General features: G+C 41.4%; 1 pseudogene; it reads left to right on the forward strand.

The window, feature by feature from the left end:
- Nucleotides 1–16133: 16133 nt before the first annotated feature.
- LOC147434075 (uncharacterized) lies at nt 16134–43968 on the forward strand (annotated as a pseudogene).
- The last annotated feature ends 28121 nt before the right edge of the window (nt 43969–72089 follow it).

Here is a 72089-nt window from a genome sequence, read left to right on the forward strand (position 1 = left end):
GTGTAATAGCATAATGATGAGGCCGCTGTTTATTTATGAAAAGTATGTACAAGGGAGGTAGAATGATGAGGTTCTAATACCTCGATGACCAAAGGGAAAAAACCCAGTGGGAAAAAAGTGCCTTTGGAATACGTGCATTATTGGAGTACTTACTAGCATAGGAAATATTAATAAAGTACTCAAGGGATTAGTTGTTGATAGATATGGAATTAAAAAGGTAACAAATATGAAAGAGTATCAAGATAGAACATTGGTTTGCCTGTTGTAGTCCATACAAGGTGCATAGGTGGAAGCAAAAAGAGTGTCTAATGCATATGTCCAATGATGAGACATCCTATTTATGCATACACAAAAGTGCATGGAAAACAATATGCTGTGCAAGAAAGATTTTGAGGGGTTATTCAGAAAGATAGTGTAGCTATAAAAGCATATGACATGGTTTTACAAGCTGGCACCCCTTTAAGAATGGTTTTCGTTGACAAGGATATGTGCTCTCATCTTACTGTGAATTGTGCGTGAGCATTGGACTCTACGAGACTCCACCAATTGTAAGTTAGTAGACTTTGACTCTTATGCTCATTTCATCCAGTATGAGAAACACAACTTTAGATGTGCTCAACTCTTCCAGCTTAAGCGCATAAGCCTAATAACTTTGACTCTTAGCATAGAGTTTAATATGACTTGAAGCTTTGAGACTAATGCTTTGCTCATTTTATGGCTTAGCAGCCCCTGAATTTGACTATGCCAAAGAGTGTTTTTTGCACCCTCGCGACTTGACTTTTTACGTTCTTGAGCTTGCTACAAACATTTCTTCAGGTAAAAGTAAGCTTGAATCCTCAAAAAGAGGATTACTGAAGGACCAAGTTGGCATTGAAGGTTTCTTTCTCCATACCTGTTTTATCATCTTTGAATCTTCATTGTCATTGCTTGGGTTGTCCTTCTTTGACTATGAAGACTCCATTATTTGTTTGATTCTCCAACTGGGCCTGTTGATAGGAGTCTTTGATGTTGTTGTAAGCCTCTGTTGGCTGTCGGCATCTGGCTTTTGATTAGGAGCATTGGAAGACTTAGGAATCCAAATCTCTTGATGACCTTTGTATCTCCATTGTTGTCTTTGCTTTGCTCTAGGTCTTGTTGAGTTCTCGTGATCTTCATGCACGTTTGATGTAGTTGCAGTTGGCTTATGGTTGACTGGGAGCCAAATCTTTGTATAACCTATGTAGTATCCTTGTCCAAGAGGAACATTCTAAGAGATCTATTTTTGTTCTGTATCCTCTTGAGAGTTGTGGTATACTTTAGCATTTTTCAATGTTGTTCTATTGTGTACCTGCTTCTTAGGTATCCTAGGATATTGTCGAGGTTGATACCTATGGGCCTTCTTTCTTGGAAGGGTCTTGACTTCACTTCATATGCTCCGACCTGCAGTGTTGACACCCATATTCGTCTATTACCTCCATAATACTCCTGTTCTTTTAAGCTCCATTGTGATGCTATCCATCCCATGTGTTTGTCTTTCTATGTTGATTACTTGTCTTTAATCCAAACCGGATCAGTGAATTTGACTAAACTGCTTGGAACAAACACTTGCTTGACTTTCCTTTGCTTTCTTGAGTACTTTGGCTGATATATCTTCGCTTTTATATGGGTGTCTCCTTAGAGGTTTCAGTTGGGTCGGCAATTGACTTGAAGTTTTGAAAGCCTGACTTGCTAGAAGTATCTGATCCATGAGGGTTCTTTGATATAGAGGCATATGATGTCACACCTTCTTTGCTAATCAGTGGAAGTTCCACTTTAGCTTTACCTTTGTCTGCAAGATTTGTGTTCGATCCTTGTGAGTTTTTAACTCTAAATCTGACATTTTTGGTTCTATTGAACATTTATGTCGTGCTTTTACCATGGTCTCATCTTGATATAACGTGTCTCGATGGAGGGTGACTTAAGACTTTGTGTTCCAATCTGACTTTCTATTGCTCCTTGGTTGTCTGCAACCTCATTCTTCTTTACTTATGGCTTTGGTGGCATTCTCTGCTCAATAGCTATCGTGGTTGCTCTTTGTGCTATTTGATTTGCACTTGATATTACCTGATTTGCGTTAAGCTCTTCTGAATTTTTGTTCGATGGAGATGAATCATCTTCAATAAGCTTCTCCATTTGAATTGTGCTTGAGGACTTTGTGCTGTCGTCCATGGGTGATCAGTATTGGTCTCCATTCTTTGTTGTCCATGATGAGTCCATCATGTTTTCATTCTGTATCTCTGACATCTTCTAAGCCATTGGCATTCCCATTATGATGTTTTCTGGAAAATCTTTTTCTGCAATCACATGAAATTGAGCTTTGATGATTTGTGAACTTACTTCAATGGTGGTGGAGATGATTCCCCAGCATTCTGCTCGTTTGTCTCCTAATATGCTCACAAATCCAGGAGCATGTTCCAGTTGTGGTTGGCCACATCTTTTCCAAGTGAAAAAAGACATGAGGTTCTTGTCTAACTAAAAATCTAGCTTTACTTCTCTTGACAACTTTTCTTCGTTCTCACCAACCATGTTGCACTTGATCGTCTCAGGATTTGTGTCTGAATTGACTGCTTTTGTTGTGGTAGCATCCTTTGGTTGAGCTTTATCTACATTCTCTTTGCTTTGACCAACTGCTTTCGTTGATGTCGACTTGTATGATTGTGATATTGCACTTTTTTTCAATTGTTGACGATTGTCCACCTGCATCTGATTAACCTTTGACCTTAATAGATCCATTGTACTTTCTGGTAGAATCTATCTTTTTGGAGGAGATTTCGGTAGTGAGCTTTGTATATCCTTCTGGACTTTAGCTTTCATTGATTTTGACTTTGCTATCACCTATTCTAGCAACTTGAGTCTTTGCATCATCTTTAGATAGTCTTTGACTTCAGTCGGGCCATCTGTAGGGGTTTGTACAAGATCATGATCTTGTTGATATTCGTTACTATGTGCATCCTGGTATGCATATGTGAGCTTGATCACATGTAACTGTTTGAACACTATGGGCTTCGTCGGATTTTGACTTTGACTTGTGGAGATTAGTTGAAACTTTTGTCCCTGATGATCTTCAGAGAAGCATTTGTCTCAGATTCTGATGGAATCTGGGTCAATTGGAAACTTCCAACAACCATATGATCTTTCAATGGTTTTTGCTTTGAAGGGGTCTATTGGCTAGAAGCTCTAGGGCTTCTAACTGGTGTAGCATTTCCTGGTGCATGAGCTGAGCTTGATAAATTTGCAGCTCCCCCCTTCCTAGGGTGATCACTATAGCCTGCTTCATTGTAAGAGTTCAAAACTGTTTGGCTCTGGTTTAATCTCATCTTTTGGGACTGTGAAGGTATACTTTGGGTACCACTATTGACATTTGGCATCTGTAAACCTTCTACATAGTTTCCTATGTATCTCCGTGAAACATGACAAATTATTCCCCAAGTTAAGCTGTAGATAGCATTATCTTTGCCCTGATATTGTCTATCCCATGGGTCTCCTATGATATGAGCTTCTCTGGTTTCAGGACCCAATGCATCATAGATGCTAGACTCTTGTCTATATCTACGACTGTTTTGGTCAAAGTATATATTCATTTGGTCACAATATCGAAGCTTGATTTTCGATGGTGGAGAGTTTGGCTCTGAACAAATTTTTGGGTTCACTCGGGTAATATCCTTCAACTTTAGAGAGGATGGGTTATAATAGATTTTTTCCTTTGAAATGAACCATCCTTTCTGATCTATCACTGGACGCACTTCTATGAGCTGGTATGTGGGCCGTTCAAACACAGGTTGATCTTTTTTGTACAGATTTCCTTTTTGGTCTACATAGTGTGCATATGAATTATGTGTACCATACAAAGCTAACATCATTTTGTCTGATGTGTCAGACTCGTGAATGATTGCACACTTGTGGCAGTAGATGGAGAATCATTTGCAAACCTAACAGTCTTTTCACCCTTTAGTGATATCTCAACACCTTTAATAAATTCATGCAAGAATTTGTTGTTCAAAGAATCAATTTGAAGCTTTTCAAGTGCATGTGCATCTATATACCGATTTTGTACTTGCAATGTTTTTACCGATGCTTCTAATGGTAATGCAGAATCATCCGATTGCATTAAAAGTGACGAGTTAATTGCACTTACATCAAGATTTGCATTTCCAATTTTCTTTGTACCTTGCTTCGCGGTTGATATGTCCCTGTTGTCAGGATTTTTTGGACAATCTCTAGAAAAATGTCCACCTTTTCGTCCACAGTTTGAGCAATACGCCATGATTGGTGGTGTTCTGGCATGTCAAGCTCTAATTGAGGAGTTTCTGCTTCTATGCTGGCCAAGTTGTCGGCATCTTCTTTTAAAACACTAAGCATCAAGTTGTAGAATTCTCCATATTGACCTTTGTACCATCTTTGGCTCGGTTCTCCAATTAGACTGGCTTCTATTTGCTGATCTATTAGATCTTCCATTACTGGCTCTCAACTATAGATCTGACCAATGTAATCCATGTACAATGACCCTGATTGCATATGCACCAAATGGATGCTTTGTGGACTTCTGCAGATTTTTGGATAACCATTTGGGTCAATTCTTTGCACTTCTATCTGCACTTCATCTTTAAGCTTGCAATACCTGGCTTCACTGAATTTGTGAACAACTGGGAGTTATCTAAATTTGGCTTCACTTTGATCAGTAGGATCTTGGCTTCTGTGCTGCTTTTACTGCTCATTAGATATCTATGGCCTTCTGAATCTGTGTACAAACCTTTGTCTCCATTGTAGCCATATAGTTGTAAAATTTTCTCTGTTGCAGTTGTGCATGTGTTGTCACTACTACTAGCTTGCTTTGTTGTACTTGAATTCTCAGATCGAGATGAGTCCATGTTGAAGGGTTCTGTAAAAATTTTCCCCCTAGCAGATGCTACTGTTGATTAGCAGAATTTCTCCTGCTCGGTTTGATTAAACTGCTTTAGTCAAAGCGCTTTTGCAATTGACTGCTCTTTAGACTCGCAAGAGTTTATTAACCCTAGATCGACAGTGTCAAAATTAATTGCAACCTTTTGAAACGATGAAAAACTGGGCCTTTAACAGATTAATCTGCAATCCCCAGTGATCTGTCGATTTTAGCTTGATTTTGACAAATTTAGAAATTTGTATGTGCCTCACGGCTTCAGGTTACGTTTTTCAATTTTTTTTTGGCTATTCGGATTTGCTTCGGCACAGTTTGCCCGGTGTGATTTTTAGATTGCGGTGTTGCTCCGTGTGCAGTACACTTTTCGGCTTTGTTTTTTGCTTTTTTGAAGCTTTCTGGTACTTTCTTGCCTTTTGATCTTTTTCTGGCACTTTCGGCGGCTTTCTTTTTACTTTTCTATTTTTTTTATAAGATTTTTAATTTTCTAAACTTTTTAGTAATTTTTATGATTTTTTTGAAAAAGTTTTTATTTTTTATAATTTTTATGTGAATCTGTGATTTTTTTGTAAATTTTTTAAAAAACATTTCGTGAATTTTAGAAATTTTTGTGATTTATTGTGTTTTTGATGGTCAATTTTGAACTTTTTTGTGAGTTTTCTATTTTGTTTGAATTTTTTGTGAGTTGTTATGAATTTTCTACTATTTTTATGATTTATCTGTGAGATTTTTGGGTTTTTAAAGATTTTTTAGTTTTTCTAGAATTTTCTAAGAAGTTGTTAATGTTTTATGAGTTTTCTTTATTTTATGGTGATTTTTCTGAGCAATTTTGAATTTTTATGAAATTCTAGGTTTTTCTTGCTTTTTCTGAAATTTTTATGATTTTCTATGTGATTTTTTATTTGTTCTGAATTTTTTCTATATATATATATATATATATGATATTTTTTATGAATTTTTAAAGAGGTTTTTTCTTTAATAATATTTTTTTAAAAATAATTTTCTATGATTTTTAAAACTCTTTTTTGATTGATTTATATATATATATATATAATTATCATAAAAGGCTAACCTTACCTGCTCGTTTGACGTTGACGTTCCCTGACGTGGAGCTCCTGCAGCGCAAATGAAGGCGTGGCCTTCATAGCGGTACAGAGAGAGAAAAAAGACAGACGAGGAGCGTTAATTGCGGGCTTGAGAAAAGACAGATGAGGAGAGGCCTGGCCGCCCTGGCGTGCGTTGATTGCGAGAGTGGCTCGTGGCCTGGCAGCAAGAGAGAGAGAGAGAGAGAGAGAGAGAGAGAGAGAGAGAGAGAGAGTAGGGGAAGATGCACGAGAGCGAGAGAGGGAGAGAGAGAATAAAAGCAAGAGAGAGATTGTTTGGCAGTCAGTGTTCGGGAAAAATCATTTTCACAAACATTCAAAAAAGCGAAATTTTCTCCTTCCTTGCCCTCCCTGCAACAACCGGCTCAAGGCTAAGCTGAGGCACACTTTTCCTGTGTGTGTGGGTGACTCAAGAAAGAGGGGGAGGTGCACGCGCATGGGTGGGGCAGCGGGGGAAAGAGAGTGTAAGTGAGAGGAGAGAGAGAATGTGAGTGAGAGTAAATGAGAGAGAGAAAATGAATTCTCACGGAGAAAATAAGGGAAAACCAGAAATTCTCCCGGTTTTTAGATTGAAATTCGAAGCTTTTGTAGGTAACTACACTAAAACTTGTGGAAATCGTCCGATTTATTCAAGGCAAGCTCAAAATCTAACCGGGATTTTATAAATTCAGCTGGTTTAAATACACTTGACCCCTGTTTTTATTCTAACACTGGGTTCACTCACTGCAGAAGAGAGAGAGAAACTGTGACGACAGTGTGGGCGAGATGGTTCACACGAAGCGGAAAGAAGAAGAAGAGAAGTAATTTATGCACCGTAAGGCACGACTGAAGCCCGAAACGGCCTTTCTTTTCTTTATTATTTATTATTTATTATTTATTCTCAAATTTCCAAAAAAATCCAAAAATGCCAAAAAAGACCGAAAAGTAGTCGAAAACTCCAAAAATCGCCAGAAAAAAATCCAAAAATTCCCGAAAAATTTTAAGAATCTTAGAAAATCATCATCATTCACAATCGATCATTTTCGACATGCAAAAGCACATAAAAAATAGCAGATTTTATTGAAATCGTCAATTTCGACAAAATTGTCCACCCGGCCCTTGGAATACCGTAAATATGCACACACAAAATGGCTCGTAAAGATCGCAAAATCATTTTTAATGGAATTAATCAAAAATTAATGCAAAAATTAGCAAAAAATTGCCAAAAATTACAAAATTTATGCAAAAAATACCCCAAAAAAATTCTACAAATTCTCCACACATTGGGGAATGGTGCAGCCAAATAAAATTGCCAAAATCACATCAATTCAATTGCCAACAATTTTATCAATAAAATCAAGACTAGGCAATTAAACCGGCAAAATTACCGACAAAAATAGGTAAAAATTTGATGCAATTAGATTGTGTAAATCCCTGTTTTGAGCACAAAAACGCAGAAATTAATCATCACACACATCATTTATGAAATCAAAACATTGAATTAACCATGCAAATTACACACTTTTTAGGCGCACACACACTAAAAAATTGGCAGTTTTTGCCAATCTTTAGGTGCGCACACAAAAGGGTTACATTTGTCGGATTTGCAATGTGACTTCACAAATCATTAGTTAGGTATGAGCACAACACACATCAATCATCACGATTGAAAAATCATAACGCAAATATTGATTTCTAGGTGCTCCAACATGGGCAAAATCGTGCACACATACCTAAAATTAGCATACACACAGTCAATTAGAATGCACACACACTTGATTTTAGTGCACACACACCTAAAATTGACCATCCAAGCATGCAATTAACTCAATTAGGCATCCAATTAGCAACACACATTCATCAATTAGCAATTGAAACTTATCAAATTCATGCGCCACCAATTCTCAATTAGGCATCCAATTAGCAAGACACATTCATCAATTAGCAATTGAAACTTATCAAATTCATGCGCCACCAATTCTTAAAAATTTCAGCATTACGACGGTGTGAAAATGAATAATCACAAAATTTTTAATCCCTAACATCACATTGCATTGCATCAACATAGCATAGCATTACATTGCATCATGGTGGGATTTCTACACAATTTTACACATCTCTAGATTCTAAGGAGGTTGAGAATACCACCTTAATTACCTTTCCATTGAAGATGAATTGAATGGTTGAATGCTCCAATCCTTCATACCAAATTAGTAAATTAGCAAAAATTAGTCAAATTAGCAAGGGGTTAGTGTGAAATTAAAGTGTGTAAACACACAATTGGTAAGATATGGTAGCACATTAGGGAATTATGAACACAATGCTTCATGCACACACATTCAAAATCCACAAAAAAAATAAACACGCAAGTGAAATTAGTGAGGGAACACAGTCATTTATGCCACAATTACACTAGCATAGGACATCGTCCCCGACAACGGCGCCAAATGTTGGGGGTCCCAACATTCCACTAATTAGTTACTATCTAGCTAATCTAAGCATCATAGGAAATCATAAGAAGTATGAGAGGCATGAATAGAATGAATCATTGATTAGTGTTAATCAAATCTCATGAGCAAGGAGAAGCTCAAGGACTCCATAGCCACACACCTCAAGAACTCTCACCAAAGAGTGCTCTCAACAAATGACTTGAAAACCCTAATTTTTTTACACACTACCTTATATACCTAGGGTAAAAATATGCAAGTCCGACTGCCCAAGGCCTTTAGGGCTCACCACTTACTGAACCTACAACCTAGGCATAGTAAGTGTCCTATTCTTTACAACTTGGAACTCCCATTGAGCTCGTAAAACATAATAAATATTACAACGGATTGAAATAAATCCGGAATTTACAATACGTGACCATTTTGGAAAAACGTGAAAAATTTGTAAATTCAATCTTTACTAATTATTCGTATTTATCCTCGATGTACATTCGTACGTCTTCAGTCTTTAGCAGCTTCTATTAATTGACGTTGCCTTAGTTAACATCACCTAACTTTAAAACATGGTTAGAATGGCGAGGTGGTGGATCTAGGAGATAGCAAACAATTAGATCTACAATTCAAGCCTTTGTTATAATGGCCAAGACGTGGATCTTTGATGCACTTAGTTCCCAATTCTTAGTCTAAATGGCCAAGTGGTGGATCTAGTATCTACTCATCCCACAAACATTGTGTAAAAGTATAAGTGTTATGATGGCCAAGTGTTGAATGCACCTAACTTTAAGACATGGTTAGAATAGCCAAGTGGTGGATCTAAAGTACACCAACAATTGGATCCACAATTCAAGCCTTTGTTTGAATGGCGAAGTCGTGATCTAGGAGACTCCAACAATGGGATCCACAGTTAAAGACTTTGTTATAATGGCCAAGTGGTGGGTTTTTGATACACCTACTTTCCAATTCTTAGTCTAAATGGCCAAGTGGTGGATCTAAGATCTACTCATCCAACGAATATTGTGTAAAATTACAAGTATTATTATGGCCAGGTGTACCTAATTTTAAGACATGGTTTGAATGGCCAAGTGGTGGATCTATGAGACACCAAAAATTGGATCCACATTTCAAGCCTTTGTTATAATGGCCAAGTGGTGGATCTTTGATGCACCTACTTCCCAATTCGTAGTCTAAATGTCCAACTCATGGATTTAGGATCTACTCATCACAGAAACATGTAAAATTACAAGTGTTATGATGTCCTATTGTTGAATGCATCTAACTTTAAGACATGGTTAGAATAGCGAAGTGGTGGATCTAAGAGACACCAACAATTAGATCCACAATTCAAGCCTTTCTTATAATGGCCAAATGGTGGATCTTTGATGCACATACTTCCCAATTATTAGTCTAAATGGAAAAGTGGTGGATCTAGGATCTACTCATACCAGAAACATTGTGTAAACTAACAATTATTATGATTGCTATTTCTTGAATGCACCTAACTTTAGGACATGGTTAGAATGGCCAAGTGGCCATCTAGGAGACACCAAGAATCGGATCCACAACTCAAGCCTTTGTTATAATGGCCAAGTGGTGGATCTTTGATGCACCTACATCCCAATTCTTAGTCTAAATGGCCAAGTGGTGGATCTAGGGTCTACTTATCCTACAGACATTGTGTAAAATTACAAGTGTTATGATGGCCAAGTTTTGAATGCACCTAACTTTAGGACATGGTTAGAATGGCCAAATGGTGGATCTAGGAGACACGATAAATTGGATCCACATTTTAAGCTTCGTTATAATGGCCAAGTGGTGGATTTAGGATCTATGTAGATGGCTGGATAATCACCATGCGGGAACGTGTTCTTAGAAGATGGGCAGCGAATTACTTAGTAATTACTAGAGCAATTACTATAGTAAAACCGAAGTGTATAAATAGGGCCCATTACATTATTATCGGGTTGGCAATTGTTATCACTTGTATTAGCGCTTTGAGCTACAATTGTACTTGAGCATCAGTGGGCAGTATTGTCGGCTATACTTTCTCTCTGTAATCATATTCACTGTAATCTCAATCATGGTATATATTTCAATGATACTTACTTCTCGACCAGTCTTTTGAATCTGAATTTGAATCTAAATCTTATTCCAGTCTATAAGTTTGATTCTTATTTCAATATCCACATGTCAGTTTAGTCTCTGATTTCTGTCTAGTCTACTGTCTGAAATCTTCCCACACTAGTAGCTGAAATCCTTCAACACTGGAATTAGCTGTCTCAAGAGATCATCTCCAATTCCATTTTGGCGATCACGGTGGCTAGAGCTGAAGCTCATTGACTGAAAGACTCTTCTCCCAATTGAAGTTTTCCGCAATGGCACCAAAGTCCAATCGTGGCTGGAAATCTACCAATCGTGTGGACCCCATTCCTGAGGAGTCAGGAAGAGAGTCTGACCCCACACTAGTAGCTGAAATCCTTCAACACTAGTAGCTCAAATCCTTCAACACTGGAATTAGCTGTCTCAAGAGATCAGCTCCAATTCCATTTTGGCGATCACGGTGGCTAGAGCTGAAGCTCGTTGACTGAAAGACTCTTCTCACAGTTGAAGTTTTCCTCAATGGCACCAAAGTCCAATCGTGTGGACCCCATTCCTGAGGAGTCAGGAAGAGAGTCTGACCCCAAGCAAGAGAAAATGACTGACACTGAGGCTCAGGAGGAGCATAGTCAGGCTGAGGAGGCGCAGGACTCATAGCACTCCACTCATTCTAGATGCAGACGGGCAGAACGGGAAGCACGAAAGGCAAAGAGTTCCAAGAGTTCTCAGTCTCGCCAGAGAGATGATCATATCAAGGACAGAAAGGGAAGTCACCGTACTTCTAGTAGACAAAACAGAGAAGATATTGATACTGAGACAGAGACAGAGATTGATTGGGATGCCGACACTGACAATTGCAAGAAGGCTCCCAAGCGGCATTCTGAAGCCAAGAAGCGAAGTGGTGGGATTAGCAGTAATCAAAATGATTACACCGCTTCCCTAAATATTTCTTTTGCCATCTTCAAAGAAGGGAAAAAGGATGATCCACATGTTCACATACAAGCTTTCGAGCAGTATACTGAACTAAAAAACATTGATGAAGATGATTGGGGGGAATATTTTCCACAAACTTTGAAGGAAGCAGCGAGGAAATGGTATTACCATTACTTTGCATGCCAGCTGAGATCATATAACAAATTACTTAAGGCCTTCACGTTGGAGTATTCCGACAATCGAGGCGATGAGGATATTCTCTATGAATTGGATCATATCAAACAAAGAAATTTGTCAGTCCGTAGCTATGTTGAAAAGATAAAAGAACTGACCAGGCAGCTGCAAGAACCGCCGTCTGAGAAGAGATTGAGGGCATGGTTTCTGAATGGGTTCAGAAGCAAAAAGCTTAGAGAACAAGAAGTACCAGCCCCTACAAAGAAATTCAATGATCTAGTCCAGCGAGCATTAAAACTGGAACAGCCGGCTAAGAAAGAAAAGAGCCACAAGAAGCGAAGGACCAGTAGCAGTAGTTTGGCTACTGAAGCTTCTGATTCAAGTACAACATCCAACAACTCCGAGAGTAGCTCCAATGAACGGACAAAGGAGAAATCAAAGAAGGGATCATGGAACAAGAAAATTGAAGAAATGGCTAGGCAGATTGTAGAAATGAGCCACACAAGACAACCGGTCCGGAAGATGGAGACTTGGTGTTCCAGATGCAAATCCAAGGACCACATCTCCACTGAATGTGCACAATGTACCTACTGCAAGGCCTTTGGTCACCTATGGAATAATTGTGGCATCAGAATTCACCATTTCAAGAAAGAAAAGGATCTATCAGTGGTTGCCTACACTAAACCAGTGAAGGCAGAACCAATCAAAGTAGCTCAATAAGAGAGACCAGGTACCAGTGGTACTGGTCAAGGACGTGGCGGATACCAACCAGGAATGGGCAGAGGAAGAGGAAGAGGCAACTTCCAGACCAGGAGCATGAATTGCTATACCTGTCGGAAGTATGGTCATTTTGCAGCCCAATGTCCAGATGCACCGGTAACGACTACTACTGAGGCTAAGGCACCAGAGCCAGTCCCAGTCAGGGTAGTTACCAAGAGCAAGGGAGTGATCATTGAAGAAATCCCAGATATTTCAGAAGTACTAGTCAATTCTAACAACAGCTAGTGGGCCCAACAAAGGGAATTTTGGAAGACCAAAGGTTAGCCGCTATAACCAGTTACAGATTTCTCCTGAAGATAGGGCTAAGACCACTTTCATCACTGAGTGGGGAGCATTCATGTATTTGGTGATGCCTTTTGGCCTGTGCAATGCACCAGCTACTTTCAGCGGTGTATGATGGAGATGTTTAATGAATTTCGTCATCGGTTCCTTGCCATTTTCATGGATGACTTCACTATCTATTCAGATGAGGAACAACACCTTCTATTCCTAGAGATGGTTTTAGCGGCTATAACCAGTTACAGATTTCTCCTGAAGATAGGGCTAAGACCACTTTCATCACTGAGTGGGGAGCATTCATGTATCTGGTGATGCCTTTTGGCCTATGCAATGCACCAGCTACTTTTCAGCGGTGTATGATGGAGATGTTTAATGAATTTCTTCATCGGTTCCTTGCCATTTTCATGGATGACTTCACTATCTATTCAGATGAGGAACAACACCTTCTATTCCTAGAGATGGTTTTTAAACGCTGTCAGGAGAAAAGGATTTGTTTGAATCCATTCAAATCTGTATTTCTGGTTTGGAAGGGACAACTACTGGGACATGTGGTTTCCCGCAATGGAATAGAAATGGCCAATGACAAAATACAGTGTGTCGAGCAAGCTAAAGCACCCAGAACTGCTTCTGAGTTGAGTTCTTTCTTGGGGTATGTGAATTTCTATAGAAGATTTGTACACAAGTTTTCTTCTCAAGCAGTACCACTATATGAGCTTACAAAGAAGACTAGCAAGTTCAATTGGACTGCTGAGTGTGAGGGGAGTTTCCAGAATTTGAAAAAAGCCATTACCAGTAAACTAGTCCTCACGCAGCCGAATTGGGATATTATTTTCCATGTACATGTAGATGCTTCAGGATTGGCAATGGGGGAAATATTAGCTCAGCCAGATGGCAGAACAGACTATCCGGTCTATTTTGCTAGTCGGAGATTCAGTCAGGCTGAACAAGGCTATACGACTACTAAAAGAGAGGCCCTCGGAATGGTTTTTAGCGCTACAAAGTTCAGGCATTACCTATTGGGGAAGTTATTCCATTTTTATGTGGATCATCAAGCTCTTCTGTTTCTGATTAACAAAGTTATTATTCAAGGCAGGCTGATAAGATGGATGATGTTCCTTATGGAATTTGAATTCAGAATTTTCCATAAGCCTGGCTGAAACCACTGTGGAGCTGAATTTCTCTCCAGAAGTATAGAAGGATATTTAGAATCACCTCTGAGAGATGAGCCAGTGGATGCTTATTTATTTCAGTTAGAAGCAGAAGAATCAGTGGATCCTGAATGGTATGATATTTATCAATTCCTTTCCCAAGGTGCCTTTCCAGAGGATTGGAAATAGAATCAGAAGAAAGCTCTGATCATAAAAAGCCTGAAATTTACCATCATCGGAGGAGTACTTTATCGATTAGGTGTGGATGGTATACTTCGAAGATGTGTCCCTATGAAGGAAGAATGCAAGTTATTTCAGAAGCACATAATGGCGAGTCTGGTGGACACTTTTCCAACGAAGTGACCTACAAGAAGATTCTGCAAGCAGGTTTGTGGTGGCAAACAATGATTGCTGATGTCAGAAGCTTTTGTAAAACCTGTTACATATGCCAAAGAATGGGCCGACCAACAGCTACAGACATGACTCCCTTAATGCCGATACAACCATTGGGAGTATTCATGAAATGGGGACTAGATTTTATGGGACCTTTTAAGAAGGTGACTCCCATGAAAAACAAGTACATCGTGATGGCTACTTGTTATGTTACCAAGTGGGTGGAAGCTAAGGCTCTTCCTAACAACACAGCCAAGTCAACTGCAAGGTTTCTGTTTGAGAATATTGTTTGCCGATATGGATGTCCAGTAGAAGTTGTGACCGATCAAGGGACACATTTTATCAACGATACTATGGAAATCCTATTGGATATGCTTTCAGCCAAGCATCTGAAATCTACTCCTTACTATCCCAGATGCAATGGACAGGCTAAAAGTAGCAATAAGACAATTAAGACTATTCTTAAAAAGGTGGTGCAAAAGAAACCAGACCAGTGGGATTTGAAGCTTCAGACTGCTCTATGGGCTTATAGGACAGCTTATAAGGTGACTATTGGAATGACACCATTCAGAATGGTGTATGGTACTGAAGCTGTGGTTCCTATGGAGTTTGTAATTCCCAGTCTAAGAATGGCTGTGAAGTATGGATTAGACTTCAACCATAATCTTAAGAAAAGACTGAATGAACTAATGCAGTTAGATGAACTCAGGCAAAGAGCTATTTTGGAACAAGAGATTGTTCAACAAAGAAGGAAGCACTGGCATGATCGCCGAATTAAAGTCCGAGAATTCCAGAAAGGAGACTTAGTGCTTATATATCATTCTAAATTGGGTCCAAAGAAGCCAAATTTGAAGATTGCCTGGGCAGGACCTTTTGAGGTCGATTGGGTCATCTCCAATGGCACAGTCAGATCGAAAGATTTATCTGGAATGATGTTGCCGGGAGTATATAATGGAGCAAAGATCAAACTTTATTATTCAGAGACCAGAGAAATTGGGTTGGAACAAGGTACTAAGGAACTGGAGGTTGTTGATCAAGAGATACTGGAATCAGACATTTTGGTCTTTTCCATGTGAAACCAGTTCCACCTTCAGAACCAGTACCAGAAGAACCAGATCAGGCTGACCTGAGAACCAGTACCAGTATGGTCCAGCCAGAGTGGGAGTCAGTTCAGAACCAATATGGACACACTTTCCAAATTTTAAGTGGCCAACGGTCAAGTGATATGCCAGTGGTAATTATTATAAGGATGGGTTGCAGTCTTGTCCAATGCATGTTTGCCATGACAGCAACGGCGCACACAAGTCTAGGAGCGGCGAGTGGTGGAGATTTTATGGCACGAACACGTATAACAGTAAGGAGAGTTAGCATTTTTCCTCATAAATCTCCTACGCGACGCTTTCCTCCTGTCAACCATTCGCCATCGCCGAGCTCCGAGGTTTCTTCACTACAGCCGCAAACTTCGACCTCTGACGAGATAGCTGACAGTCAGACAGCCTTACCAGCGACACCAGGGAACGGCTTTGACACAAGTAAGTCCTCTTCGCCTTTGCCTGTTTCATCGTCGTCGACCTCATAGTGTATGGGTAGAAGGAAACGCTCAGAGAAGATGCAGGAAACTCTTGAAGAAACCCAGGCTCTAGTTGTTGAGGCAAAGGCAAGCCTTCCTGTTCTTCCATATAGTAAAATCCAACACTATGTCTTTACTAATCACGCAATGACTTTGCTACAACTCTGGGATCTGCGAGTTGTGTTGCAAGCTACAAGGATTGCTTTTGATGCAGATATCATTAAGCAAGTTCTCGATTCCTTTGATGCTGACACTAGCAGTGCTATGATAAATAATAGGAAGGTGTCAGTGACACCAGAAGCCATTGCATTTGCATATCGGATGCCTAATGAGCCCAAACCGTCTGTGGCTATTGCACAGCAAATAAGTATTGCTCTAAAGGAGTATGAAACAGCTAGAAATAAGCGCAAGGCAAGTGCTCAAGGAGTTCCAGTAAGCAGGTCTGGAAGCCTCCGCTGCTTATAGGTTTGTAGCTGAAGCAGTGAGTCTTAAGAATAACCCAACGTATGTGTCAGAGAAATTATTTGCTATGCTGTTGGCCAAGATACTGGATCCACAAGTCCATATCAACCTTTGTCAAATACTCTCGCATAATGTACTTCAACTGACTGCCAAGCTGAAATCTCAAACTGTTTTCAAGGCATGGTATGTTTGGCAATTCTTGTATTGGGTTACTGCTGCAGATGTTAATGAGCAGGTAAAGCAGGCTTGGAGTGAGCATCCCATTTTTGAACCAAAGAAGATTGAACTGTCCTCAGACGATGAAGACATAGACATTCAAACGATTTCCAATTACCTGAAAAGGAAAGCCACTACAGAGGAAGCTGGCAGTTCAAAGAAGCCAAGAATTACATTGACAAAAAGCAGTGAGTTCTTGAAGCAAATAGAAAGCCAGGTTAAGGCAGTGAGCACTGAGAAAGCTGAGAAAAGTAAAACTGAGCAGCAATTTACTCAGAAAACTGTGCCTGATCAGTCAGTTGTCAAACATACAGTTGCTACTGGCTCTGGGAAAGATCAGGTAAAGTCAGTCACTAAGGAGAAGGTACCAGACCAATCAGTGGACAAAGGCAAGAGTCAACTGGACAAAGGGAAAGGTCTAGCGTCCTCAACTTTCTCTGGAGAAGTTATTTCCATTTCTGGGAACCCTCTGCAATTGGTAAAAAAGGATAAGCTGCAGCAAATGCAAACTCAGAAATTGGGAGGGCATATTTTGTTCAGCACAAATGATTATGCTACTCTACCCTACGTGGCTCCTGTGGCAATATATGAACCTGTTGATTCTGATCCAACCAAGGTCAAAGACAGATGTTCAGTTTTGATATAGTCTTCTTGGAATACCATTGTCAGTTGTATGGGACAATTGGCGGAGGCTGCTGGATCAGAAGATGAAGTCAAAAAGCTTAAAGCTGACTTGGAAGAAGCACAGCATCAGATTGAAACACTCCAGAAAACCCAGGAAGTGCAGCACATACAACACAGGGTACTGGAAGCTCAATCAGAAAGGGCTCAGGAGTTGTTGAACAAAAAGTTAGCTAAAGCTGAGTCTGAAATTATGACCATGAAAAGTCAAAGGAATGAAGCACTGAGAGCTGCCGAGCGAGCTGAAACGATGCTCAGAATGAAGCGGGCAGAATTCAGAAAGCTGCTATTGCACCATACAGCTTTGAAGTGTTCGCTGACTGACAAATACATCTACAATAGCTTGTTTGAAATTTTAAACCCCGCAAGCAATGCTGTTTTTGACTTAGAAAATTTAAAGTCCTTGATGGAAAGTTTGCAGAGCGATTTGCAGGACAAGATGGGTGAGTTCAATAATGCTTTGATGAACCAAGCTATAATGGATTATATTGAGCAACAGACTTCCCCAGATGAGGATGGAGAAGATGAAGAAGATGAAGCTGAGGAGGATGATCAAGAAACTGGGCATACAAAGGATGATGATGATGCCCCACCACCATCTCCACCTCCAGGACCTGGTGCTGGTGGGACAAGGCCAGATGAAGGAGGCCAGTCACAGCCAGACCAGACTGCGGGTCAGCAGGAAGGACAGGAAAAAGAGCACCAGTCGGGTCATCAGCAGACTGAAGAGCAGCAACCCAGTAACACTGGGAATCATCTAACTGATCAGTCTCATCACAGCAGAGAGGCTAAAGGGAAAATGAAGGTTCAGGATGAGGGACCAGTGACTGATCATCCTCATTCACTGTAGCTCATTACTTTGAATAAGCAGCTGAGACATCAACAAGCCTCCATCACCAGACAATATCTGGAAGATGATGCTCTCTGGACTAATTTAGAAAGATTTCAAAGACTATATGTGGGAGCCAGGGAAATGGTAGACCATTGGAAATCCACTGCTTACCATGATAACGAAGTTTGTAGACTACCTACGCATCCCAGTACAATTCAGTTGTTGGAACGAGTTCCGGAATGGATACTCAATGCTGATGATAAAGTGGCAAACCCACACTCGCAAAGACAGTCTACTGCAGATTGTCGGTCTTTAGCTCTAGAACTGGAACTTCTGCTGGGTAACAAACCAACTTACCGCTGCATGAAGGATGTTAGGGTCCAACTCAAGGAAGTTCTGGTACAACTGCAAGTTTCCATAGGTGTTTTGGATTAGAGAGTGAAAGCCATTCTTGAGGACCAGACAGCCACTAGCAGAGGACCTCAAACGAGAATTTCAGTAGGAGCACAAGCAACTGCTCTCCGAACCTTATTCTAGCTAGTGAGAATCACTTGGAAGATGATGCAACAGGAGAACCAGGCTGTTCTCAATTTCTTGGAATTTGTGCTCGATTCTCCAGTTCTCTTGTATGTTGTTCCAGTAAGAGAAACTGAGCTACCAAGATTCTTTCTAGCGCTGTATCCTCAACATCAAGAACCAGTTGATCGACTCACATATTTTAAAATAATTGATGAGCTTCAGGATTGGTATGAGCGATCAACTGTGGAATGGAAGACTTGGCAGACATTGCTCAATGATGCTCTTCAAATCAATGACATTCAGGCAATGAAAGAAGAGCTACATAGGATTCAACTGTGTATGGGCCAGTGGAAGATTCAGGTCAGAGGATTGACTAGGATTACTAATTAGTTGCTACAGCTTACGGTCGAATCTTCCAAACTGCCTGAGAAAGACATTGAAGCAAAGCCGGGTCTAGCACCGCAGTACAGAGAGATGGCTGAGATCCATACTGCTTCGCATTGTCATAAGCTGGCCAGAACCAGACTGACCAAAGGCAGGCGTACACTCTATGATCTTGACACCAAAACCTATCATTCTCTCACACCTTATGAGGTAGAGATGACCACAGACCGGCGGGATCAGCTTGAGCAGGAGGCCATTTATCGACTGATTCAGAAGGAGAATGCTGGTGCTGAGACTTCCTAGGCACCGTCCCGGTCAAAGAGCAAAGGAAAAAGGAAGATGGTCCAATAGAAGGATACTGGGTAGTTCCATCTCAGAATTCAGTGGCGACTTTTCTTCTCAGCAGGTAGGGAGAGATGAGAGTTCTACCTTGGCCTGGTGAGAGCTCCACCTTGGCATTTTCCACTGCCTCCCGCAATCCTTAGTCCTTCTTGAACTCCTGCATCCCAACACCAGAACCAGACGATGGATTTTTCAGTCTCACATCAGCATCAGACGGGCATTTTTCAAAAAAATTGGAATCTTGCCAAAATTCAAGAAAGAAGGGAAGAATGTAGATGGCTGGATAATCACCATGCGGGAACGTGTTCTTAGAAGATGGGCATCGAATTACTTAGTAATTACTAGAGCAATTACTACAGTAAAACCGAAGTGTATAAATAGGACCCATTACATTATTATCGGGTTGGCAATTGTTATCACTTGTATTAGAGCTTTGAGCTACAATTGTACTTGAGCATCAGTGGCAGTATTGTCGGCTATACTTTCTCTCTGTAATCATATTCACTGTAATCTCAATCATGGTATATATTTCAGTGATACTTACTTCTCGACCAGTCTTCTGAATCTGAATGTGAATCTTATTCTAGTCTATAAGTCTGATTCTTAGTTCAGTATCCACATGTCAGTTTAGTCTCTGATTTCTGTCTAGTCTGCTGTTTGAAATCTTCCCACACTAGTAGCTGAAATCCTTCAGCACTGGAATTAGCTGTCTCAAGAGATCAGCTCCAATTCCAATCTACTCATCCCACAAACATTGTGTAAAATTACAAGTGTTATGATGGACAAGTGTTGAATGCACCTAACTTTAAACATGGTTAGAATGGCCAGGTGGTGGATCTAGAAGACACCAACAATTAGATCCACAGTTCAAGACTTTGTTATAATGTCCAAGTGGTGGATCTTTGATGCACCTACTTCCAATTCTTAGTCTAAATGGCAAAGTGGTGAATCTAGGATCTACTCATCCCACAAACATTGTGTAACATTACAAGTGTTATGATGGCCAAGTGTTCAGTGCACCTAACTTTAAGACATGCTTAGAATAGCCAAGTGGTGGATCTAGGGGACACCAACAATTGGATCCGCATTTCGAGCCTTCGTTATAATTTTCGAGTGGTGGATCATTGATGCACCTACTTCTTAATTCTTAGCCTAAATGGCCAAGTAGTGGATCTAGGATCTACTCATCCCACAAACATTGTGTAAAATTACAAGTGTTATGATGGCCAAGTCTTGAATGCACCAAACTTTAAGACATGATTAGAATGGCCAAGTGGTAGATATAGGAGACACCAAAAATTGAATCCACAATTCAAGCCATTGTTATAATGGCCAAGTGGTGGCTCTTTGATGCACCTACTTCCCAATTCTTAGTGTAAATGGCCAAGTGGTGGATCTAGGATCTACTCATCCCACAGACATTGTGTAAAATTACAAGTGTTATGATGGCCAAGTCTTGAATGCACCTAACTTTAAGACATGGTTAGAATGGCCAAGTGGTGGATCTAGTCACCAACAATTGGATTCACAAATTCAAGCCTTTGTTATAATGGCCAAGTGATGAGTCTTTGATGCAGCTACTTCCCAATTCTTAGTCTAAATGGCCAAGTGGTGGATTTAGGATATATTCATCCCACAAACATTGTGTAAAATTACAAGTGTTATGATGGCCAAGTGTTGAATGCACCTAACTTTAAACATGGTTAGAATGGCCAGGGGGTGGATCTAGAAGACACCAACAATTAGATCCGCAGTTCAAGACTTTGTTATAATGGCGAAGTGGTGAATCTTTGATGCACCTACTTCCAATTCTTAGTCTAAATGGCAAAGTGGTCGATCTAGGATCTACTCATCCCACAAACATTGTGTAACATTACAAGAGTTATGATGGCCAAGTGTTCAGTGCACCTAACTTTAAGACATGCTTAGAATAGCCAAGTGGTGGATCTAGGAGATACCATTAATTGGATCCGCATTTCAAGCCTTCGTTATAATTTTCAAGTGCTGGATCTTTGATGCACCTACTTCTTAATTCCTAGCCTAAATGGCCAAGCAGTGGATCTAGGATCTACTCATCTCACAAACATTGTGTAAAATTACAAGTGTTATGATGGCCAAGTCTTGAATGCACCAAACTTTAAGACATGGTTAGAATGGCCAAGTGGTGGATATAGGAGACACCAAAAATTGGATCCACAATTCAAGCCAATGTTATAATGGCCAAGTGGTGGCTCTTTGATGCACCTACTTCCCAATTCTTAGTGTAAATGGCCAAGTGGTGGATCTAGGATCTACTCATCCCACAGACATTGTGTAAAATCACAAGTGTTATGATGGCCAAGTCTTGAATGCACCTAAATTTAAGACATGGTTAGAATGGCCAAGTCGTGCATCTAGTCACCAAAAATTGGATTCACAAATTCAAGCCTTTGTTATAATGGCCAAGTGGTGGATCTTTGATGCACCTATTTCCCAATTCTTAATCTAAATAGCCAAGTGGTGGATCTAGGATCTACTCATCCCACAAACATTCTGTAAATTTACAAGTGTTATGATGGCCAAGTGTTGAATGCACCTAACTATAAGACATGGTTAGAATGGCCAAGTGGTGGATCTAAAGGACACCATCAATTGGATCCACAATTCAAGCCTTTGTTAGAATGCAGAAGTGGTGATCTAGTAGACAACAACAATGGGATCCATAATTCAAACCTTTGTTATAATGGCCAACTGGTGGATCTAGGATCTAATCATCCAACAAATATTGTGTAAAATTACAAGTATTATGATGAAAAAGTGTTGAATATACCTAACTTTAGGACCTGGTTAGAATGGCCAAGTGGTGGATCTAGGAGACACCAACAATTGGATCCACATTTCAAGCCTTTGTTAAATGGCCAAGTGGTGGATCTTTGATGCACCTAATTCCCAATTCTTAGTATAAATGGCCAACTGGTGAATTTAGGGATCTACTCATCACACAAACATTGTGTAAAATTACAAGTGTTAAATGAACATAACTTTAAGACATGGTTAGAATAGCCAAGTTGTGGATCTAGGAGACACCAACAATTAGATCCATAATTCAATCCTTTCTTATAATGGCCAAATAGTGGATCTTTGATGCACCTACTTCCCAAATCTCAGTCTAAATGTCCAAGTGGTGGATCTAAAATCTACTCATCCCACAAACATTGTGTAAACTTACAAGTATTATGATGGCTAATTCTTGAATGCACTTAACTTGATGACATGGTTAGAATGGCCAAGTGGTCGATTTAGGAGACACCAATGATTGGATCCACAACTCAAGCCTTTGTTATAATGGCCAAGTGGTGGATCTTTGATTCACCTACATCAAAATTCTTAGTGTAAATGACCAAGTGGTGGATCTAGGATCTACTGATCCTAGATACATTGTGTAAAATTACAAGTGTTATGATGGCCAAGTGTTGAATGCAACTAACTTTAAGACATAGTTGGAATGGCTAATTGATGGATCTAGGAGACACGATAAATTGGATCAACATTTCAAGCCTTCGTTATAATGGCCAAGTGGTGAATCTTTGATGCACTTACTTCCCAATTCTTAGTCTAAATGGCCAAGTGGTGGATCTAGTATCTACTGATCCCACAAACATTGTGTAAAATTACAAGTGTTATGATGGCCAAGTGTTGAATACACCTAACTTTAAAACATGGTTAGAATGGCCAGGTGGTGGATCTAGGAGACACAAACAATTAGTTCCACAATTCAAGCCTTTGTTATAATGGCCAAGTGGTGAATCCTTGCTACACCTACTTCCCAATTCTTAGTCTAAATGGCGAAGTGGTGGATCTAGCATCTACTCATCCCACGGACATTGGGAAAAAGTACAAGTGTTATGATGGCCAAGTGTTGAATGCACCTAACTTTAAGACATGGTTAGAATGGCCAAGTGGTGTATCTAAAGTACACCAACAATTGGATCCACAATTCAAGCCTTTGTTTGAAAGGGGAATTGGTGATCTAAGAGACTCCAACAATGGGATCCAGAATTCAAGCCTTTGTTATAATGGCCAAGTGGTGGGTTTTTGATACCCCTACTTTCGAATTCTTAGTCTTAATGGCCAAGTGGTGGATGTAGGATCTACTCTACCAACAAATATTGTGTAAAATTACAAGTATTATTATGGACAAGTGGTGAATGTACCTAATTTTAAGACATGGTTAGAATGGCCAAGTGGTGGATATAGGAGACACGAACAATTTGCTCCACATTTCCAGCCTTTGTTGTAATGGCCAAGTGGTGGATCTTTGATGCACCTACTTCCCAAATCTTAGTCTAAATGGACAACTGGTGGATTTAGGATCTAGTCATCACACAAACATTCTGTAAAATTACAAGTGTTATGATGTCCTAGTGTTGAATGCACCTAACTTTAAAACATGGTTAGAATAGCCAAGTGGTGGATCTAGGAGACACCAACAATTAGATCCAAAATTCAAGCCTTTCTTATAATGGCCAAATGGTGGATCTCTGATGCACCTTCTTCCCGATTCTTAGTCAAAATGGCCAAGTGGTGGATCTAAAGGACAAGTGGTGGATCTTGGATCTACTCATCCCACAAACATTGTGTAAACTTACAAGTATTATGATGGCTATGTCTTGAATGCACCTAGCTGTACGACATGGTTAGAATGGCCAAGTGGTCGATCTAGGAGACTCCAAGAATTGGATCCACAACTCAAGCTTTGTTATAATGCCCAAGTGGTGGATATTTGATGCACGTAGATCTCAATTCCTAGTCTAAATGACCAAGTGGTGGATCTAGGATCAACTTATCCTACAGACATTGTGTAAAATTACAAGTGTTATGATGGCCAAGTGTTGAATGCACCTATCTTTAATACATGGTTAGAATTGCCAAGTGGTGGATCTAGGAGACACGATAAATTGGATCCACATTTCAAGCCTTCATTATAATCTCCAAGTGGTGAATCTTTGATGTACCTACTTCCCAATGCTTAATCTAAATGTCCAAGTGGTGGATATAGGATCTACTCATCTCACACATTGTGTAAAATTTTCAGTGTTATGATGGCCAAGTCTTGAATGCACCAATTGTTAAGACATGGTTAGAATGGCCAAGTGGTGGATATAGGAGACACCAACAATTGGATCCACACTTCAAGCCATTGTTATAATGGCCAAGTGGTGGATCTTTGATACACCTACTTTCCAATTCTCAGTGTAAATGGCCAAGTGGTGGATCTAGGATCTACTCATGTAAAATTACAAGTGTTATGATGGCCAAGTCTTGAATGCACCTAACTTTAAGACATGGTTAGAATGGACAAGTGGTGGATCTAGTCACCAACAATGGGATTCACAAATTCAAGACTTTGTTATAATGGCCAAGTGGTGGATCTTTGATGCACCTACTTCCCAATTCTTAATTTAAATGGCCAAGTGGTGGATCTAGGATCTACTCATCCCACAAACATTTTGTAAAGTTAAAAGTGTTATGATGGCCAAGTGTTGAATGCACCTAACTATAAGAGATGGTTAGAATGGCCAAGTGGTGGATCTAAAGGACACAAGCAATTGGATCCACAATTCAAGCCTTTGTTAGAATGGAGAAGTGGTGATCTAGGAGACACCAACAATGGGATCCACAATTCAAGACTTTGTTATAATGGCCAAGTGATGGATCGAGGATCTAGTCATCCAACAAACATGATGGACAAGTGTTGAATATACGTAACTTTAAGACCTGGTTAGAATGGCCAAGTGGTGGATCTAGGAGATACCAACAATTGGATCCACATTTCGAGCATTCGTTAAATGGCCAAGTGGTGAATCTTTGATGCACCTAATTCCAAATTCTTAGTGTAAATGGCCAACTGGTGAATTTAGGGATCTACTCATCACACAAACATTGTGTAAAATTACAAGTGTTATGATGTCCTAGTGTTGAATGCACCTAACTTTAATACATGGTTAGAATAGCCAAGTTGTGGATCTAGGAGACACCAACAATTAGATCCACAATTCAAGCCTTTCTTATAATGACCAAATGGTGGATCTCTGATGCACCTACTTCCAAATTCTCAGTTTGAATGGCCAAGTGGTGGATCTTGGATCTACTCATCCCACAAACATTGTGTAAACTTACAAGTGTTATGATGGCTAATTCTTGAATGCACTTAACTTTACGACATGGTTAGAATGGCCAAGTGGTCGATTTAGGAGACACCAATAATTGGATCCACAACTCAAGCCTTTGCTATAATGGCCAAGTGGTGGATCTTTGATGCACCTACATGACCAAGTGGTTATCCTAGAGACATTGTGTAAAATTACAAGTGTTATGATGGCCAAGTTTTGAATGCAAATAACTTTAAGACATGGTTAGAATGGCCAAGTGGTGGATCTTAAGTACACCAACAATTGGATCCACAATTCAACCCTTTGTTTGAATGGCGAAGTGGTGATCTAAGAGACTCCAACAATGGGATCCACAATTCAAGCCTTTGTTATAATGGCTAAGTGGTGGGTTTTTGATACCCCTACTTTCCAATTCTTAGTCTGAATGGCCAAGTGGTGGATGTAGGATCTACTCAACCAACGAATATTGTGTAAAATTACAAGTATTATTATAGCCAAGTGGTGAATATACCTAATTTTAAGACATGGTTAGAATGGCCTAGTGGTGGATATAGGAGACACGAACAATTGGATACACATTTCAAGCCTTTGTTATAATGGCCAAGTGGTGGATCTTTGATGCACCTACTTCCCAAATCTTAATCTAAATGGCCAACTGGTGGATTTAGGATCTACTCATCACACAAACATTGTGTAAAACTACAAGTGTTATGATGTCTATATTTGAATGCACCTAACTTAAAAACATGGTTAGAATAGATAAGTGATGGATCTAGGAGACACCAACAATTAGATCCACAATTCAAGCCTTTCTTATAATGGCCAAATGGTGGATCTCTGATGCACCTTCTTCCCAATTCTTAGTCTAAATGGCAAAGTGGTGGATCTCGTATCTACTCATCCCACAAACATTGTGTAAACATACAAGTATTATGATGGCTATGTCTTGAATGCACCTAGCTTTACGACATGGTTAGAATGGCCAAGTGGTTGATCTAGGAGACACCAAGAATTGAATCCACAACTCAAGGTTTGTTATAATGGCCAATTGGTGGATATTTGATGCACCTACATCCCAATTCTTAGCCTAAATGACCAAATTATGGATCTAGGATCGACTTATCCTACACACATTGTGTAAAATTACAAGTGTTATGATGGCCAAGTGTTGAATGCACCTAACTTTAAGACATGGTTAGAACTGCCAAGTGGTGGATATAGGAGACACGATAAATTGAATCCACATTTCAAGCCTTCATTATAATGGCCAAGTGGTGAATCTTTGATGCACTTACTTCCCAATTCTTAGTCTAAATGGCCAAGTGGTGGATATAGGATCTACTCATCCCACAAACATTGTGTAAAATTACAATTGTTATGATGGCCAAGTGTTGAATGCACCTAACTTTAAAACATGGTCAGAATGGCCAGGTGGTGGATCTAGGATACACCAACAATTAGATTCACAATTCCAGCCTTTGTTATAATGGCCAAGTGGTAGATCTAGAATCTACTCATCCCACAAACATTGTGTAGCATTACAAGTAGTATGCTGGCCAAGTGTTGAATGCACCTATCTTTAAGACATGGTTAGAATGGCCAAGTGGTAGATCTAAAGTACACCAACAATTGGATCAGCATTCGAAGCCTTCGTTATAATTTCCAAGTGGTGGATCTTTGATGCTCCTTCCTCCCAATTGTTAGTCTCATTGGCCAAGTGGTGGATCTAGGATCTACTCATCCCACAAACATTGTGTGAAACTACAAGTGTTATGATGGCCAAGTGGTGGATCTAGGATCTACTCATCCCACAAACATTGTGTGAAACTACAAGTATTATGATGGCCAAGTTTTGAATGCATCTAACTTTAAGACATGGTTAGAATGGAAAGTGGTGGATATAGTAGACACCAACATTTGGATCCACAAATTCAATCCTTTGTTATAATGGCCAAATGGTGGACCTTTGATTCACCTACTTCCCATGTAAGATCCCCAACCCGCCTACACCAAAATTGGGATGGGATCCTTGACAGGTCTCTAGGCCTTGTAAAAATCGGAATCTCTAAACAAGAAAAATCCAAGGAATAGACCTGTACCATTGACAATGGCTTGGATCTATAGCCTTAGAAGCAGACCTAGTCCTGTCTCGCAGCGGAAACGGGATAACATACTAACAATCCCAAAAGTCTTTCGGCCCTATAACTTCCACATATTGGGCTAAGGTATCCTCAACCAACGCTTTTTTCCCTCTAACATATATGAGGGCACAGCCGTTGGTGGACTCCTCTCCAAGTGAAGAAGTTTTCTAAACATTTTAGTGCACAGGGATGGATAGTTACCTGACTAATCACGTCCACTCGTCCATGATTGACTACCTTAGTCAATCCCCACTTACCACCCGGCATTCACACATGATTCATTTATCTTACTATCACATTGTTTTAAACATTTAAAATAATGGTTTCTTTTAACGTTTCATCACAGTAATTTCTTGAAGATAGCATTGAAAGCATTCCCTTAGAAAACAGACATCTTTAAACTTAAGACAGGGTACTATCAATCAAAACATTGTCCATAATAACCATGACTAGTACCCTTCTTGTCTCAAGACCACCTAAGGGTGAAAAACGGCACCCATTTCTTATTCAAATCCGGAGTGGATAAACCCCCACCCAAGGTTCCGGGTGCCCATACACCAAACCAGTTGCCCATACAACCGGGCGGCTCCCCTAGCACAAAAACAGTATCCTAACTTATGTAGAAACATCAAGACATGACACGGAGTAGAAACTCATCGTTCATAGGGGTAACCGACTTAATCGTGGCTAGAAAGCCAATCATTATCATCAATTTATATAAAGGAGTCGGAGGTGTCTTGAGACAAGCTGTTTTAAGGCTGATCAAACATATCTTTCATAATTCAACCAGTTTTAACCCAAACAATTCTTTCCTATATTATAAACAATGCACATTGGAAGTTACCTTCCGTTTTCAGCCAGTTTATCCTTCTTACGTATGCAATGCTAACTTATAAAATAACTTAAACTAATTAAAGACTTAATTAAACAATGGGACACCCACCTGGGATTGATTGGCCATCTGCTGCTGCGCTGGCGCCTGAAGACTCCTCCGTAGGCCTACTACTAGGCCCGGCTTCGTCGTCGTACGACGCTCTAGTTTGTTTTGGAGCTATGTCCTCATCATCAAATGTAGGATTTGCTCGTGTTCTTTTTGGTGACATAACTTCTTATTCTTATAAAAAGTACGTCTAATCATTAGGTAGATAATTCAAAATCTGGACTTATCCTTTGTATTCAATCGTAACCCATCCAAGGTTAAATTTATAGTCTTAGTTGATAAATTCTTGACCTAGTAACTTCTTATTTGTCTATATAGGCATCATAACTTTTTCCACCGCTTCTCTAAGGGTTTTCTAAGCTCTCCTATCTTTCTTATAATTTTCTATATCTTTTTCCTAATTTTTCCATCGACTTTTAAGCTAATAATCTACTTATTTCAGGCTCAATATTTATTGTATTTAAATTCTCTTAAAGATTTCACTTTCTCAAGTTGATATCATAGGTTTACACTTACTATAATTTTCCTAAAAACTTTTGACCACAAGGTCTAGTTATTTTAATTAATCATTCGCTAAAAATAGGACTTTTGGTCAATTATAATTTCTAATCTCACCAATTAACCATGGTATAATTACCACAAGTAGATAAGAATATTTTTGACCTCTGGTAATTATCTTATTATTTTCTAACTTAATTATATAATTTTCATCTTCAATTTTTAGCTAAAATTTAAATAATTTGACTTAGATAAATATCTATACTACTTTTCTAACCTTGGCATAATTATCACGGCCTCTTGACCCTATAATACAGCTCTGATAAATAGCATATAATTAAATCACATGATTTACTAATTTCCCCCTTTACTTTTTAGTTAAAACCAATATAATTTGGCTTGGATAAATATCTATACTACTTTTCTAACCTTGGAATAATTATCACGGCCTCTTGACCCTATAACACAACTCTAATAAATAGCATGTAGTTATAGCACATGATTTACTAATTTCCCCCTTTACTTTTTAGCTAGAAACAGTATAATTTGACTTAAATAAATATCTATACTACTTTCCTAACCTTGGCATAATTATCAAGGCCTCTTGACCCTATAATACAGCTCTACAAAATAGCATGTAATTATAACACATGATTTACTAATTTCTCCCTTTACTTTTTAGCTAGAAATAGTATAATTTGACTTAAATAAATATCTATACTACTTTTCTAACCTTGTCATAATTATCATCGCCTCTTGACCCTATAATAGAGCTCTAAAAAATAGCATGTAATTATAACACATGATTTACTAATTTTCCCCTTTAATTTATCCCTAAAAACAACGTAATTTCACTAAGATAATTAGTTAAACTAATTATCTGAGAATAGAATAATTATCACGGATTTTATAACTTTTAATTAACCTACAATAAATAACTCAATTCAATTTGAACCTATTTATTAATTTTCCTTATTTTAATTGTCCAAAAAATAGAGTAATTCTGCTTAAGTAATTAGCTAGATTAATTTTCTGGGCTTCTCCTAATTTTCACGAATTTTTGAACACCTAATTAACCACTGATAATTATAAAGAAGTGTTTAAATTCCATTTACTAATTTTCCCTATTAAAATTTCTCAAAAAACATAGTATTTTATCTAAATTAAATAGCTAAATTCTTTTTCGGAACTTCCCCTAATTATCATAGGTACTTAAACACTTTATTAACCACTGATAATTATATGAAAGAATTTAAATTCCATTTACTAATTTCCCCTATTAAAATTGCTCAAGAAACAGGATATTTTAGCTAAAATAATTAACTAAATTATTTTTCTGACCTTTTCCTAATTATCACGGATTATTGAACACCTAATTAACCACTGATAATTATATGGAAGCATTTACATTCCATTTACTAATTTCCCCTATTAAAATGTCTCAAAAAACAGGGTATTTTAGCTAAATTCATTATCTTAAATAACTTTCTAAACTTCTCCTAATTATCACGGGTTACTGAACATCTAATTAACCACTGATAATTATATGGAATCATTTGAATTCCATTTATTAATTTCCCCTATTAAAATTATTCAAAAAATAGAGTAATTATTCTTAATTAATTATCTAGATTAATTATCTAAGATTCTCCTAATTATCACAGGTTTCTTAACACCTAATTAACCACTGATAAATATATCACAACAATTGAAATCAATTTAATAATTTCCTCTATTTAAATTGGTCAAAAAACAGAGTAATTCTACCTAATTAATTAGCTAGATTCATTATCTGAGCTTTTCCTAATTTTCAAGTGTTTCTTAACACCCAATTAACCACTGATAAATATATTATAGAAATTGAAATCAATTTACTAATTTCCCCTATTTAAATAGCTCAAAAAAAAGAGTAATTAGGCATAATTAATTAGCTAGATTCATTATCTGAGCTTTTCCTAATTATCGTTGGTTCCTTACCACCCATTTAACCACTGATAAATATATCACAACATTTGAAATTCATTTACTAATTTCTCCTATTAAAATTGTTCAAAAAATAGAGTACTTATGCCTAATTAATTAGGAAAACTTCTCAGAAAATTATAGGATAATTTTCCTAGATTAATAACTGTCTAATGTATCTCTGATAATTACTTCAATTTAATATAATCCTAATTAATATTTTTATCATTAATTCATGGTTAATTTGGCTAATTTCTGCCTGAATATGATAGGATAAATAATCATCTTAGTATTACTAAGCTTAATTATAATAATCAACAGAGATTAATTAATTTAAAGAGGTTTAAGGAGTATGCATAGGCCTAATATTTGATTTATTAGCAATTTATCTTAATCTAACCTTACTAATTAAGAAGGATTAGGTTAATTACCGTTAGGGTTAATCAATTAGAGATTAAACTCTAATGATTTCTGCGTAGTGTTCTCTCTAGATGAGAGAGAGAGTAGCAAGACTCCGAGTCTGTGTAAAATGTGAAGCTAGGGATCCTATTTATAGTTTTCTGGCACTCATAAGCTCTCACCGGGTGAAAAAGGCAGTTGCTTGAAGTTCAAGCAGCCCCCAACAAGTCAAAAAACGACCCCTACTGCTAAATGAGTCCCTGGCAGGTCAGTGATGACCCTCCCATTACCTGCCAGCTTTTAAAATGTCAATTTTGCTATAATTTGACCTATTTTTGCTTAATTGGTAAATATCTTGTAAATATCTGGGAGACCTTTAATAAAGTCTATGCAAAAATGATTATTGTAACCCTTCAATTTTTGTATTTTACTCAATTCATAGTGTAAACTTCCAGGGGTCATAACTATGCCAGTTTTTATCGGAATTCAATTCTGAAAATTTCTAGCCCGGGGTTTACTGTGCTTAAGATTCCAAAAATACCAATATTTTCCATGGTCGGACAATTCTACATTGCTTTTCCAATAATCATATCAGTTTGATTAAGCTTATACAACCTTTAAGGTTTCAGAAACTGGAAACCTTACATCCCAATTCGTAATCAAAATAGCCAAGTGGTGAATCTAGGATCTACTCATCCCACAAACATTGTGTAAAGTTACAAGTGTTATGATGGCCAAGTGTTGAATGCACCTAACTATAAGACATGGTTAGAATGGCCAAGTGGTGGATCTAAAGGACACCAACAATTGGATCCACACTTCAAGCCTTTGTTAGAATGGCAAAGTGGTGATCTAGGAGACACCAACAGTGGGATCCACAATTCAAGCCTTTGTTATAATGGCCAAGTTGGTGCATTTTTGATACACCTACTTTCCAATTCTTATTCTAAATGGCCAAGTGGTGGATCTACGATCCACTCATCCAAAGAATATGGTGTAAAATTTCAAGTATTATGATGGCAAGTGTTGAATGTACTTAACTTTAAGACATGGTTAGAATGGCCAAGTGGTGGATCTAGGAGACACCAACAGCTGGATCCACATTTCAAGCCTTCGTTATAATGGCCAAGTGGTGGATCTTTGATGCACCTACTTCCCAATTCTTAGTCTAAATGGCCAATTGGTGGATTTAGGATCTACTCATCACACAAACATTGTGTAATATTACACGTGTTATGATGTCCTAGAGTTGAATGCACCTAACTTTAAAACATGATTAGGATAGCCAAGTTGTGGACCTAGGAGACACGAACAATTAGATCCACAATTTAAGCCATTTTTATAATGGCCAAATGGTGGATCTCTGATGCACCGACTTTCCAATTCTTTGTTTAAATGGCCAAGTGGTGGATCTAGGATCTACTCATTCCACAAATATTATGTAAAGTTACAAGTATTATGATGGCTATGTCTTGCATGCACCTAACTTTACGACATGGTTAGAATGGCTAAGTGGTCAATCTAGGAGACACCAAGAATTGGATTCACAACTCAATCCTTTGTTATAATGGCCAAGTGGCGGATCTTTGATGCACCTACATCCCAATTCTTACTCTAAATGACCAAGTGGTGGATCTATGATCTATTTATCCTACGAACATTGTGTAAAATTACAAGTCGTATGATGGCTAAGTGTTGAATGCACCTGACTTTATCACATGGTTAGAATTGCGTAGTGGTGGATCTAGGAGACACGTTAAATTGGATCCACTTTTCAAGATTTCGTTATAATGGCCAAGAGGTTAATCTTTGATGCACGTACTTCTCAATTCTTTGTCTAAATGGCCAAGTGGTGGATCTAGGATTTACTCATCCCACAACATTGTGTAAAATTACAAGTGTTATGATGGCCAAGTGTTGAATTCACCTAGCTTTAAGACATGGTTAGAATTGCCAAGTGGTAGATCTAGGAGACACCAACAATTGGATCCACATTTCAAGACTTTATTATAATGGCCAAGTGGTGAATCTTTGATGCACCTACTTTTCAATTTTTAGTCTAAATGGCCAAGTGGTGGATCTATGATCTACTCATCCCAAAAACATTGTGTAAAATTACAAGTGTTTTTTTGGCCAAGTCTTGAATGCACCTAAGTTTAAGACATGGTTAGAATGACCAAGTAGAGGATCTAGGAGACATCAACAATTGGATCCACAAATTCAAGCAATTGTTAAAATGGCGAAGTGGTGATGCACCACTTCCCAATTCTTAGTATGTCAAAGTGGTGGATCTAGGATCTACTCATCCCACAAACATTGTGTAACATTAAAAGTGTTATGATGGCCAAGTGTTGAATGCACTTAACTTTAAGACATGGTTAGAATGGCCAAGTGGCCGATCTTGGAGACGCCAACAATTGGATCCGCATTTCAAGCCTTCGTTATAATTTCCGAGTGGTGCATCTTTGATGCATTTACTTCTCAAATCTTTGTCGAAATAGCCAAGTGGTGGATCTAGGATCTACTCATCCTACAAACATTGTGTAAAATTACAAGTGTTATGATGGCCAAGTCTTGAATGCACAGAACCTTAACACTAGAATGGTAACATGACACTTTTATGTCCTGTTAAGTGACCATTTTTCTTGAATTATTTGAAGAGTATGAAAATGAATTTCTAGGTGCTATATATCCACAAAGTTGCCTTATGAGCTGAAAAAAACTTAGCATTTTTTTTGGAGTATCGATCTCACCAGTAACCTTACTCGTGCACAACATTTTTGAACCTAAACTGTGTGAAAAAACGGGTCCTGTTTTTGGCTTTTTTCCAATTTTTGTCAACTATACCACTCTAAACTTCATGTTTGTGAGGTTTAGATGGCTAGAGGTTAGGCCTTCATAGTTCTCAATATGTTTTGATGCTTGTAGGGAGAGCTAAGTGTTAAAATTGAAAGTTATGACCAATTTACAAGAATTGCATAATCCTGTTTTTTATCCAAAATTAGCACTTTTATGATTTTTTTGGTGGCTTTCTTGATATGCAAATTCAATTTTGATTGTGTAAGTGTAATGTATAGCATAAAGCTAATCTTCCTTGAGTTTTGGGGGACCTTATATGCTATATTGCATAATATATGATGATGGTTGAGTTTTTTGATTGCTGAAGAATACGATACATTTTAGAGTAGCAAGTATAACTTTCTCAATATTGCTAGTTTCTTAGGCCAATTGTGTGTATTTTGTAGGTAGTAACCATATCTAATCATAGACTATAAACTTGGCTAGATATTGAGTAGTTTCTATGGGTTTCTAGAGGTCATAATGCTAAACCGACTTTTTTCATGTTTGTTGTATTTAGCACTTTATCATTGCCCCCAAGGTTCCAATTGTAAGAGATCCATTATCCTTTTGACATGCTCCATGGCTCCTTTTGGATCCAAAGGCCCAAAGGGAACTAAGAAAACATGTATATAGTATCTGTATTGAGCGTGACTATAGAAACTTTGATGATAGGTCCGCAGAATGGCAAAAATGCAACTTTTTTCTACCTATTGTTTTTGCCCAGAAAAACAATAGTGAGGTAAAAGAAACCATATGTTTTGGTCACCAACCCATTGAAGTTAACGGGATGTCCTACAAAAATACCCACTCTTATTTATATGCAATCAACCGTAAGAAATTGCTGTTTTGGGCAAAATGCACTGGTCCATCAACTTTCGAGGCTTGTAGTGACCAAGGGATGACAAAAATTACAAGTTTCTCATTTTTTCCATATGTAGTAGTTATTGAACTATAAGCTCATGAAAGGATTTTTCAAAATGAGTGGATCTACTATGGTTTTGGAAATTTTTCCCAAAACCCTGAAAGGACACTTTTATGTCCTATTAGGTTACCATTCTAGTGTTAAGACGTGGTTAGAATGGCCAAGTGGTGGATCTAGGAGATACCAAGAATTGGATCCACAACTCAGGCCTTTGTTATAATGGCCAAGTGGTAGATCTTTGATGCACCTACTTTCCAATTCTTAGTCTAAATGGCCAAGTGGTGGATCTACGATATACTCATCCCACAAATTGTGGAAAATTACAAGTGTTATGATGGACAAGTCTTGAATGCACCTAACTATAAGACATGATTAGAATGGCTAAGTGGTGGACCTAGGAGACACCAACAATTGGATCCTCAATTCAAGCCATTGTAATAATTTCCAAGTGGTGGCTCTCTGATGGACCTTCTTCCCAATTCTTAGTCTAAATGGCCAAGTGGTGGATCTAGTATCTACTCATCCCACAAACATTGTGAAAAATTACAAGTGTTATGATGGCCAAGTGTTGAATGCACCTAAATTTAAGACATGGTTAGAATGGCCAACAATTGATGGATCTAGGAGACAAAAACAATTTGATCCACATTTCAAGCCTTTGTTACAATGGCCAAGTGGTGGTTAGAATGGCCAATTGATTGATCTAGGAGACACCAACAATTGGATCAGCATTTCAAGCCTTCCTTGTAATTTCCACGTGGTGGATCTTTGATGCACCTACTTTCACAATTCTTAGTCAATGGCCAAGGGGTGGATCTAGGATCTACTCATCCCACAAACATTGTGTAAAATTACAAGTGTTATGATGGCCAAGTGTTGAATGCACCTAACTTTAAGACATGGTTAGAATGGCAAAGGAAACACCAACAATTGGATCCACATTCAAGCTTTCGTTATTATGGTTAAGTGGTGGTTCTTTGATGCACCTACTTCTCAATTCTTAGTCTACATGGCCAAGTGGTGGATTTAGGATCTACTCATCCCACAAACATTGTGTAAAAAAGTACATGTGTTATGATGGCCAAGTGTTGAATGCATCTAGCTTTAAAACATGGTTAGAATGGCCAGGTGGTGGATCTAAGAGACACCAACAATTAGATCGACATTTCAAGCCTTTGTTATAATGGCCAAGTGGTGGATCTTTGATACACCTACTTCCCAATTCTTAGTATAAATGACCAAGTGGTGGATCTAGTATCTACTCATCCCACGACATTGTGAAAAATTACAAGTGTTATGATGGACAAGTGTTGAATGCACCTAACTTTAAAACATGGTTAGAATGGCCAAGTGGTGGATCTAGGAGACAAAAAAATTTGGATCCACATTTCAAGCCTTTGTTACAATGGCCAAGTGGAGGATCCTTGATGCACCTACTTCCCAATTCTTAGTATCAATGGCAAAGTGGTGGATCTAGGATCTACTCATGTCACAAACATTGTGTAGCATTACAAGTGTTATGCTGGCCAAGTGTTGAATGCACCTAATTTTAAGACATGGTTAGAATGGCGAAGTGGTCGATCTAGGAGACACCAACAATTGGATCAGCATTTCAAGCCTTCCTTGTAATTTCCAAGTGGTGGATCTTTGATGCACCTACTTCCCAATTCTTAGTATAAATGGCCATGTGGTGGATCTAGGACCTACTCATCCCACAAACATTGTGTAAAATTACAAGTGTTATGATGGCTAAGTGTTCAATGCACTTAGCTTTAAGACATGGCTAGAATGGAAAAGGAGACACAAACAATTGGATCCACATTTCACGCCTTCATTATAATGGCCAAGAGGTGGATCTTTGATGCACTTACTTCTCAATTCTTAGTCTAAATGGACAAGTGGTGGATTTAGAATCTACTCATCCCACAAACATTGTGTAAAATTACAAGTGTTATGATGGCCAAGTGTTGAATGCACCTAATTTTGAAACATGGTTAGAATGGAAAGGTGGTGGATCTAGGAAACACTAACAATTAGATCCACAATTTAAGCCTTTGTTATAATGGCCAAGTGGTGGATCTTTGATACACCTACTTCCCAATTCTTAGTCTAAATGGCCAAGTGGTGGATCCAGTATCTACTCATCCAACAAACATTGTGAAAAATTACAACTGTTATGATGGCCAAGTATTGAATGCACCTAAATTTTTAACACATGGTTAGAATGGCCAAGTGGTGGATCTAGGAGACACCAACAACTGGATCCACATTTTAAGCCTTTGTTATAATAACCGAGTAGTGGATCTTTGATGCAAATGCTTTCCAATTCTTAGTGAAAATGACAAAGTGGTGGATCTAGGATCTACTCATGCCACAAATATTGTGTAACATTACAAGTGTTATGATGGCCAAGTGTTGAATTCACCTAATTTTAAGACATGGTTAGAATGGCCAAGTGGTGGATCTAGGAGACACCAACAATTGGATCCGCATTTCAAGCCTTCAGTATAATTACCAAGTGGTGGTTCTTTGATGCACCTACTTCCTAATGCTTAGTCTAAACAACCAAGTGGTGTATGTAGGATCTACTCATCCCACAAACATTGTGTAAAATCACAAGTGTTATGATGGCCAAGTCTTGAATGCACCTAACTTTAAGACATGGTTTTAATGGCCAAGTGTTGGATCTTAAAGACAAAACCTGTTGGATCCACAATTCAAGCCATTGTTATAATGGCCAAGTTGTGGCTCTTTGATGCACCTACTTCCCAATTCTTAGTTTAAATGACCAACTGATGGATTTAGGATCTACTCAACACACAAACATTATGTAAAATTACAAGTGTTATGATGTCCTAGTGTTAAATGCACCTAACTTCAAGAAATGGTTAGAATATCCAACTCATGGATCTAGAAAACCCCAGCAATTAGATCCACAATTCAAGGCTTTCTTATAATGGCCAAGTGGTGGAATTCTGATGCACCTATTTTCCAATTCTTAGTCTAAATGGAGAAGTGGTAGATCAAGGATCTACTCATCCCACAAACATTGTGTATAATTACAAGTTTTACTGCCAAGTGTTCAATGTACGTAACTTTAAGACATGGTTAGAATGTCCAAGTGGTGCATCTAGGAGACACCAACAATTGGATCCACCATTCAAGACTTTGTTATAATGGACAAATGGTTGATCTTTGATGCACCTACTTCTCCATTCTTAGTGTAAATGGCCAAGTGGTGGATCTAAGATCTACTCATCCCACAAAATTTTTGTAAAATTACAAGTGTTATGATGGCCAAGTGTTAAATGTGCCTACCTTTAAGACATGGTTAGAATAGCCAAGTTGTGGATCTAGGAGACACCAACAATTGGATCCACAATTCAAGCTTTTCTTATAATGGCCAAGTGGTGGATCTTTGATGCACCTACTTCTCAATTCTTAGTCAAAATGGCCAAGTGGTGGATCTAGGGTCTACTCATCCGAGAAACATTGTGTAAAATTAGAAGTGTTATGATGGATGCACCTAACTTTAAGACATTTTAAGAATGGCCAAGTGGCGGATCTAGGAGACACCAAAAATTGGATCCACAATTCAAGTCTTTGATATAATGGCCAAGTGGTGGAAATTTGATGCACTTACTTCTCAATTCTTAGTATAAATGGCCAAGTGGTGGATCTAGGATTTACTCATCACAGAGACATTGTGTAAAGGTACAAATGTTACGATGGCCAAGTGTCGAATGCACCTAACTTTAAGACATGGTTAGAATGGCCAAGTGATTGATTTAGGAGACACCAACAATTGGATCCACCTTTCAAGCCTTTTTTATAATGGCCAATTGGTAGATCTTTGATGCACCTACTTCCCAATACTTAGTCTAAATGGCAAAGTGGTGGATCTAGGATCTACTTGTGAGGTCCCCACCCCGCCGTATCAAATGACGGATCTGATGGTGAACTTGGTGGCCACTAGATCTATAGCGGAAGCAAACAAAGTGGTTCAAGGTTCAACTAGCAGACGATCTCTCATCACAAAGTGAGTCGAGTTTGAGCCTACAAGTAATGAGATCTAGCTCCACCTCGTAAGGGGAGCGTATTGTTGACGGGCGAGCGCCAATGACATGCATTGTGCTTCATTGGTGTGTACACATATTCTTTGTGTCTACGGGCTCTACTTGAGTTCCACTTTGTACGTCTATGAGTAGACTAGCCTAGATGCCTATTACATGCATTTACACTTTTGGACGGCCGCCCATTTTTAGAAGCTCTTTGTATATAACTCAATTGACAAGATGTGAAAGGGCATTCTTAGAAGAGCCAACTCTTGGAGAGCAAAGAGAGCTCAAGAGAGTGTGAGGTGAGTGTGGAGAAGAAGAAGAGGAGTGGCTATGGAGCTTGGAGCTTCCTCATACACATGTAGCTGACGTTTGGGGTTAATGGAAGCTAAGTCTCTCTACTTGCTCTTGTCTTTCATGCTTATGTGTGTTGTTGTTGCTTGATTAAGTCTTAATCTCCTCTTCTCTCTCAAGTTTCCCTCTTGTTGGAGCATTCTAGCTTCACATGTGTGCTAGATTAGAGTGTGTGTGTATATGTGTTGCATGCATTGATCTAATTAGGCTTTCGTGTGTGTGCTTAATGTGTGATTATAGTGTGTGTGCTTGAGATGAAAGCAAGGGAAGCATCAATGTCCTCATGTGTAGAGAGTTAGAGTGTAGGTTGAGTGTGTGTGTGTGTGTGTGTGTGTGTAGATCTAGCTTCCCGAGCTTTCCCTCTTCTATTCCCATGCTTTTCCCCTCTTCCTAGAGTCCTCAAGCTATCACATTTGGTGCATCCACGCCTCCATGCACTAGTCGGGTTCCGATCCACCGGATTGACATTATGTCGGTGGGTTGAGCTCTATTCTACGACCGCCAACATTGGCACCGTTGCCGGGGATCGAGCGCCTAAGCTAGAGGATCACCCATGTGATGGTTTGAGTTCACTAATCTTCATTAGGTTTTGGTTTATGGTTGTAGGAATGGTGGTAGGTTTTGATTTTGGTAGCATGTAGACTAATTTTGCGGTTTTTTCCTCTTTCTACACACTAATTTCTCACTAATCTACTAACAATTGAGCTTACACATGTATGGTTGTGCCTAATTAGAGGCAAGGTGTGCATGATTTTGGGTTGAAATCGTTGATGTTGGGTTGCAAATCATGCATTTGAGATTTGGTTGCTTGTAGGTGAAAACGCCGGATCCAGAGGTTCGCGTACACACACGGTGTGTAATCGTCATTTGGACTTGGATTCGATGCATTGATTATGGTCATGTAAGTGCTCTACATTCCTTGTGTGCATTGGTGGTTTGGTGTTTGGGATTTAGTGCTTTGTGTGCTCTCTGAAATCCGTTTGAATGCCAATTTTTTGATGTCGGATTTGTGTGATTTGGTCATCCATTTATTGGTATAAGCGTTGAGCATTCAAGTTGTGCAATTGGACATCCGGGAAAGTGTATTTGTGCTTGCAAAAACGCTGATTTGGTTTGTGCATTCAAGTAGTCAAGCACTTAGCGTTTTCTCTGAAATCGTCATTTGGAAAGTATGCTTTTGATGCCATATTGAGTTGTTTTGATTGTTTATGCATTTTGGTGCTACATTTGTGTTTTCGATATCGTATCAAAGTGATTTGGAAAGTTGTACTTCATTCGGATTTGATTTGGGTCGATTCAGGCCAAAAACGCTCAAAAAACGCAAAAAAACACTACAAGAATCTCGCCTTTTGCTACGATTTGGTATGATTCTTGGTGAGAATGCGTGTCTAAGTGAGCTTAAGGAGTTGCTTAATTTTCAAAAAAAATTCGGTGATTTTTTGGTATTTTTAAGACAATTTTTTGCCTCTTGAATGGCAAAAAAATCAATTAATTGACCAAAAAATGATGAAAATTTAGGCAAAATTGGGTAGCCGAATCCGGCGACGTATTTTTCACAAGCCTGAGACTTTCCCATATTTTTCGGGTTAAATTTTGCATTTTTCAGCTATTTGTTACGCCCTTGGGCAACTTTTTTTACTTTTTGGGATATTTTGGAAAATAAAAAAAGAAAAAAACACACACATACACACATCCACACACCCACACCCCATCTCTTCCTTCTCTTGCTTTCTTTTCATTTTGCCTTTTTACTTTGCTTTATTCTATTTACTTTTTATTTCTTTTTATTTTTATTTTCCTTTGTTTTATTTTATCTCATTTCTCTCATTTCATTCTATTTCTTTCTTTTTTATTCTTATTCTAAAAAAAACCAAAAAAAATCAAAAAATAAAAAGCATAGGGGAGCTCCTTAAAGGGAGCTCAACCCCCCAATAACCCCCCCTCTCCCAAGGCGTTGCCCCCCTCCTTAATTCCTCCCCCTCTCTTCCACTTTGTCCCCCCCCTCCCGCTTCCCCTTTTTAATATTGTACCCCCCCTTGTCAGTTGTCCTCTCTTCCACTTTGTCCCCCCCTTTTTAATATTGTACCCCCTCACTTGTCATCTCTTCCACTTTTTTCCCCCCTCACTTGTCCGCTGCCCCCTTTCACTTTGTCCCCTTATTTCAATGCCATGTAAAAGAAACCCCCTCCTCCTTTTAATTTGTGCATAGTGTCCCCTCTTATTTCAATAAGAGCAAAAATAGTGTCCCCTCTTATTTCAATAAGAGTAAAAAGACAAACCCCCTCCCAAATCACTTTCAATTCAAAAGAGAGATAGATGTTTTTTTTTCCTTAAGTTGCAAAAATGAAGAGTTTGTGGCCCAGAGGTTTTCCCACAAAAAAAAAGAGAAGCGAGATAGGAGAGAAGAGCAAGTTCCCGCGTCATGCAGTGAGAGGGAGATAGGGTGTACGTCCACGCAGCGAGAGAGAGAGATAGGAGCTTTTTTCACACATCGATGAGAGAGAGAGAGAGACTTCACACCCATTCGTCCACATATTCACTTGCACCTGCCTTCACTCGCATATATGCATTCACGCGCACACACGACCACTCGCACGCGGACACATACGCATCCGCGTTCGACAACTGACACACACGCGTGCCACGTTGTATATTCGCTTCGCACACACACGTTCACGCGCATCACCCCGCACATTCCGCACCGCACACCCCATTGACCCGATTGCCCGAGATTAGACATAGGAGCCCGACTAGAGACCGTGCACACGTCGAGAGTGCACTTTGCGTACACATGATGGCCATGAGGAGCCAGTGCTCCGAGTATATATTGCTCACGCTAATAGGCGAGCACAGAGGCCGACCCACTTACACAGACACACAGGGATACTTTTTTGTCCAGTGTCGTGCCTCCCTTGGCCCCACACAAACATTCTAGATAGTGCGAGTCCGTCCCGGCGACATCCTGGATGGCACATTTAGAGATGATTTTCGTGCCACTTACCTGGTCGACTATTCGATTAGGCGAGAGGAGATAGAGCTAGTACACGTAGACGACTGCTTTGAGGCATTCGACCACCCTGAGCAGGTTATATTACAGCGGGTAGGTCACCGAGTGATCTATACTGATAGTGCTCAACGTCGATATCAGTTAGAGTGTCGTGTATCCAGTCGACGCTTATCCAGAGATGTTGTGACACTAGTTGGCGAGCCTAGAGACAGATGCTACGAGAGCACCACAGGCACTGAGTTTTACTTTTTGACTTGTGGATTGCCATATGATCCTCGACCGACCCAGCGCTCTGCTTCGAGTAGGAGTCCCTCACCTCCTCTAGACATAGTGCCACCACCCAGGACACTCAGGAGACCACCGCCACGGTTCTCGTCACCTAGACCTGATTTGCTACCAGGCGTTTCGAGTTACCACAAGTCTAGAGCGATGCACACCTCGGTGAGTGCTAGTACTTTGCGTATCACTCATAGTGAGACTGAGAGCAAGAGCCCGCGAGCGACATATTTTAGGGAGTCTCCACCTCGACACCTTGCACCATCTAGAGACCTATCCCCGCCTCTGGTGAGACATATTAGAGACCATACGAGAGAGGCGATGATGACCCCAGCACCACCGTTGAGAGCGCCAGAGTTCGGGCACGGTAGACTACACATTGTAGATATGAGTGCCCCTAGATCACTGACCACTACGCTTCAGGCATCGCTTGAGGCTAGAGAGACCGCAGGTAGCACGATACAGATAGAGGGTCAGATTCTATGTATCATAGGCTAGTACCAGCGTGGTGTTGCCTTCTATGTTGATTTACATGACCACTTATATGTGCGGATGGCAGACCCACAACGACCACTTTCTTTACCTAGGCAGATTGTGAGAGTCTACACACAGGCCGATAGAGCAGTGCTTATTGATGAGCTTGGAGAGTAGTATCGCTCGATTGAGACCCTTGACTTCGATGATATTGAGCGAGCACACCCAGACAATCGCCTAGACACGCAGACACATCCTAGGCGAGTGGAGCTTCACAGAGTTGAGCAAACCATGACCTATCTAGACGAGCTCGGTCGTAGGTACAGACGCTTGTCGATTGGTGGATCTAGAGATCATTCAGCACACTTTCTTGCACATTTGATAAGAGATCCACGTAAGCGAGTTTATAGGGATACCGGCCACGCACTGTACATTTTGACTATAGGTCTACCCTACTCCCTTCGACTTAGGCATCACGACTTATGTTTACCCACGACGGCCATGCTAGCTCCACGGTTACCGAGAGATCCGAGTCCTCCAGTCACACCAATTGCGATATCACCACCTAGGCCTCCTTTGTTGCGATGTATTTTACCACCTTGGGAGAGGCCCGATGAGGATGACGCCTATCTTGACGAGCGAGTGACCGCACGAGAGAGAGCCGCTCAGGACACACCTATGCTTGAGCCTACATGAGAGCCTCTAAGGAGTGCTCCACGAGAGATAGCTCCAGCACCCCCGAGACTAGAGACCACTCAGAGCATTGTTAGGGAGCCTACACCACCTGCCGCTCTCGTCCACGAGACTTCCAGCGTGCAGCAAGAGACCTCACAGAGTCGCACATTGAGTGACCCTGGCCTAGACACAGATGAGACCATTATGTAGTTCTTGGCTACCTATGAGCATCCTTGTTTAGATTTTTCGACCTCACAGCGGCCCTTAGAGATAGCTATCGAGCCAGAGCCATATACGAGAGTCGCTCCTTCTACGAGAGAGACCGCAGAGCCGATAGCATCGATGTCCCACACTTCTAGCATGCATAGTGGTGCCACAGTCTGTGAGCCACCAAGAGAGCAGCCACCCCAGGTAGATTCCGCCTTAGTGCCATCTACGAGTGTCAATTCACCATCATATCACCCAATTGAGCGGAGACTAGCCACGAGCCGTATATTGCTAAATCAGGTTCCTAGAGACCACTTTTGAGACACCACGCCGATAGAGGTTACACCACAGATACCTGGATGTACACGGACTAGAGTGACCTCTACTGACACACGATGTAGGGATACGAGACCGCCTACTAGACTTGTTTGGAGACCACGTACACAGGCATCCCAGCCATGTGTAGAGCCTTCTCTAGACAGTGGTTCCGCAGCGACGAGTAGTGCCGCCGAGGAGCGACCCATGATAGATCAGGCACGTAGTTTTCCACGTAGAGCTTCCTGGACCCTTCGACAGGTCTATGTTCCCCGTACCGAGATACACGCTAGATCTTTGCCTTGTGATGACACGATTGTGTTTATAGAGAGCCATATGACCGATGACGGACTTTCACATGGTTGGCTCACATCAAGACGGTCACTTGAGGCACATGACTATTTCGAGGGACAGAGACATGTTTGGGTACCTAGGCCACGAGTGGTAGCATACCCGGTGCATACACGATCATACCCTCACGCGAGACCTCCACGAGCTAGATGTCGAGAGACGAGACGGCCCATAGAGAGGCCAGCCCCTCCACAGCAGTGAGCATGTCCTAGAGATAGATGCACACACAGACATGCTAGACGAGCTCATACCGGTATCCCTATGAGAGCGCGAGCATTGCAGATCTGGCTACCAAAGAGCCTTCCCCCTAGTTTATCATGCGTAGACCCTAGCACTAGCTCAATTCAGGTTTCTATTGACCATCATAGAGACATAGAGCTATGTAGGAGTGTACCAGTGATACATGAGCTTTAGAGACCTATGACCAGTGACATAGAGGCTGATGTCATCCCTAGACATGATATTTTCCCTTCAACGGAGACCACATGTATAGATCTAGGTGCTAGCTAGCCTTTGACTGTTAGACAGAGAGATATCCTTTTATTTGGAGAGGGTTCTCTTATTCCTTCTAGTCGCACGCGACTTTGATTTGTATTGATTGATCATGGTGCACTAGACACATGCGCATATACGAGAGGCACTTTTTCCCACTAGGTTTTTCCCTCTGGATATCTAGGTTTTCAGACCTTAGTTTAGGACTTTTATTTTGTTTTCACTATTGCTTCTTTTCTTGCTGATATGCCCCTCGAGGTATTGTGCTTTGTGTCTTACTTTTGTGCAGGAAAAAGAAGCATGAGGACTAGCTTGACATTTACTCCCGGCGATTTGCATTTGGTGGGCCATCTCCATTGCTATTGGGGTCTATCGTCACATCCGGATACGAGGATCCACCCCATTACAGGTGTACTTTTTCCATGATTGCCTCTTTGTCCTCTTATCACTACATTTTCCTTGATGTGCATAAAGTGCACAATCACATGAGTTTTTGCAAGCTAGGCTAGCTTTTGCGAGTTTCCATCTAGGTGTTTTGGTGCAAGTCATTATTTTAAGTTTGACCTTATTTTTAGTAATCATGGGTATGCATTTGTCACCTTGTGTTAATCCTAGTTCATGACATTGCTAGCTCTAGGTTTTGAAATTTCTACTTAATGATTGACAAGCATTTAGGTGTGCTAGTTCTATGTGCAAGCTTGTTTCATTTGGTTACACTTTATGAGATTGCATCATACACTTTGGAAGAGAAATCCAACCAAAAAAACGCCAAAACAAAGGTCTACCAAATGAAAAATAAAGTCTATGTTTATGTGTATGGCCTATCGCCTTAGTGGTCTTTGGCAGGCGAGGGGAATCACCTTGGCTCGCTTGGTCAAGGCCCTAAACCGATGCCTTGGATTGTTAGGGGGTAGCCATGCCTTGAGTGAACTAGTAGACTCTTGGAGAAGGCCTTGTAGTCATCATACAAGGAACCAAGGTCAATGTTTGTCTCACTCTTGGATGGTCGCCATGTGCTTTAAATTCCTATGTTTTCATAAAATCAAAAGGCAAATGAAGCCTCTTCCACTTGAAATTCAAAGATTCTCATAATTGTTTACTAAGTGAAATGCACCCAAGCCTAGCTCTAGTGCCATTTAGATGTTTGTTTCTTATTAAGCATGCTAATTTCACTTCTTAGACTTGGCATAGTTGAGACCTTAGATTAAAACTCGGACACCTTTTGCTAACTCATGCATTACTTCCAATAAGCTTGGACTTTAATGAAATGCCTACACTTGACCATCTAATGTACCTTACAATTGCTATGCTTGCTTTGGAAAACTCTAATGTGGTTGCTGCTATTCATTGCTTCTCTTTTATTATGCACTCTCACTCTTATGTTGGACTAGCATACACCTTAATGAAAGTATCTTTTGTGCGGCCACATTCATCACCCCTCTAATGACTCTTGCGGGCGCCCGAGGACGTGCGCGAAATTAAGAAGGGGAGAGTGTTGACGGGCGAGCGCCAACGACATGCATTGTGCTTCATTGGTGTGTACACATATGTGTATACACATATTCTTTGTATCTACGGGCTCTACTTGAGTTCCACTTTGTACGTCTATGAGTAGACTAGCCTAGATGCCTATTACATGCATTTACACTTTTGGCCGGCCGCCCATTTTTAGAAGCTCTTTGTATATAACTCAATTGACAAGATGTGAAAGGGCATTCTTAGAAGAGCCAACTCTTGGAGAGCAAAGAGAGCTCAAGAGAGTGTGAGGTGAGTGTGGAGAAGAAGAAGAGGAGTGGCTATGGAGCTTGGAGCTTACTCATACACATGTAGCCGACGTTTGGGGTTAATGGAAGCTAAGTCTCTCTACTTGCTCTTGTCTTTCATGCTTATGTGTGTTGTTGTTGCTTGATTAAGTCTTAATCTCCTCTTCTCTTTCAAGTTTCCCTCTTGTTGGAGCATTCTAGCTTCACATGTGTGCTAGATTAGAGTGTGTGTGTATGTGTGTTGCATGCATTGATCTAATTAGGCTTCCGTGTGTGTGCTTAATGTGTGATTAGAGTGTGTGTGCTTGAGATGAAAGCAAGGGAAGCATCAATGTCCTCATGTGTAGAGAGTTAGAGTGTAGGTTGAGTGTGTGTGTGTGTGTAGATCTAGCTTCCCGAGCTTTCCCTCTTCTATTCCCATGCTTTTCCCCTCTTCCTAGAGTCCTCAAGCTATCACATTTGGTGCATCCACGACTCCATGCACTAGCCGGGTTCCGATCCACCGGATTAACATTATGTCGGTGGGTTGAGCTCTATTCTACCACCGCCAACACGTACTTAACCTATCTAGCGATCCTAAGACCCACCTTCCAAGAGGAGAGAAACCTCGAGTGCCTTTTTCCCTATGTTTCAGAGGCACGTACACTTGAGACTTCGCCGCTCTAGGGACAATGAGTATTACTAGTATCGATTTTAACACTATGGGGACAGAGAGTTCTTGACCAATCGGGACCACCCTTCTCATAGGCATTGGCAACCTGAGCCAAGCCCCCACTTTCCACCCCCACACTCATGCTTCCTTATGTGTCCTAATTACTACCACAATGATTGTTCAACATAAACGTGCCTTGATTAGATTCCGAATCACAATGTTCGTTAAGACAGCCCTTCAACCAGTATTGCAAAGAAGCACCAAGACAGTATTCTAGTGAAAATTCTACTCAAAATTATTCATTAAAATTCCAATGTTCTGGAGGTACAACATCCCCCCTCCAGCGAGAGTTTACTCCTCCTGTTGTCGCCTAGCTACCCATACAACTAGGTATGTCCACCGCATAGAAAGCACGGCATGGACATTCCCACCGCATAGAAAGCAAGTCGTGGATTCAAGAGCACTTAACCAGGAACTCTGCCCCCTGTGATCAAGAGGGGGATCAGGACTAATTCAACATTGGAAATAGAATGAACATCTCGAGCTAAATTTTCCCTAGCAGACATTCTTTCCTATTGCAAACAGTATATCCATCAATCATTTCTTTCCTACTTTAGACTTTAATGTACAAATGGATTCAAATGCTGAGGTTTCCATCGGATTTCTCCAACATGTTTGGGAATATGTTCTTTCCTAGCTAAACGTGTGGAATGTTAAATTAAACAACTTGAATAAATTGTGATCTACCTCTTCCATTTCTTCGCCAATGGCCCATGAGATGGCCGGTGCTTGTTCGTCCATGGGAGCTTTTCCTTTCCCATTCACATTGCTCGTTCCGGGCCTTGCGGTCGTGGGCACCACCGAAGCGAGTTCTCTTAACCGGGGCCATTTTATACTCACTACTTTAAATGATAATCTTGAAGAAAAGAGCTAAAGTCCGAGAGCATCATAACAATCCAAATGGCAGATTAGAATCATTGAACAATCCTCCTTATGCAAGAGGGTTAGATTTTTCCTTCGAGACCTAGTAATTTTATGGGTAATACTTTACTTGTCCTATGGGAACCGGCTCTAAAGTTAATCACTTGGCTTAGATGATTAAGAAATTCATAATTTTACTAATTAAGTTACAAGAGAGATGAATTAAGCAAGCTCAATCACTTTCCTAGAAGATGCAGAGTTACCGCATGCATAGGTGAGAGAAAATTCTCTTCTTAGTGGCCTAATGATGGATTAATTTTGCCTTAATCACATCTTAATGTGTGAGAAAATTGAATCTAACTTAATTACAATACTATTAAGTGGTAAAAGAATGAATTTCATCGAATCTACATTATACCGACAGGCTGACAATTAATTACTATGCTATCTAGAGAGAGAGATCTCTCCTAATCATGTATTAATCATTGATTAAGAGTGATGAATGGCTGCATAAATTAGCTAATTGGATGATGATTATGTAATGGAGTATAGCTATGGAGATTTAAAGAGCAGCTATTGGAAATTATAGCTAGGATTAAGCATAGTAGACGAGGAATTAAGAGAATAATGAAGAGAATTACAAAAGAGCATAAATTAAATCATGATTACCGTAATTAGGGGCTCGAAATCCTCTCGATTTTTTGATCCAAATGAGTTCTCAAGACGAGAATTCGGTAGCACTTTCCTCCTTTGCTTCTCCTTCAAAAACTGTGTGTGCCGGCAGCACCTCCCCAAGGTGTGTGTGTGTGTGTAGGTGTGTGTGTGTGTATTGGGTGTGTGTGAGCATGTGTGTGTGTGTGTGTGTGTGTGTGTGTGTGTGTGTGTGTGTGTGAGCACACCTTTAAATAGGCTCCTCAAGGCTGAAAATCGACCTGGGTTGCTATAAGCATCTGAGACGGCACTCTCTCCTTGCATTGGCAAGTCTAGTTACCTACCCACCAAGTGTCCATTTAGCTAGTCTAACTGGCACTCACACTCACTCTCAAGCTTGGAAACTCTCCTACAACTCCCACAAGGCAAGAGGGCGCCCCCTAGCTGCTAAAGCTGGCTCAGGGTGGCTAGGAACCTGCTCCCACACAGCCTCAAGCACCGGTGCCTCCTTGCACAACTTTAGGAAAAATTGGTTTTAGGCTAAAACGGCCCATACGAGTCGGATTTTAATGTCGTAAATTGCTATACTAAACTCTAACTAAGGCGTACTAGTCCGAGTACCTGTCATATTTAGCAGCCCCTGGGGTCAGAAAATGTATTTTTTCAAATTCGGGGTATGGGTGCAGTTTTTCGAGACGGTCAAAACTGGACGGGTCGGGTGACCAAAAACTTACTATTTTTGGAATTTTTTACAAAAAATATTTTAATTCACATTTTGAAGCTTTAAAACATTCTAAACATCATGGCACTTATAGAATTCGGAAACTGCTAAAAATAGTAACTTTTTCCATTATATTCATTTCATGGTACAATGGTGCTCTTTTTGGGTCGAGTCAGAGACCTTACAACCTCCCCAACGTGAAAAATTTGAGATGTCCTCATCTCAAGAATGTGTTTGGGTAAACTTTTATGAGCGTTGATTCATCCTCCCAAGTTGCATCTTGTTCAGGGTAATCCTTCCACTTTACTAGATGCTCGGTGATAGTTCTGTTGCATAACTTCCTTTCCCTTGTTTCAAGTACATAGTCAGGTTGGAGTTCGAGAACTCCTTGTGCTGGCATGACTACCTGATCTGAGTCCAAGAATTGATCAGGATTAGGAATATAGGGTTTGAGTAAGCTGACCAGGAACACATCATGAACCTTCAAGTTTGCAGGTAACTTTAGCTTGTAGTCTTGATCACTCACAACCTTAACGATCTCGAATGGTCCACAATACCTTGGGCTTAGATTCTTATATCTGCCTAGTGATAAGTTGCTTTTCTTTGGTCGGACTCGCAGAAAAACCTTATCCCATTCTTTGAAAGTTCTTTCCGAACGGTTCTTATCTGCATAGTGTTTATGTCTATCATGAGCGGCCTGAATGTCTTGGCGAATAGCTCTAGTTTGAGCTTCCATATCTTCTAACATGTTCCTAGAGGCTTCTACCCTGATGGTTGGATCTGAGAAGTTCAGTGGTGCTAAACAGTCCTCTCCATAAAGAGCTTTGAAGGATGACATTCCAATGCTTCTGTGTTCGGAAGAATTATAAGCATACTCCACCAAAGGTAGATATTGTAACCACTTCTTTGGTTCTTGTGAACAATAGGCTCTGAGAATTTCCTCAATGACTTGATTAACCCTTTCAGTTTGCCCATTTGTCTACGGATGATACGCAAAACTGAAGGCTAATTGTGACCCAATAGATTGGAAAAGAGAAATCCAAAATTTTGATGTAAACTTGGCGTCTCTATCACTGACGATAGGCTTGGGTAGACCATGTAGCCTAAAAATCTCCTTGATGAATACCCGGCTAATATCTGAAGCAGTAAAGGTTGTCTTTACGGGTATTAGATGAGCCACTTTTGTCAGCATATCAACAACAACGAAAACAGAATCATAACCTCCTGTAGAAGGTAATCTTGTAACAAAATCCATACTGATGCATTCCCATTTCATCTGGGGTATGTCAAGAGGTTGAAGTTGCCCTGGTAACTTGATTCTTTCAGCCTTTATCCGCTGACAAGAAAGACATTTCCTTACATAGCGAAGTATGTCTTCTTTCATTCCAAACCAAATTTAACTCCTTCTGACAGCATGAAGAGTCTTAGCATAGCCTGGATGTCCAGATGTACGGCTATCGTGTGCTTCATACAGAATAGCCTTCTTTAAAGCTGGGTCTCTGGGTACACAGAGTCTGTGTCTGTAGTAAAGGCATCCTCCCATAAGAGAGTAATCTTTAGCTTCAGAAATTTTATTCTGCAGGACTAATGATACTATATGAAGCTGGTATTCTGGATCTACCAAAGATGCTTCTTTGATTCTATCCCAGATAGGGTTATTTGGAATAGAGATAGCCTCGAGAAAAGATTTTTGGCTAAGACCATCTGCAACTGCATTTTCCTTCCCTAGTCTATACTTTATGTCAAGGTCATATTCCTGTAATAGATCTATCCATCACCCCCGGGTAGGTCACCTAATGAAAATGTAACCTATCACCTGAGTTCAATAGAAGGGTATTTAAAGCTCTTGAAACTTACAGAAATATAAATACAAAAGGGAATTATTTTTTCAAGTTTGAAAAAAACTTACAGATTTTAAAAGAAAAGGGTACATTATGTTCCTAACAAAATTCACAGATAAAGGGTTTTACAAACATGTCTTAAACACACGTGATATGGAAGTTTTACACATAGTGAACCCCCCGAGCCATCACCGTTGTCGCATATTGAGAATAGGTTGAGTAAAAATCCATTTTAAGCTCTTGTGGTCTGTAACCAGCTGAAACTTGCATCCAAGAAGATAATGTCTCCATAACTTCAGCGCATTTATAACTGCTAAAAGTTCCAAATCATGGTAGGATAATTCTTCTCATGATCCCTCAGCTTTCACGAAGTATACGCCACCGGTCTTCCTTCTTGAGTAAGAACTCCGCCTAGAGAAAATTTGCTAGCATCGGTCGCTACTTCAAATTCCTTACTAAAATCTGGGAGCTTTAAAATAGGATCTGAGACCAAGAATTCTTTTAGCTTAGCAAAGCTAGACTCGTGCTCGGTCTTCCATTCGATCCTCATTCCTTTCTTCAGGAGTTCCCTCAAAGGTGCAGCAATATGTGCATAATCCTTGACAAAAATCTTGTACCATCCCGTTATCCCAAGAAATCCTCTTACTTCACTGACGGTGGATGGTTGAGGCCAATCAACGATATCCTTGACTTTGTCTGGGTCCACTGAAATCCCTTCGGCCGATATGACAAATCCAAGATAATTGACCTTTGGTGAGCAAAAGGTGCACTTGCTCTCCTTAGCGTAAAGTAGGTGTTCCCGAAGAAGATCAAGTACTTTGCGAACATGTTCTTCGTGATCTGCCTCGTTCTTAGAATAGATCAGAATGTCATCAAAGAAAACCAAAACAAAATCATCCAGATAAGGTCTGAAAATATCCTGCATAAGTCGATTGAAGCTTGCAGGAGCATTTGTTAGACCAAAAAACATTACTGTCGGAATTCGTAGTGCCCATACCTAGTGTTGAAAGCTGTCTTTGGAATATCTGATTCTTTGATCCTGATTTGGTAATATCTTAGATCAATCTTTGTAAACATTTTGGCGTCGTGGAGCCTGTCCAAGAGTTCATCAATCCTTAGAATTGGATACTTGTTCTTGACAGTTACCTGGTTCAGTCCACAGTAATCTATGCATAGCCTTAAGGTTCCATCCTTCTTCTTCTGAAAAAGAACTGGTGCACCCCAAGGAGAAGTACTGGGTTGAATGAATCCTTTCTCAATGAGTTGCCTAAGTTGTTCCTTGAGTTCGATGGCCTCTGGAAGTGACATTTTATAAGGTCTTTTTGAGATAGGTTCACATCCAGGGATAGTCTCAATCTCATGATCAACCTCTCTATGTGGCGGAAGATTTGTAAGGTCTTCAGGGAATACATCATCATACTCACTCAACCAGTTTGGTCAAAGTGAGGTATCTGATCGGTCCACCGTGTTAAGCTTTACCGCATAAATTTTTTGCCCCTTTCTTAGTCCCTTCAAGAGTCTGCTAGCCTTAACTAGAGTAGCCCTAGGTCTCCCATTTTCCCCTTGGATTAAGGCTTCATTACCCAAGTTATCTGTAAAGGTAAAGTTCCCTTGTGCACAATGGATGTGGGCCTTATTTTGCTTTAACCAGTCCATCCCTAGTATCCCATCAAAGAATCCTAAGGGTAGGGTTCGAAATTGGGCAGAAGTTGGGTGTCCCCCTAAGTCAAAGTCGATTTTTGCTGCAGAATGCTGAGATACTACTTCCTTGCCGTTTGCTAACTCTACAACTAGCTTGCTTGTTGGATACTTATCTAGCTTAAGCTTCCTCATGCATCTGGGTGAAATAAATGAAAGAGTGCTACCACAATCTATAAGGAAGTTAACTTGTTCACCTCTGAGAGATCCTGGTGTATGAATGATAGCGTATTGCTTGCAACCATTGGGGTTGTCAATTGCAGCATGCATGCAAGGTTTCTCTCTCCACTACTTCGTCACCCACAGTTGGTTGTACCACTGCGGCATTTACTCTGGCGGTAGCTCCACGCCCTCGCCCTCTGTTCATCCTTCCTCGTCCTCCTCTTCCATTAGCTTGGCCACGCCCATGGGCATTCAAGGGCATGGCAATGACGCTGGTTGCCTGAGTGTTCCTGGGACACTTGGATCTGTAATGTCCAAACTCGCCGCAACCATAGCATCGAACATCTGGGAACTCCATGGTTGTGGTGGTAGCTACAATAGGACGCTGGTCATATGCTTGGTTGGCTGGTCTGTTATTCCAAGCAATTGTCCTTGCCCTCTTTGCCCAATGATTCCTCCTATTCTGATTAACTTTTTGTACTTCAAGAGCTAGAGGTTTGGCCCTCAACAAGGCATCATGTACTGTTGTCGGCCTAAGAGCTTCCAACCGAGTATTCAAAGGATCGATTAGCCCTTGGCAGAACCTTGCTACCTATTGTTCCAAGGTCATCTTAGGAGCATATCTTTGAAGAGTGACAAACTTTGTATAATACTCTTCGACAGATGAAGTCAGCTGCCGAAGTGAAAAGAACTCATTCATCTTCAAGGTTTTATAGGCAGGTGGTAAATAACATCCCATTATTGCAGCTTTGATGTCTTCCCAGGATTGGGAAGATCCCTTAATATCCAAGTCCCTGCAATGTTGCTTCCACCATATCTTGGCATCACCAGACAAGCAAAACATCGCAAGCATGGTCTGATTCATGGGTTGGGTTCCCGCAGCTTCAAAGTAATCGTCCATTGCTTCCATCCACACTTCCGCATCTCTCTCCACATTTTCCCCCTCACCGTTAAAGAGTGGAGGCTGGGCTTGTTTAAGGAGGAGCAACAGGCGGTGCCTACATGGGTTATACGAGATTCTTGATACCATTACTTGGATTTCAAAATAGACACGAGATTTTTAAATAAAATTCAAGATACCACTTTATCAAGAGACAGAGTTTTCAGAGACAAAAAGCACTTTATTGATGAAAATTTATTACAATCGAAACCCCTCAAGGTTTAGGATAACTGATGATCAATTTATTACATGGCTTTTGGATTGCGTATAAAATACGCCTAGGAGATTGTGTTCACATGATGCACTACTTTGTTCATGAAGTAGTTTCTATACTCATTCTTGAGTGGATAATAAACTATGGTGTGAAGCCGGGATTCTTCTTTTGGTACTCCAAAAGTTCTGACTCTGTTTTGCTGGGATTACATTGGTGACCTTCTCCAAGATCCAGTCGTTGAGGGTTTGATTGGTGTCGTCTGAGAAAGTCAGGTCCAATCGAGTAGACAACAAGTAGAATATCTCCACCAATCTCAACTCTTCTCCCCAACGTATCTTCTTCAAATCGGTAGCCACGCATCCTAGCTTCCGAACGTTGATGTAGTAAATCCCTCCTGCAAGTGTCCAATCAAGTCCCCATCCTCTATTGATGCGAGTGGAGTGTGGCGTATGAGCCTTCATCAGTATCTCCATGACATCTCGCCTAAATTGGTAAACTGGGGATCGTTGAGCTTGCTCGTAAATAATCTCAAACACTTGGAACTTTCGATATTCTAGCACGGGATCTTCCTACAACACCAATGCAAGGAATTCTCAGTCTAACCTAGGTTGTGATACCAGGTGTGAGGTCCCCACCCCGCCGTATCAAAAGGAGGATCTGATGGTGAACCTGGTGGCCCACTAGATCTATAGTGGAAGAAAACAAAGTGGTTCAGGGTTCAACTAGTAGACGATCTCTCATCACAAAGTGAGTCGAGTTCGAGCCTACTAGTAATGAGATCTATCTCCACCTCATAGGGGAAGCGTACTTAACCTATCTAGCGATCCTAAGACCCACCTTCCAAGAGGAGAGAAACCTCGATTGCCTTTTTCCCCCATGTTTCAGAGGCACGTACACTTTAGACTTCGCCGCTCTTGGGACAATGAGTATTACTAGTATCGATTTCAACACTATCGGGATAGAGAGTTCTCGAGCAATCAGGACCACCCTTCTCATAGGCATTGGCAACTTGAGCCCAGTCCCCACTTTCCACCCCCACACTCACACTTCCTTGTGTGTCCTAATTACTACCACAATGATTGTTCAACATAAACGTTCCTTGATTAGATTCCGAATCACAATGTTCGTTAAGACACCCCTTCAGACAGTATTGCAAAGCGGCACCAAGACAGTATTCTAGTAAAAATTCTACTCAAACTTATTCATTAAAATTCCAATGTTCTAGAGATATAACATCCCCCCTCCAGCGAGATTTTACTCCTTCCGTTATCGCCTAGCTGCCCATACAACTAGGTATGTCCACCGCATAGAAAGCACGACATGGACATTCCCACCGCATAGAAAGCAAGTCGTGGATTCAAGAGCACTTAACCAGGAACTCTGCCCCCTGTGATCAAGAGGGGGATCAGGACTAATTCAACATTGGAAATAGAATGAACATGTCAAGCTAAATTTTCCCTAGCAGACATTCTTTCCTATTGCAAACAGTATATCCATCAATCATTTCTTTCCTACTTTAGACTTTAATGTACAAATGAATTCAAATGCCGAGGTTTCCGCCAGATTTCTCCAACATGTTTGGGAATATGTTCTTTCCTAGCTAAACGTGTGCAATGTTAAATTAAACAACTTGAATAAATTGTGATCTACCTCTTCCATTTCTTCGTCAATGGCCCATGAGATGGCCGGTGCTTATTCGTCCATGGGAGCTTTTCCTTTCCCATTCACATTGCTCGTTCCCGCCTCGCAGTCGTGGGCACCACCGAAGCGAGTTCTCTTAACCGGGGCCATTTTATACTCACTACTTTAAATGATAATCTTGAAGAAAAGAGCTAAATTCCGAGAGTATCATAACAATCCAAATGGCAGATTAGAATCATTGAACAATCCTCCTTATGCAAGAGGGTTAGATTTTTCCTTCGAGACATAGTAATTTTATCGGTAATACTTTACTTGTCCTATGGGAACCGGATCTAAAGTTAATCACTTGGCTTAGATGATTAAGAAATTCATAATTTTACTAATTAAATTACAAGAGAGATTAATTAAACAAGCTCAATCACTTTCCTAGTGCAGTTAGAAAGATGCAGAGTTACCGCATGCATAGGTGAGAGAAAATTCTCTTCTTAGTGACCTAATGATGGATTAATTTTTCCTTAATCACATCTTAATGTGTGAGAAAATTGAATCTAACTTAATTACAACACTATTGAGTGGTAAAAGAATGAATTTCATCGAATCTACATTATTACCGGCGGCGACTGAGAATTAATTACTATGCTGCCTAGAGAGAGAGATCTCTCCTAATCATGTATTAATCATTGATTAAGAGTGATGAATGGCTACATAAATTAGCTAATTGGATGATGATGATTTAGAGAGCAGCTATTGGAAATTATAGCTAGGATTAAGCATAGTAGACGAGGAATTAAGAGAATAATGAAGAGAATTACAGAAGAGCATAAATTAAATCATGGTTACCGTGATTAGGGGCTGAAAATCCTCTCAATTTTTTGATCCAAATGAGTTCTCAAGACGAGAATTTGGTAGCACTTCCCTCCTTTGCTTCTGCTTCAAAAATTGTGTGTGCCGGCAGCACCTTCCCAAGGTGTGTGTGTGTGTGTGTACTGGGTGTGTGTGAGCATGTGTGTGTGTGTGTGTGTGTGTGTGTGTGTGTGTGTGTGTGTGTGTGTGTGAGCACACCTTTAAATAGGCTCCTCAAGGCTGAAAATCGACCTGGGTTGCTATAAGCATCTGAGTGAGCACTCCCTCCTTGCATTGGCAAGTCTAGTTACCTACCCACCAAGTGTCCAATTAGCTAGTCTAACTGGCTCTCACACTCACTCTCAAGCTTGGAAACTCTCCTACAACTCCCACAAGGCAAGAGGGCGCCCCCTAGCTGCTAAAGCTGGCTCAGAGTGGCCTGGAACCTGCTCCCACACAGCCTCGAGCATCGGTGCCTCCCTGCACAACTTTAGTTAAAATTGGTTTTAGGCTAAAACGGCCCATACAAGTCGGATTTTAATGCCGTAAATTGCTATACTAAGCTCTAACTAAGGCGTACTGGTCCGAGTACCTACCATATTTAGCAGCCCCGGGGTCCGAAAATGCATTTTTTCAAATTCGGGGTACGGGTGCAATTTTTCGAGACTGTCAAAACTGGACGGGTCGGGTGACCAAAAACTTACTATTTTTGGAATTTTTTTACAAAAATTATTTTAATTCACATTTCGAAGCTTTAAAACATTCTAAAAATCATGGCACTGACACAATTCAAAAACTGCTAAAAATAGTAACTTTTTCCATTATATTCATTTCATGGTACAATGGTGCTCTTTTTGGGTCGGGTCAGAGACCTTACAGTACTCATCCCACAAACATTGTGTAATACAAGTGTTATGATGGCCAAGTGTTGAATGCACCTAACTTTAAGACATGGTTAGAATGGCCAAGTGGTGGATCTAGGAGACACCAACAATTGGATCCACATTTCAGGCCTTCATTATAATTTCAAAGTGGTGGATCTTTGATCCCTCTACTTCCCAATTTTTAGTCTAAATGGACAAGTGGTGGATCTAATATCTACTCATCCCACAAACATTGTGTAGAATTACAAGTGTTCTGATGGATGCACCTAACTTTAAGACATGGTTAGAATGGCCAAGTGGTGGATCTAGGAGACACAAACAATTGGATCCACAATTGAAGCCTTTGTTATCATGGCCAAGTGGTGGCTCTTTGATGCACCTACTTCCCAATTATTAGTCTAAATGGCCAAGTGGTGGATGAAGGATCTTCTCATCCCACAGACATTGTGTAAAGGTACAAATTTTACGATGGGCAAGTGTTGAATGCATGTAACTTTTTTTTTCCCGAGAAAAAGATCCTTCTATTAGTTAATGAAAACTGCCCATAGGGCTACATCCACCTCTGCAAGAGAGGGCTACAACAAGCATGATGGGGAGACTCTCCCAATGAAAAAGCAGCATATATAGAATGAGGCTAAATCAAGAGATGGGAGGAGGGAAGAGCCACACAGGTGGACAGTATTGCCATCTGAGAACCCCCTGGACTATGGTGTAGAAAGGCCCAGGGCGCCAGAGTCGAAGGAAAGCATCGCGGCGCTCCCGCATGCGGTCGGAGCTGCCATGTAGTCCCTCAAGCTGTCCTCTGAGAGTATGGATCGGCTCTAGCCAAAAGTCACAAACAGTCTCTATTGGTGGCACAGGGCGAGCCTCAAAGATGCGAAAACAGTGGGCCCGCCAGATGAACCAGAGAGCTAGGCCACTGATGAGCTCCCAACACTCCTCTCTCTCACTTCACCACTCCCGTGGAGTAAGCTCTGTAGTAGACTGGAGTGTAGGTCGCCCCCCCTGCATCACTATCATCCTGCTGGTGGAAGATAGCTCAAACTGAAGTGCCGGGCTCGTGAGGGTGGACCAAGCCGCTGCCCCCAAAGTGTATTGTCGAGCCAAGGAGAGGGCAGGCATCAGCCGAAGAACTCGTAACCACACCTGCTGGGCCGAGGGACAGTCCCAAAGACAGTGACGCCGACTCTCCACCAACTGGTCACAAGCTACACATGCGGCCGAGAGACCACTATGCACAAGCCAACTCCCTATTGCTATGGCGCTGTGTGCAACCAGCCACTGGAACAAAGTGACGCGCCTCAGCTGTTTGGAGTCCCACAGCCTCTGCCAAAAGGCTGCCAAGAACTTGACTGTGAGGCCCTCCTCCTGCCAATGACGTGTTGCAGCGGGGTGGGCCTCTCTCTGTGCTGCAAGTATATGATGTCCAAGCTGAACAGTGTACTGAAAGAAGGGGACTCCTGGGCGGTCTGCAAAAGAGAAGGGGTCCCTCCATAGCCACTCACCCGGATCCCACTGTACTCGTGCTAGTGGACAACACTCCCAAGCCCATAGCCTCCAGTGTCTAGTCTCAAGAGCTGCTGGTCAGGGTCTATGACGCAAGTCCTCCCACAAATACCCACAACTCGGATCCTCTGGAAACAGCACTCTGCTACCTGCGAGGCCTCTACTGCAACTCGCTGTAATCGTCCCCCACCCTGAAGCTCGAAAAACAGGGCTGGGACAGTCTCTGAGCAGGCCCTGACTGAAATGAGAACCTCCAGTCGTGTGAAGGCTCCCATCCACCGGGGTGCTACTGGCTCGAAAGGCGTGAGCCACTCAGCTGGAACCGACTCTAAGATGTCCTGACACATGATCTGCACCCCTCGCATGCCCTGTAGAGCTGGACACCCTGCACCTCCTCTGACAAACCTGTGAACTCTAGCCAGTCACCTAGAGAGCGTGCTGGACCTACTGCCATGGGACCACAAGAAACATGAGGCCGACTCCCAACCAAGTGGCCTCTCTGAGTGCTAACCATGGGGTTCCAGACGAGGGACTGTCGTAGGCACTCCTCCGTGCAAGACGACTGTCTCTGCTCTAGGCCACGCCGTAAGAGCTCCCAAGATCGAAGCAAACTCATAGAAAATCGGTCCTCCAGTCTCCTGCTCAAACCAACTCAGCGCAACTCTGTAAAGATCCATCTGGTTGAAGGTTGCCTAGGGCCTCCTGACTGAGGCACCCCGGCACGAAGCCTCTGCAGCAAGAACTCCTTCCAGGGCTCCTCGCCTGGAAGAAGTCCTCTGACAACGAACTTCCCAAGAAGGGCTCTGCTCTACTGTGTTGGATCAATGATCCCAAGCCCTCCCTGAGAACAAGGAAGTGTGATGACCGAACAAGCCACCTTGTCTCGGGCAATCTGAGTGTCACGACCTGACCAAAGGAAGTTTCTGATTCAGCCTCTCTACCTGGCTGATACAAGAACTCGAGAAGATCCAGCAAGAAGTGATGTACCACATAGTCGCCAACAACACCTGGTTGGCAACTACTACTCTACCAGCCGCGAGAGTCGTGCTGAGCTCCAATAACAGCTTTCTCCTGATGGACAGGAGAAGAGGAGAAATCTTCTGCTCAAGGGACAAGTCCAAACCAACCTGACAACCCAAGTACCGAACTGCAGTCCCTGGAGGAATCCACCTGAAACCCTCTCCTGGCATCCAATCTGGCACAAGAGCACTGCCAACCGAGAAAGCCACCGTCATTCTCCAGTTGATCAGTGCGCCCGATGCACAGCAGAAGGTCTCCAAAGCCTGCTCACATCTGTGTAGATTGGCCTCCTGGCCCTCTAAGTACAAGGCTGAGTCGTCGGCTAACTCAGCGTCCAGAAGCTCATCTCCCCGTATAGGGAGTGCTAAGCCCCTCAGACCAACCTGCTGTGACACCAAAAATCTGCTCATCGCCTCCGCATAGAACAAAAAGAGAAAGGGGGCAAGAGGACAACCCTGTCTGACCGATCGTGTGAGCATGAAGCGCTCACCTCTACCTCTTGCCAAAAGCACCTGACTGTGAGCCTGTCTGTACAAAGCTGACACCCCTCTGATCCAAGCATCTGAGAAGCCCATCCTGCGTAGAGTGCCCTCCAGAAAGTCCCAGTCAACTCTGTCGTATGCCTTCTCAAAATCGAGAAGAAGAATCACAAGGTCCTCCCCACGGAGCCGTGCCAGGGTAGAAGCCTCCCAGAAAGTGAAGATGTTGTCAAGGATATTGCGTTCCTTGACAAAACCTGTCTGAGTCCCATGTATAAGCCTCTCCAAAAGTGGCTGAATCCTCAAACTCAGAGCCTTGGCAAGAATTTTGTAGGCTGAGTTGAGGATGGTGATGGGGCGCCACTTTCAAATCTCATCCAGGGAGCCACCCTCCTTTGGAATGAGGTAAATCAGGCCCTCACTCATGCTATCCGGCATCACTCCCGTGTGCAGAATGTACTGAAAGGCACTACAAAGATCGTGGCCAAGCAGGTCCCAGTACTCCAAGAAGAAGCTGGGAGTCAGCCCATCCGCACCTGGACAGCTACCACGAGGGAGGGCCCTAGGAGCCGTGTGCAGCTCCTCAAGATGAAGAGACATCTCTAGCCTCTGGCACATCTCCTCAGTCACAAGACAAGGCATCTGTGCCGAAACCTGCTCCCTGCATGCATCTTGCCACTCTGACTGGGGCTCAGCCGCTGGCGACAGTAACTCAAGGTAAAAGTCAGTAGCAACTGCACGCATATCCTCGGGTTCACGAACAACTGACCCATCGGGTCTCCTCAACTGATTGACCTTGGCATGCGAGTGCCGAGGTCCCACTATCTCAAAAAAAGCACCTGTCACTCTGTCTCCCACCTGAGTCCACTGAGATGTTGTCGGTGAAAGGCAAACTCATGACGCCTCTCCTATGTGCAAGCAAACTCCTGTTGAGCCTGCTCTAACTGCTCCTCCAACCATGGACTGTCTAGATGCTTCTCCTGCATCCTTTGTAGTGAAGCAATGCCTCGTCTGAGATGCTGCTCCTCCTCTCTCGCTGCAGCTCGTCGAGCCAGAGACTCCTGGAGAAAAACGTGGCTAAGCTAAGCTAGGCCTAAGTCCACTCTGTCTGCAGGTAGAGCCTGGCTGTCCATGCCCTCTGTACAAAGAGCCTCTACCCTCTCTCTGAGTGCTGAGTCCAACAAGACCTGCTCTGGGATGCGAAGCATCGTGATCCCACTCCTCTACCTATCTGCCACTGTGAGGATCATTGGTGCATGGTCCGAGAAGGATGTCCCTACCAGGATGCCCACTGATCCCCCCAAGTCACTGAAGTGGTCACTAGTGTAGAAGCGATCTATCCACGATAGATTCATTCCTCCCACTTTGCGGTGCGACCTAGAGAAGGCAAGACTCTCTAGAGGCCTCACAAAGCCAGAGTGCTGCCATGTATCCAAGACCCTCAAAGTCATACACAACCTCTCCCAGGCTGCTAACTCGACTCCATGTACAGTAGCATGGCTGCCTCCAATCCTGTCAGAAGGGTCCTCCAACATGTTGAAGTCCCCTCCTACACACCAATGGTCAGCCTGTGGCAAAGACTCAACAATCTGTGACCAAAACTCTGCACGAGCACTCGCCACATTGGGCACATAGATATTCAGGAAGCCCACAAGTCCACCCTGAACCTGCATAGTAATCCATTGAGCCCTACCTGGCACAATGATCCCTCTGCCCACAATGGCCTGCTGCAATGAGTCCGCAATAGTCATACATACCCCACCCTGGATGCCTCCAGGTCCAAAAGCAGCTGACCAAAAGGTATCATATCGTCCACGCAAAATTTGGCCACATCGCCGAATGCGACTCTCAAACAAATGGTGCTCCTGTAGCATAAGGATATCAATCTCTCCTCCCACAAGGAAACGTTGAAGCTGACGCAATCGGCCCCGCTGTCGCTGAAATTGGGGCCCACCTAGTCCTTGCACGTTCCACGAGACGCTCCTCATGGGGAGCGAGAGAGAACAGATGTTTCCGCAGCAGCAAGACGGGCTATCTTCAAGGTTGGCTTGGATGGGGAGTAATCCACATCCGAGCGTCCTCTAGATAGGCGAGACTGTAGTGAGTACCTAGCCCAAGCCCAAGCAGAGCGAGCCATGTGTAAAGCAACCTCCTCTGTCCAGGAGTCCTCATGAATGTATACATAGCAAGGAAAACACTGCATATCAGCAAAAAAGTACACCACAATGTGCCTACATCCTGCTGAGTCTGGGGGTGTCATCGCAAACTTGGCCAGTGGCCACAAAGTCTGCAGCAAATCTGTAACTCCAAGTTCTCCCATGTGGTGAGAGAACTTGAGAACCTGTGTATGCAACCATCCCACCACTGAGTCGAGGGACCACTATGTCTCAGTCCTACCACAGAGGGGGAAGGAGAAACCAACTGCTGAGTCCAAGGCATCTGTCCCCCTAGCGGCGAGGAACAAAGCATGGACCCTGAAGCAGGCTGCCTCGTGGTCTACTATGGAATCGCCGAGAAAGCGAGTGAACCCGTAGTCGAAGAAATCCCAGCGGCGTCGGAGGTCAATGCTCGTCAGACCACGAGGGATAGGTGCAAGGGAAGATGTATGAATCTGTAGAGGGGGCCGCAAGAAGGGCTGACCCTCTCTCGCTAGGCGACTCGTGGCAAAGGCACTGCCAAGAGATCTCCTGGGAGAGAGGGACCAGTCTCCTGAGTCGACTGTGGAACTGGAACAGGAGGGGGGGGAGAAATAGCTGGGGGGGGGGGGGGGCGGAGGGGAGGAAAAGCGGGATGGGACGAAAGAGGTAGAGGGGCGGGGTGGGGAGTGGATGGGAGCAGAGGGCGGGGGGAGGATGAGGAGGAGGAGGGGAACTCTGAAGGGGGGGCGGCTGGCGAGGGTGAAGCGGGGGTGGAGGCTAGCGTAGGGGGCTCCTCCTGCTCAAGAGGACCAAAGCGGTTCCCCGTGGGAACCCACTGCTTCTGAGTAGGCACGTGAGGGCCACTCTGAGTGCCAGGCTGTCGTTGTGGCCCCTGGCATCGAGGGCCACGGCCTGCTGCCACCCCTCCTCCGCTGGAGCCCCAGGCTCGGAGGGTGACTCTGAATCAGTGCTCTGGCTGTGGCTGTGGCCCAGCCTTGGCAAGCTGGGGCTGAGGTGCAGGTCGTGGCCTCCTCCGTGGACAGGCCTTCGCTAGGTGGCCCATTTGTCTGCAAATGAAGCACTGGTTCGGGAGACCCGAGTACTCCACACTCTGTCTAAACCAACCCCCACTCACGCGAGGCAAAAGGATGACCTTCGGGAGCATGTGGGTATCTCTGAACAAAACTAGAACTGAGGGGATGCCAGCTGCCTTAGCACCTACTGATGCTGCCGTACGAGGTGTCTCCAGGACATTCCCGATGGCGGATCCAATCCTGGAGATAAGTGGTAGGTACTCCCTCCGTAAACCCGAAAAGCAGACTGAGATGGGGATGTCTGCCTCCTCTACTAGCACATCCGAAGTCGGGTCAAAACCATGTCGCCACTGTCAAAAGTGGGCGTGTGATGCTCGGAGGGCCAGTGGACTCATAGCTATGACCTTGGAAGCCATCTCGGAGGTCTTGAACTCGATCTGGTAGTACCCCCGTCCGAGAATCTAGACATCCAAGATCTTGCCCACCTCTACGAGAAGGCGGGCCTGGAGAAGGTCACGCAGCTCTCCTCTGCTGGGTCGGGTGCCGAGAATCTTGCAAATGACCGAGGTCGCCTGCAAACGCTCTACCTCTACGGCTAGGCTCGCTTGCTCTGTCAGCGAAAGAGAAAGTCGAATGGTGGGATCAACAGAGTCGGGCGAGGGGGCCTCGGAGGAGTCCCTCTGAGGTAGAGCATGAGCCTCCATTAGTGTCTGCTGCTCTGAAGGAGAAGGGCGGACAAGAAGGCTAACGCTTGACAGCTCGGCAAGAAGAATCCAATGGAGAATCCACTGCCAGGCAATTCAAGCGAGGCCTTTGGGGGGGGGGGGTGAGGATAAGGGGCTGGAGAGGCGAGGGCAGCGGGCAGCGAGCAAGAGGGGGGCTGTGCTCTGGCTGGGCTGCGCGTAGGCTGGGTGCAAGCTCAGCAGCACTCACGGACATACAGCGCGCATGTAGGGGGCAGCGCGCAACGGGGCAGCGTGAGGGCGAAGGCAAAGGGGGGCTATGGCGAGGGGGAGCAAGAGCAGGTGGGGGGGGAGGGGAGCGCGCAGGAGCAGCAACACGAGCTTGTCAGATACTTTGTTCACTAAATGCATGTAACTTTTAGACATGGTTAGAATGACCAAGTGGTGGATCTACAAACACACCAACAATTGGAGCCACAATTCAAGCCTTTGTTAGAATGGCAAAGTGGTGGATCTAGAAGAAACCAACAACTGGATCCACAATTCAAACCTTTGTTATAATGGCCAAGTGGTGGATCTTTGATACACCTACTTCCCAATTCTTAGTCTAAATGGCCAAGTGGTGGATCTAGTATCTACTCATTCCACAAACATTGTGAAAAATTACAAGTGTTATGATGGCCAAGTGTTGAATGCACATAACTTTAAGACATGGTTAGAATGGCCAAGTGGTGGATCTAAGAGACACCAACAACTTCCCAATTCTTAGTCTAAATGGCCAAGTGGTGGATGTAGGATCTGTTCATCCCACAAACACTCTGTAAAATTACAAGTGTTATGATGGCCAAGTGTTGAATGCACCTAACTTTAAAACATGGTTAGACTGGCCAAGTGGAAGATCTAGGAGACACCAACAATTAGATTCACAATTCAAGCCTTCGTTATAATGGCCAAGTGGTGGTTCTTTGATGCACCTACTTCTCAATTCTTAGTCTAAATGGCCAAGGGGTGGATCTAGGATACACATTCCACAAACATTGTGTAAAATTACAAGTGTTATGATGGCTAAGTGTTGAATGCACCTAACTTAAAGACATGGTTAGAATGACCAAGTGGTGGATCTAGGAGACACCAAAAATTGTATCCATAATTCAAGCCTTTGTTTTAATGGCCAGGTGGTGGATCTTTGATGCACGTACTTCCCAATTCTTAGTGTAGATGGCCAAGTGGTGGATCTAGGATCTACTCATCACACAAACATTGTGTAAAATTACAAGTGTTCTGATGGCCAAGTGTTGAATACATCTAACTTTAAGACATGGTCAGAATGGACAAGTGGTGGATCTACAAGACACCAACAACCAGATCCTCAAAGGACACAAGCAAGTAAATCTTATCAAGGTTTGTGGAGCCTGATCACTTAGAGAATGAGGTCCAAAAAGCAAAGAAGAGTGTTATAGGAGGCATGGAAAAGTATTTGGTATACTTCCCTTTCAAGTATAAGGAATACAAGATTCCCATCACTGATTGTTTTCTTGCTCTTGATCATTATAATTGTCATCATCTAAATCCTGATCAAGTACAAAATTGTATGCTCTTCTTTGGAGAAAGTGCAAATCAGCTTTCATCATGTGCTTATCTAATTCCTGTAAATAATTGTGGCCAAAAGTTTGGAGGTCCAATGACACGTGCTCAGGTAGAAGAAGAAAGACTTGTTGAATACAAGTTTTGGATCATTGATGGACAACACTCAATTTATGCAGCCAAATTGTTAAGATTTCAAGAAATGGAAAAGGATGGTGGATCCCATTATCTAATACAAGTTTATGAGAAAAGAAAGGCCCGGATTGTTGTAGATCCATCCCCACAAGTTGCAACAGCCATATCAGTCATAGCAAATGAGGAGGACAAGGTGCTATATGTCAAGCAACCTTACAGTGATATTCTCAAGAATCTTCGTAGTCAGTGGGTATTTCAAAATTTCCCATTACGTCCAAGCATTGGTGAAAAGGAAGGTGCAGAATCTTGCACACCTTGGGATGTAAGGTTTCTTTTTCTTTCTCATGTAAAGCATTTGGAATCTACTAGTGCTATAGAATTCTTCACCACACTTATGTTTTTGAGCAAGGGAGATGCCTTTGAGGAACTTATTAGTTCTTCAAATCGAGGGACACAATCCATAATACTAGATAGGACACCTTGATCTAGATTTGGGAAGTGTGAGTCAATTGTCAAATATCGAGTTCATACAACTCAAGGAGCTGACAATCAATCAATGCATTCAAAAGTATTGCAAACAAGATTTCAAGCTTATTGACATGTTCAGTGATGGCTACATAACATAGTTGTGACTCAAGAAGAAAAGGGAAGTGTTATGCCTTGTTGACAATATTGACGACCAAAGAAAGCTTAAAACAAGACTTTTGAGCTTTGAAATCAGCATGACAATGTCAAAAGATGGGCAAAACTTCAAAGTGGTCAATTAGATCAGCCCATTGATGACCATGGAGTATCAAATACGGTAGAAGCATCAACAAATGAGACATCCATATCCATTACGGACTTTTTGAACCTTGAAGCAAGTATAAGCTAAGCTTCTATACCCACTTGTCATGTAATTAAGCTTTTTTATTCTAAAATAAGTTTGATATCTTTTTTTAAACATGTAATGATAGTTTCATCATGTATATTGTCAAGTATATTAATCATTGATTTAAGATCTTTGACTTTATTTTTGCGTAAAAGTATCATGTAATGAATCTTTTCTTAATAGTATAAAATTGTAAGAAAGATAAATCATTACTTACTACATCAATAATTTGAAGTAACATAACTATTAATAAAAAACATTTCAATATAAATTGGCATACAAAAAATTGATTCTTTACTATGTTAAATTGATACTTCATGACATAAGAAACTTAACTAAAACATATAGTCGACAACGTTTGACATATTTTCAGCCAAAATATGTTAAACATTTTTTTATTGCAGACTCAAAAATGATGAGAGATATTAAAAGACAATGTCTTTCACATTATATATGTAATGATGATCCTCTTGGTATACAAACTTTTTCCATTCCAAAGGATAAAGTCTTTGAGATAAGTGGTATTCTCTTTGAAGTACGAGCTTCAAATACACAAGGAGCTGGTTATGGGCTTTTTGTGCATACACATCTTCAAAAGGGTATGACTATTCTCCATTATGGTGGTGATAAGTATTTTCATGATACTTGGAAGAAGTTGTGCAAGATATCTCCAACGGCACCTAGGTACTCACTTCTGGAGGATCCAAATGTCAATTGTGTGGATAATGAGATGTATATTGTTGGCGACATAGATGATGGATGTTAGCAGCGGCTAACACAGGCTACACCATTTATGCACCAAGTTGTGGATGTGCCATAGTGCACAGTGTTTACTTTTCATTGTATAGGGCTTGGGCTCATTTAGGAGTTCCAAAGTTGTATGAGTCTAGGCTAGAGAGCTCACTTTATCCCATAGTTGAAGGGTTTGAGGCCCAAAACTATAAAAGAGCCCTATGCTTAATGAGAGGTCATTCTTGAGTGGTCCTTTTGAGAACTCTCTCTCTAGAGGAGGTTTTGATGGCCTAGCCTTTGAGCTTAATGCCCATGCTTAGAAGGCTAGTGCTAATCACATGTAATTAGTGTAATCCTCTCTTAATTAATCTAGTCTTCATTATGTTGTCAATCATGTTTATCTACTTTCCTTCATTGTTTTGAAGTGTTGATCTTCTCTAATCTAACTCTTACTTATGCTAAGCTATCCGATTAGTGGAGTCCTTATCTAACTCTCTCGATTAAGCGGAGTGGGCGTACTCGTGATTGAGGGATTAGAGTTGTCCTCTAATGGTGTGCTTGTGTGTGTGTAGGTTTAAGAAGCCTTGAGCTTAATTTGATTATGTGTGACTTGATTTGGACACCATGATTGGCATGGTTGGGGTGGCCGACTTGAATGCGATCCTGTGTGCTTAATCGTCAATGCATGTAATTAGAGTTGTGCTTGAGAGATTCCAAGATTAGTGTGTTTCACTTCGTTGCTTGATGTGTGTAGATGATTGCTTGAATTGATGCTTGATATGCAATTAGCATTAGTTGTTTGGGATGATTTCTAATTGCATTGGAGGATGCACGCTCTTGAATCCTCTCAATCTTTGCATCCGATGACGCTCTCGCACATTCTTTGTGTGATGCCTCCAAGCCCTAGCCGGGTCATGCTCTCTCTCTCCGGATTGATAGATTTGTGGGAGATTGCCTATGCTATGGCGAGCCTCCAACATTGGCGCCGTTGTCGGGGACGGGTTGCCTACGCTAGTGGAGTTGAGGTTGCAAAAGATAAGAGTAATTTGATTACCGATTTCTTGTAATTAGGTAGGATTTGATTTGTGTGTAGTCTAATTAGGTTTAATTGGATGTGTATAGAGTCATTTCACCCTAAAAACCCCTAAATTCTCTTTTGATTTTGCTAATTTTTCACTAACCTTGACTAATTTTGCATCCCATGCATGCTAATTGTACTAATTTCATGCTAATTGTGCTAACCTAACCACTAATTTTGATTTGGAATGTATGCTAAATCCCCTTAATTGAGGAGGATCATCACTCTTAATTGCTCTAATCTATGCCTAATCATGTGATTGAGTGTTGATTTTGGTCAATTTTTTGATCAATTTTGGACCGAATCGGAGTTGCACACATGTGTGTGCATGATGGAATCGTCACGTGGAGCAAGGATTAGCTTGGATGCAATCAATTGTAAGTGGGTTGACCTACTCCTTTCAATTTTTGATCGATTAAGTTGATCCCATTGAGTTACTAAGTCATTCCTAAAATTAGGTGTGTGTGCCTAATTGATGGAATTTATGCCTAATTTGATGAAATTGGAATCAAATTGAACACCTAAATGCTTGTAGATTGATGATTTTGCAAGAAATGTGTGTGCAAGCATTAGGGATTGGCCTAATTTCATTACTAATTGAGCAAAAAAAATTGGATTTGTGGACCTAATTTTTGTGTGTGTGCAATGCTAAATTGAGTTAAAATTTGATCAATTTTTGATTAAAATTGAGTTAATTTAGCATGTATATACTCATGTATGGGTGATGAAATTGATGAAATGAAATGAGTGTTTAATGAAATTTTTGCACAAATCGACGGCCTAAATTTAGGTGTGTGTGCTTAATTAATGGCCAATTATGCTTAAATTGGGGATGAATAATTGGTATTTTACCAATTATGATGATTAATTTGGCCTAGAAGATTGGTTTGTATTTGATTGATTGACTTTGGATGATTCAATTGATACCCAATTGAAAATGATTAATCTACATTACCATTGTGATGTGAATGCCAATCCGATTGGATATGGCAAAAAATTTCATTACATATTGCATTTGCAATTGCCATAATCACGTGTGTCTAGCCATAAAAACCAAAAATGACAAATCCGATAAGGTTTGGATGATTAGGGCTTTGAAATATGAGCAACTTATGTTGCAATGATTGAGAATCGGATAAGATTGGCCTAGTGTTCGATCACCTCGTAGATGTGTATGCATTTTCAATTGATGGATTTGAGAACGACATTGTGCATAAAATTATTTTCAATCCAAAGTATATGTCCAAGTAATCCTCAATTGGGGGCAATGTGAAGGAAAATCGGATTATTGGTGCACAAAGTAATGAGAATGTTTGAAATTTTGATAAAGAATGGGCTTTAACTCTCATTATGTTGCTTCAAAGAATGAAATGTGTGCAAATAAATGTGAAATTTGGATAGAGGGATAGCTTAAAGGGGAATTACGCTTAAATTGGGTATGCAAAAAAGATGTTCACGAGACATTGTGGAATTTGAAAGAGGATTGCAATATTATTTTTGTGAGGTACTTCTTCCAAAGGTAGCTATGCACACACCGAGTTGAAACACGAATGCGCACTAGATCCATGGAGATCTCTTTTGAATTAAACTTTTGCTCCATGAAAACATCTCTTGATAGGATTTTTTTCAAAAAAATAAAAAGAAAAAAAACAAAGGCTGCACAGTCGAGCCCTATATTGGTGCAAGACAAAATGACTAAACTTGTCGAGTAGCGCAATACACACACACACACACGATGAATCAACTCGCTTACTGTTGGCTTGGCGCTAGCAAACAAACACACACACACAAAAGCTGCCAATACAGCTCGGCATTCTGCCGCTGGCCTGACCCACTCACTCTCACACACATGATCTCCTACCAAATATGGCGCACTCGAATCCTGCTTCACACTCACACACTCACTCACACACCTAGCAAAACTCGCAACTTGTTTGCTGGCCAGTTTTGGCGTTGACAAAACTCCAACACACACACACACGCACACGTGATCTGCTATTCCAAAGTGCCCTGCACCTAGCACATTCTTTGGCCTGGCGCAAGTAAATGCCCAGATTACCTCCCCTACTTTCTCTCCTGTCTCCTGAGTGTTGAGCGCACAAACTCTGCGATGCCAACTGAGAGCCGTGTTGCTGTGCCAACTGAGAGTCCTACCCCTTTAATTTGCGACAGCTTGCTTGAATTCAACATTGCTCAACATCCACCATTGAGTCCTGGCATGGCTTCATGGGGACCACCCAAACACACACACACCTCCACGCTCACACAGTAACCCCGAGCCAGCTCTCTAGCTCTCGCCAGATTCTGCAGCATAAGCCCACACCTTCATACACACACTCTCTATTTCAAGGTTCTACTGGCTTTCAGTCTTGGAAGTTAATACCACTGCACATACGATGATAAGGGGTAAAACGGCTACACCTGCATCACTGACTTGGCATATGGAGACATTGATGGCCATTGGTGCTAGCCCAGAAATACAACACACATACTGTCTATAAGCTTGGCGTGAATCCATGATGATGATCCCGTTATCCCGATTGGGGGCGCAAGCTATTCCAATGCAGAAGTTAGGAACCTCAAGTA

The sequence above is a fragment of the Adiantum capillus-veneris genome, chromosome 19 (genome assembly GCF_014529385.1).
Source record: "Adiantum capillus-veneris isolate H3 chromosome 19, ASM1452938v2, whole genome shotgun sequence".
Classification (NCBI taxonomy): Eukaryota; Viridiplantae; Streptophyta; class Polypodiopsida; order Polypodiales; family Pteridaceae; genus Adiantum; species Adiantum capillus-veneris.